The 72,089-nt window shown below is 40.7% G+C and overlaps 3 protein-coding genes across 5 annotated transcripts; all 3 read right to left on the bottom strand.

Annotated features, from left to right (window-relative positions):
• Positions 1 to 33,931: 33,931 nt before the first annotated feature.
• On the bottom strand, positions 33,932 to 56,362 carry LOC122642357 (DAG protein, chloroplastic-like). Of its 3 annotated transcripts, XM_043835806.1 has the most exons (6): positions 56,345 to 56,362; positions 36,247 to 36,669; positions 35,621 to 35,718; positions 34,630 to 34,695; positions 34,323 to 34,506; positions 33,932 to 34,193 (listed from the first exon to the last, which is right to left on the bottom strand). In XM_043835806.1, the coding sequence occupies exons 2-5, from the start codon at positions 36,642 to 36,644 to the stop codon at positions 34,328 to 34,330; spliced, it is 741 nt and encodes a 246-aa protein (XP_043691741.1). In that variant the 5' UTR covers positions 36,645 to 36,669; positions 56,345 to 56,362; the 3' UTR covers positions 33,932 to 34,193; positions 34,323 to 34,327. The 3 variants fall into 3 exon arrangements, with proteins under 3 accessions (XP_043691741.1, XP_043691734.1, XP_043691750.1); XM_043835799.1 differs by lacking the exon at positions 56,345 to 56,362 and having other exon boundaries at positions 36,247 to 36,692; XM_043835815.1 differs by lacking the exon at positions 56,345 to 56,362 and having other exon boundaries at positions 33,932 to 34,233; positions 34,327 to 34,506; positions 36,247 to 36,692.
• LOC122642375 (subtilisin-like protease SBT3.11) lies at positions 44,477 to 45,373 on the bottom strand. Its single transcript, XM_043835827.1, has 4 exons — positions 45,266 to 45,373; positions 45,041 to 45,150; positions 44,837 to 44,934; positions 44,477 to 44,634 (listed from the first exon to the last, which is right to left on the bottom strand). Exons 1-4 carry the CDS (start codon positions 45,335 to 45,337, stop codon positions 44,558 to 44,560), a joined length of 357 nt encoding a protein of 118 aa, XP_043691762.1. The 5' UTR covers positions 45,338 to 45,373; the 3' UTR covers positions 44,477 to 44,557.
• On the bottom strand, positions 52,671 to 54,855 carry LOC122642347 (indole-3-acetic acid-amido synthetase GH3.6). The gene is made up of 3 exons (XM_043835792.1): positions 54,461 to 54,855; positions 53,441 to 54,369; positions 52,671 to 53,353 (listed from the first exon to the last, which is right to left on the bottom strand). Exons 1-3 carry the CDS (start codon positions 54,784 to 54,786, stop codon positions 52,767 to 52,769), a joined length of 1,842 nt encoding a protein of 613 aa, XP_043691727.1. The 5' UTR covers positions 54,787 to 54,855; the 3' UTR covers positions 52,671 to 52,766.
• Positions 56,363 to 72,089: the final 15,727 nt, after the last annotated feature.

The following is a 72,089-nucleotide window of genomic DNA, read 5'->3' as shown; positions in this document are numbered from 1 at the left end:
GGGGCATGCCTTGTTGAGGTCGGTGTAGTCTACGTACATTATTCAATTTCCATTTGGCTTGGGGGCCATCACGAAGTTGGCCAGCCAGGTAGGGAACTATTCCTCCCTGATGAAGCCAGAGGCTTGCAGCTTCTCTATCTGTTCCTTCATCATGGCCTACCGTTCTGAGGCAAAACTCCTTCTCTTTTGTTGGACCGGTTTCCTGGCTGGGTCCACATGCAGGGCATGCTCTGTAATGTGGTGTGGGATGCCTGGCATGTCAGCTGCCATCCAGGCAAACACATCTGCATTCTCTCAAAGGAATGGCGTGAGCTCCTTTGCTTCCTCCTCATTTAATAGGGACCTTATCTTCACAGTCTTTGGGGGGTCTCGGTCATCGATCGCGACCTCAATAAGCTCCTCAACTGGTTTGCCTCGTTGGTATCGCTGATCACCTTCACCGTCTTCAGTGACCTCAACGGCATACGTCGTTCCCCTACAATTGCCTCTGATTTGTTTTAAGAAGGCCGCGTGGCACTCTCAAGCTTTTTTCTGCTCAGTCCAGCATTCCCCTATGCTATTAGGGGTGGAGAACTTGACTTTTAGATGCTTGGTGGAGACCACGGCTCCCAACTCGTTTAGGCTTGGCCTCCCCAGGATGGCGTTGTAGGCTGTTGCAACCCGAACTACCATAAAGTTTACCTTTATGGTTTTTTAACAGGAGGCGGCTCCCACTGACATCAGGAGTTCCACCAATCCCTCGATTGGGGAGGGTGCTCTCGAGAACCCGTATAGCGGCGCGGCTCGAGCTTCAGCGTGCCCGGCTCGAACCCAAACTATAAATAAGCATCATATAATAGCATGTCGACCAAAGCCCCGATGTCCACCAAGATCCTATGTACTGGCCTGTTGACTATAACTGCCTGAACCACGACAACATCATCGTGTGGCCAGCTTAGCCCCTCCATGTCTTCATCCGAGAACGTGATCATTGGCTCAGTCTGCGCTCTCTTCTTGGGCTTCTCGGCCATTACTATGAACCGTACCTTCGGTTTGGCTTTGCAAGATGACTCCTGCCACGGGCCTCCCAAGATGGTGAGGATGGCAGGTGCAATGGAGGTGTTGGCTTCATTATCAGCACACCTGACCTCTCTACGATCGTCTCGCCGGTCTTCTCGACGATCTCGCTCATCCCCACCTCTGGGTCTGTAGTCCCTCTTAGCCTCGCGATCTCTGGAGTTTTTTTTCCCATCGTCCTTGACGTAGCGCCTCAAATGGCCTTTCTAGATTACATCCTCTATTTTTCTTTTCAACTATCTGCAGTCCTCAGTGTCGTGGCCAATGTCTTTGTGGAAGTTGTAGTACTTCTTCTTGTTCCTGTCTTCGGGCCTAGAGAACATTGGCCTGGGCCATTGCAGCAGACCTCGATCATACACTTCCATCAAGATCTTGGTCCTGCTGGTGTTGAGGGGCGTATAATTTGGGCTCTGGTCACAGTCTGAATATCGATCTGACCTCGGCCTCTTGGTGTCTTTCTTCTTTTCTTCCTTCTCGCTTGCCCTCTTCTTTTCTAGAACTTTGGGATCAGCTGTCTTTCGTGCCTTCATGATGTCAAACATATTCGCGTATTGATAGTAGCGATCTAGCAACTGGGGTATGGTAGTGACTGGGTCAAGGGCGAGCAACTTCACCAGGTCATGGTTGGTCACCCAGTTGTGGAGGGCGTTGAAAGCCATGGCATCGTCCAGGTCCTTAATCTCCAGAGCCTCTCCATTGAAGCGTGTGATATAGTCTCTTATGGACTCATCAGGCCGCTGTTTTACTGCCAGCAGGTTGGCAGCGGTCTTCTTTTGCTTGATGATGCTCTGGAAGCGACTCACAAATGCCTTGCAACCTCTGTGAAGCTTCTAATGGAGTTAGGCTTGAGCTTGGCGAACCAGAGCGCTGCTGGCCCCTGTAGTGAGGTTGGGAAGGAGCAGCACGACACGACATCAGATCTGCCATACACCGTCATCGTTGCATTGAAGTAGCTAATGTGGTCATTAGGGTTGCCCTTCCCATCATAAGCCTCGAAAGTGGGAGGTTTGAAGCCTCGGGGGAGCTCAGCCCTCATGATCTCGGCCGTGAAGGGATGTTGGCCGGCCTGAACTCTCTTCGGGGATGTTGCCTTTCTCCAGGGCTTCCAGCTTGGTATTTATCTCCCTGAGCTTACGGTCAAGCTAGCTCTCGACGGCCTGATTGGCCACGGGTTCAGCATGTGCGCGACAGGCGTTTAACTCTTCCCGGAGGTCATGTCTGGCCGATCTTTGCTGGCTGACTCACTCAGTACGAGCGTCGGAGGCTTTGGAATAGCTTCGCTCAGTTCTGCCATGGGGTCCCCCGATTGGTGGACACTGACTGCTCCACCATCCGAGAAGGGTTGTTCCTTGTGGGCAAGTTTTCGGTGCGGACGATCACCGATGGGGGTAGGCTCCTTCAAGATGGGTGTGATGACCCAGCCCTGATCCCCGTTGCGTACGCATCTTCTCTGGCAGGCCTCAGGTTTTCTCGGGCTGGTCGGGGGAGTACTAGCACTGGGGGCAAGACTGGTGCTGCAGTGGATGTTAGGTTGGCCGCTCTCAAAGCCTGTAGCTCTCAACCTCCCTGAGGAACTCATTTTGATGGAGGACTTGCTGCTGCAGGTCCTGGATCTGACCCACAAAGGCCGGCACATCTGGGTTCATTATCGCCAGGATAAATCCCTCCAGCAATGGAGGTGGTGGTGGCAGCGCCCTCGGGCCTAGGCTGGTTTGCCCCTCTTCTTGAACTGTACTTGGCCCAACCGCTCTTGTTGCTGGTGGCTGGGATCCTACCACGCCTGCCACTACTGGCAACTGGGATCCAGTTGATGCTGTAGTCGTTCTTTGCAGGGTCTGCTTTCCAGCTTGTCCTCCTCCTCGGATGTTTCTTGCTACCCGACGTACTGCCAGGTTTTCCACGGCTTATGGAACTTCAGTGTTGGTGGGAACCACGTTCTGTTCTCCTACCATGATCTCCGGTTGGGCGGTAGAGGTTTCTAAGGCTTGCAATTGTGATTCCCACAGACGGTGCCAATCTGTTGCGTCAGAAACTTCACCGAGGCATTCTGTGCCTGCAAGACAAGATTAGCAGAGAGGACTGGGGTGTGCCGACGATCTCACTCCGATGCTTAAGTCAGAATCCTTAGCAACAGATAATGAAAGTAGAGCTCAGATGATCGTAATGAGTGTTACCTCCCTTACTTAAGGCGGGTGATGGGCAGAATTGTGCACTAATAGGAAAGCTAGATTCCCGGAGTGGAATGAGAATGTTTAGGAGTGATATGGGGGATTATGTTTATCCATAACTTCCCACACGCCTGGTTAGGCGCAACGTGGGCGTTAATCTCGGGCCACGTTAGCTCATGGCAAGCTTTGAGTGGCTTATGCGAAGTATGGAGGTCGCCCCTCCTTACTGGCTTGGGCCAGGCCATGGTTATTTGGATGGTGGCGGGGCATGGCTGCGCTATGGTACAAGTTGGATCCTGGCTTAGTACCAAGCAATGCATGTTGCTTCTTTGGCCTCATTCTAGACGAGCTCATCGGTTCGAGCCAGTTGCGCGTGCCCTCAACCCGTCCTCTGCGTGCTCATTGACTCGTTCTCGCAATCAGAAACTTCTTGACCCATCAACTAGTATTAAATGATACGAGCTCATCTTACCAATCCTTGGTAGTTTCATATTTGTATGGACTAGAATAACCCTCTAAGATTACAACATAATGAAGCAACCCCCGGTTAGGGGTTGTTTGGTCATTTGAAGAATTCAGTTGAACAGTAACGGTTGATTGCAATGCAGAGTTCATAACACCTTGAGGGATAATAAGGTAAATGTGTAACTACGTTGATACATGAGAATTTTGATTGGAGTTTGTTCTGTTAGAGAAAAGGCTTGCTTTGCATGCTAACTGGTAAGTGCGAGTCACACTGCGAAAAGTACGAAAGGGGAGGACGAGGAAACGTTATCACTGATCAGTGATGGACAGATGACAGTTGCGTGTGAGGATCAGTTTGACTGTAAAGGAGGAAGTTACGAAGTTTACATATCCATAGATAAGGTTTCGGGTGAAAGTTTTTCAAACCAAGATAATGAAATCCATTAGTGAAGAAATTCCTTCTTCACCAAGGGTGAAGGGAAATTCAATCCAATGTTTTCACTTTTTTCTGCCTTTTATATCTATTCATGGATCGATCTTGGTCAATTCTTCTCGGGATTGGATCAAATTGAAATCTACATAATTGATGTAAATCGACTAAAATATCCTTAATAAATAATAAATCCTAGATTCCGTGTATAATTGGTCTGATTTGAATAGGCAAGAAATGGAAATAGCCTCGACCGACTGATCCGATTTTTCCCTGATATGGAATCACTTCATTCTTGATTTATTTTCTTTCTACAAATAATTTTTCATATTTAAGAATTGGAAAAGATTTTCAATGCCACCAATGTGGGGATCGAATCTCTCACACTAATCGGATGGGGAAATTGGTTTCATTAATAAAGAATCTATATGGTCTGGAATAGAGATATAAACCGAAGGATGAGATTGGATCTAGATATCTCTTGACAAGATATGGATAGTCCTAACTGGATATGGATAGTCCTAACTGAATCACGATTTGTAAGGATCCGTTTATATCCTTGACTTGTATAATCTAAACCTTCCTCCCCACTGGCAGATATGATTTTCTATCAATCCATGTCTCTCTGTTGCTCTTATCTTCATTCTCTAGAATCTGTCGAATCTTCAATAACACTCAATATCATTAGTTATATAATATTTACTAGGAAGAGATTGTGGCTTGATCATTTAATCCCTGCACGAGCGTGAGATCAATGAGAACACGTGCAGGGACATCAACACAAATGAGGTTTTTTTTTTGAAGAAGGATTGTATTCCTATGTCTGGGCGTAGAAACCACACCACCAAGCAGTGTTTCAATTCACCCCTATTTTTAACCATCCGTGCACTTCCATATTCAGGAAAGGGAGAGAGAGTCCTAGGGATATGAGAAGGCATGATCAAAAATAAAATCCTACACTGATTGCGTAAGAAGAATAGTTCACTTCAGTTAGGTAATTAGGAGAAAAGGAAAAGATGTTCATGAAACTCCACTAAACAATGGTTAACAATGTTTATAGCTTTGAAAGCAAACAAAACGCAAAAGAGTTGGACACTTGGGCTAAATAATTATGATTAGTATCAGCATAATCATGACATGCTTGTTTAAAATGTTATTTTTCTTTTCCTAAGTGATGAGCGCAAAGAAGTAAAGAAGGTTTAGAATATATCTTTTAATTTTTTAAGACAAGTGAGACCCACTTTACCTTTGTGAAGACTTTTTATTGTTTCTCTAATGATATTTCGTATATGTGATTGATTGGAATGCCTAGCGTTTGTCTAGGACATGGCCTACCTCCTCATCTTCTTCTGTTTTCTGGGACCTAATAAGTCTTCTTCTTTAAATATACTTTTCTTTTATTCCCTATTTGGGTTCACGGTTCTTGCTATGTATGTGTACTTTTAATTAACACAACACTGGATCACATGTTGAACTTAAAAGGTTCTTGTTCTAAAACTACTATCTTTGTTATTTGATACGCATAAATATCATCCCCCAATATGAATTGGACACATGGCATGAAGGTTCACATCCCCCACAAAAGGATTCCCAAGGAATCAACCTTCAAAGAAGATCCGTGGCAATAGGGCTGCAACAGGATCGGATTGGGCCGGGCCTTTTAAAACCCTAGCCCAACCCTGAGTCCCCTTAGTTGGGCCCAGGCCTAACCCACCCTAACTCAGGGCCAGAAAAATCCAACCCTGATCCACCTTCAAGGTCGGGCCGGGCTGACCCTGATTGGCCCTGATCATGGGGGAAAGGGAGATGCATGGGCTGAACAGGCTGGGAAAGGGAGATGCATGGGCTGGCCAGGCTAGGAAGAAGAAGAAGAAGAAGAAGAAGAAGGAGAGGAAGAGGAAGAAGAAGAACAAAAAATAAATAAAAAGAAGAAAGAGAAAGAAGATGACAGCGTCAGGTTGGGTCGGACCGGGCTCAGCCCGAGGCCTCAACCCTAACCCGGTCCGGCCCTGACTCAGGGTCAGAAATTCCCAACCCTGACCCACCCTCAGGGCTAAGGTATGTCAACCCAGGCCCTGTTAGGGCTCAGGACGGGCTCAGGCCGTCAGGGCCAAACTTGCACCCCTACGTAGTAGATCTGAATCGCCCAACCAAAGGCCTTTCCATACAAAGCACTTTCCAAATAGGAAACCAACTCGACAACTAATTCAAAAAACTACCGTTAAGGAGACTCCCATCGAAGATCTAGCTTATATTCAAGGATGCCTTCCTAGAGGGGACTCTCACGATCGCCCTATCCCAGGTATAAATATAGGGTAAACTCCACATGTAAACCTTGAATTCACTATTAGCTAATTCTTGCACTCTTTCTCTATCCATTCTCTTTGTTGTTGCTTAAGAAACTAACTTAGGCATCGAAGAGTTCCCCCCGGAGTCACCTACGGCCCTCTCTCGTGCTCTCTGTTTCATCTTTGCAGGCCACACAAGTGCCACATAGTGATCATCACCGTTTTTGCGGCAACAGATTTGACGCCGTTTGTGAGAACAACGATAGAAGCAACAGTGTACCTTATCGCACAACAGTAATTGTGACGTTCTCTTCACAATGGTGCGAACTAGATCAAGGAGGACTCTCCCCCTAGTTCCGGCCATCCGCCACACGACGGAAGTCTTCCTCCTCCACCTCAGGCAGCCCGTGGGAACCTCCCAACTTTCGTCGGACCATCGTAAGGATGGAGCCATTCCCAGGATCCTCTAGATACCAACACATGCTTCGATGATGCTCAGAAGCAGATCCAAAACCTATCAAACCTAGTCCAAAACATTGTCAGGAAAATCAGCCGTGCGCCGAAGCCATCAAATCATTCTCGTCACACTCCTAGAAATGTCGGAGACAACCTCAGTAGCTCGAGTTGTACTAACTCCTGTGGGAGACGATCAAATTGTAGAAATAGAGAAGCCGACCTTCCAGCGGAATGCAGGCCCATATCGAAGAGCCCTACCCGAGCAGTCAAGGCTATAAGATCGAGCAATTATGAGGTCGTATCCCATGCCGTGTTGAGCACCCTATAAAGATAGCTAACACGAGTCAGTCTAGAGAGGAAGGAAACCTTGATCAACAACTCAAGGAACTGAATGAGAAGATTCAGAAGGTCATGCAAAACTAGGCAATAGTAGACGAACTCAACTTCTCCAATTAGAATGCGCTCTCAAACGAGATCATGAGCACTCTGGTCCCAGTGGGATTCAAGTCCCTGACCATCGAGATATATGATGGTTCTCTGGAGATCGGATAGATCACCTCAACTACTTCAAGTCCACGATGATTCTGACAGGAGGCACAGACCCCATAGTTTGCAGAGCTTTCCCCGCAACCTTGAAAGGGATCGGCAAGGATGTGATTTGAACGCCTCACTCCTAAGTTGGTAAATAATTTTGCCGACCTCAGCAAAAGCTTCCTCACGAATTTCCAAAGCAGCCAGAAAAAAATAAGAATTCGGCTACTCTGACGATTATTAAGCAACGTCTGGAGGAGACTGTGCAGGATTTCTCCAGCCATTTTAATCTAGAATCTCTAGAGGTTTAAGACCGAGATCCGACAGTGACCTTCGCGACACAATGTAACCGATCGAGACTTTTTGCCCTCCCTAGCAAAAAGCCTCCAGAGAACATAGCGAAATTACTTGCTTGCTGCGAGAAGTGCAACCACATGGCCGAGGTCCTGGCCATCCAACGTAATCAAGAAAATACCAAATTCTACAAAAAGAGGACAATTCGTGATGATAATGAGTCCCGAGAAGATCACGGCAAGAAGCAACATTCGGACCATTGTTTGGGAAGGGAGAGGAGCCTAGAAAAAGCCTAAACTTCCCTTACCCATCGTTAGTTTGAAATCTTATACCAGATACTTGATCAAGATATCTTGAGATGGTCCGACAAGATGAGAGGAAGCCCCGGTAATCGCAATCCTACCAACTACTGTAGATTTCATAAAGATCACGGCGACAACACTGAAGATTGCAAACACCTCAAGAGAAAGATCTAAATCCTCATTTAGAAAGGATTGCTCAACAGTTACATTCAAAGAGATGATCGGGCAGCTGACTGTCCAAGACCTCATCAGGATACTGCCAAGCAAAGAAGGGAAAGAGAGCAGAGAAATGACCAAAGGCATATAGATTGAAGGTAAGAACAACGTTGGAACCAAGATTGAGGTCGTGAAAGGAACCACGATGAAGGTCAACGAAGAGATCGAGCTGATGACAATGCATTAGCGGGAGTCATCGCAATAATTAGTGGACTCATTTCCCCAGAAAACTCATCTAATAGGAAGGTCAAAGCCAACGTACGAAGTGTCAACACCGTACAATGGCCAAGTAAGAAAGTCAAGACGAACCAGGTCATCTCCTTCACTGACGATGACCTAGAAGGTATTCTTCAAAGTCCTCATGATGATCCTATCATGATGAAAATGGTTACTACTAATTTTGAAGTACAGAGAGTCCTTGTGGACAATGGGAGCTCAACAAATCTACTGTTTTTCCTTGTGTATAAGAAGATGAACCTAGGAGTTGAAAGACTGACTTTGGTCCACTCTCCCATCTATGGCTACTCGGGAGCTCTGGTTCATGTCGAGGGAACCATAGAACTCCCAATGACCATGAGAGAAAAACCAAACCAGATTATAGTAATGGCCAGTTTTATGATTGTCAAAGTCGTCATCGCTTATAACACAATACTAAGGAGGACTGGCCTCAATCTCTTGAAGGTCGTCGTCTCAACGCTCAACTTAAAGATGAAGTTTCCTATGCTGCATAGAGTAGGAGAGTGTAGAGGAGACTAGAAAGTAGCCCAAGAGTGCTACATGACCACAATCCGAGTCTCTAGAGATTAACCTGAAGCCCCACCGATTATGATAGAGGATCTACAAGATAATCCCGACTGCCAGAGGAGTGAACGTGGTGAGGAACTTGCTCCCATTGAGATCAAGGAAGGAAGTGGCAAGATGATACAGATTGGGGCTCGCTTGAGAGGTCAGCAACCAGATGACCTGATTAAGTTTCTCCAAGAGAAGCCCAATGTGTTTGAATGGTTCGCTCCTGACATGCCAGGAATAGCACGGGAAACGATTGACACCGGTTAAGCATGGGCCCAAAGCGTAAGATGGTCAAGCAAAAAATTGAGAACCTTTACCTCAAAAAGACAGCCTAGAATAGCAGAAGAAGTCGACAAACTATTAAAAGCAGGCTTCATAGAAGAAATCTCTATCCGGAGTGGATAGCCAATGTAGTCATGGTACCGAAGGCCAATGGAAAGTGGAGGATTTGTATCGATTACACGGATCTAAACAAAGCTTATCCCAAAGAAAGTTATCCATTGCCAAATATAGATCAGTTAATTGATGCCACGGCCAGATCCAAAATGCTGAGCTTCATGGATGCCTACTCGAGGTACAACCAAATCACAATATATGAGCTTGATGTACCAAAGACCACTTTTACAACTGATTAAGCTACATATTGCTACAAGGTCATGCCCTTTGGGCTGAAAAATGTCAAAGCGGCCTATCAAAGACTCGTAAATAAGCTATTTAAAGATCAAATTTTGGCATCGTTGTCGGGGAACCGAAGCACCATTTGCTAAGATTGATTTAGTTATTTCTTTCTATATTTTTTTAGTTTTAATTTCAGAAATTTTTCTTTTTTTTTTTTTTAATTTTCTTCTTTAACTTAATTTTAGTTTAGCCTAAATTGCTTTTATTTTGTTTTGCAAGCAGCCCAGTTTGCAGAGCAAAGAAGAGAGCGCCATTTTCAACCCAACTTGTTGAACTTGCATTCAGCCCTCTTGCACATCTTGGTTGTGAGTCTTCTTGTCGTTAGTTTACTTTCTTTTTGTAGTTTTTGGTTTAGTTGATGCATGGTTGTTGGTCTTGTTAATTTGAATTAGCTGATTTAGACCCTAAAATTGAGAGAACTTTGCGTTTAATTTGGAAAATAAAAGAATGGGGGGAAATGTACCCAACCAACGCCCATTGAGTGAGCACTTCACTCTCTCGACTTATATGTCAACGTCATGTATTAGGATCCCTGCTGTTCAGGCAGCCTAATATGAGATTAAGTCTAGTGTTATTCAGATGCTTCCATCTTTTTATAGACTTAACAATATGGAACCGTATAAGCATCTGGATGATTTTTTAGAGATATGTTCAACTGTTAAAATCCAGAATTTTTCTGAAGATGCTCTTAAATTGATCTTGTTCCCATTTTCCCTCAAGGATAAAGCCAAACAATGGCTCAATTCCTTGGATGCTGCAGTGATTACTACTTGGGCACAAATGCATCAAGAGTTTTTGAAGAAGTATTTCCCCATAGGTTCAACCAATCAGATTCGGCGTGCCATCACTAGCATTTCGCAAATTGATGGTGAGCAATTTCATGAGACCTGGGAAAGACTTAAGGACCTGATTCGAAAGTGTCCCCATCATGTTGTACCTAAGTGGCAATTAGTTCAATGTTTTTATGATGGACTGACTGATAACCATAGGCAGATGGTAGATGCTTCTTGTAGAGGTACTTTCATGCATAAGAGTGAGAATGAGGCATGACAATTGGTTGAGACCCTCAGTGAGAATTCTTTACATCATATGTCAACTTCTAGAACGGAACCCTCCACTACTGGACCCCGAAAGAGAGGTGGCCTCTATGAGGTAGGTCAATCTGTGGCCTTAAACACCAAAGTGAACATGCTTTCTGAAAAGTTAGACCGTTTGTTGTCCATTAGGCAAAATTCTAGGCAGTCTACTCAACCTCAAACTTGTCAGGAAGCATGCACTCTTTGTGCCAGTCCTACTCATTATATGAGTGATTATCCTATAGTTGTGCAATTCCCTGAATATGTTCAAGAACAAGCACAAGCTGCCCAGAATTTCTCTAAACCAGGTAATGATCTATTTTCTAACACCTATAACCCTGGTTGGAGGAATCACCCAAACTTTGCATGGAAACAACCCAGTTTTTTCCCAACTGTACCCTATAAGCAGAATTTTTCCAATCAGCAGAACGCCTGTAGAGATCTGCAACAACCACTTCCTCAACCTCAGTTTAATTCCACATTAGAGGAAAAAGTGTTGCGAGCTCTAAATGGGTTGGACCAGAACACTCAACTTTTACACTCTCATACTCAATCTCTCACTATGCTAGAACACAATTGGGAAGGGTAGCAACCCTGATGTTTACATACCTAGAGCCCCTTTTCTCTCTTGTTTAGAATCTTCATCTTCTTCTGCATTTGGCAAGAAGGGTGCAAGAATGGAGGAGATGATGATATTGTTCAAACAAGTCCAGATCAACCTCCCCCTTCTAGATGCCATCAAGCAAGTTCCAGCTTATGCTAAGTTCTTGAAAGACTTATACACTAAAAAGCGTAAGCTGAAGACCCACATTCCTAAGACTATCCATCTTACTGAGCAGGTTAGTGTAGTCCTGTCTAATCAACTCCCCCCTAAGCTTAAAGATCTTGGAGCCCCCCTTCTAGCTTGCACCATTGGGAACCTCCCCATTGAACGTGTACTCCTTGATCTAGGGGCAAGTGTTAATATTTTGCCTAGTTCAGTTTATGATCATTTTGGGATTGGAGAATTGAACCCTACAGAGGTTATTCTCCAACTTGTTGACTGTTCCATTAAAGTGTCTAGAGGTTTCATTGAGGATGTGTTGGTTAAAGTAGATGAGCTCTATTTTTCTATGGATTTCCTAGTCCTTGACATGAAAACACCAACTAATGGAAAACCACAATCGATTATCCTAGGACGTCAATTCTTGGCTACTGCCAATGCATGCATCAACTGTAGATCAGGTGCAATGGATATTTCCTTTGGTAATAAGAAGCTCTGATTGAACATCTTCAATGCTTCTTTAGGGTCCCAACGTGAGGAAGAGTGCTTCTCCATTGATGTTATAGATGACGTAGTAGCAGAGTGCACACCGGTGATGTTAGTAGATGACCCATTGCAACAGTGTCTGACCGTCTCTGGACGTGATGATTTTGATATTGATGCATATACTGCTGAGGTTAATGCGTTATTAGATGCCCCTACTCCTTCGGACCGTCCTTCGTGGACTGTCAAGTATGTGTCACTTCCTCCCCTGGCTGAGAAGCCACAATAGAGTTCTGTTGAGTCTCCACCAGTGTTGGAATTGAAACCATTGCCTTATTCATTGAAGTATGCTTTCCTGGGATCAAATGAGACATTACCTGTCATCATTGCCTCTACCTTGACATCTGGTCAAGAAAGCAAACTGTTGGGTGTTCTCAAAGAACATATGGCTACCATCGGGTGGTCCATGGCTGATTTGAAGGGTATTAGCCCATCGATTTGTATGCATCGTATCTACTATGATGATAGAGCTAAACCTTTCTAGGATGCGCAAAGGAGATTGAATCCTAACATGCATGAAGTTGTCAAGAAAGAGGTGGTGAAATGGTTAGATGCAGACATTATTTACCCCATCTCTGGCAGCAAGTAGGTGAGTCCCACTCAGGTTATGCCTAAGAAATCGGGCATCACTATCGTTGAGAATGATCAGGGTGACAAGGTCCCTACTCGTATAATCACAGGTTGGCGGGTATGCATTGATTATAGGAAATTGAATGCTGTCACCCGCAAGGACCACTTCTCTCTCCCTTTCATAGACCAAATACTTGAGGAATTAGCAGGCCAAAGCCATTACTATTTCCTAGATGGCTATTCAGGTTATAATCAGGTGTCTGTGTGCCCAGAAGACCAAGAGAAAACCACATTCACATGCCCCTATGGTACATTCACTTTTAGGCAGATGCCCATTGGTTTGTGTAATGCACCCGTCACCTTCTAGAGATGCATGATGTCTATCTTTTCTGACTTGGTGTGGGAGTTTCTCGAAGTCTTCATGGATGATTTCTCTGTATTTGGCTCCTCCTTTGATGATTGTCTCTCCAAGTTGACTAGAGTTTTGAAACGTTGCATAGAGACAAATCTGATTTTGAGTTCGGAGAAGAGCCATTTCATGGTTCTGTTGGATTTATGTGTCCATCAAACCCAGTTCGGTCCGGTTCAATCCGATTTTACTTTGTATTAAATCTTTATACATTTTGGTTTAATATTATCACATGCGATATAAACTTTTTGAGCATTATGTGTCCGTAAGTATTACTTAAAATGGTAGTCACGACTAGGGTTTGGGCAAGGCACCCTTATCATATGGTCGTCGCATTGGGTATGCTAGACATGTGATATCGGAGTACGACTACTAGTACTCACATGTTCGATGTGTGTATTGGCAAAGAATCGACTTTGTCGATTCTCCCATGTATTACTGCCAGATGTAGGAAGGGATAGACATGAGTCATTGAGACCCTGTACTTGAGGAAACCTTGTCACTACAAAGTATGACCGAATTCTTTGGTTCATCAATGACTAAGACTCAAGTGAGTCAAATCCGGGGTTTTGGCAATGTGCGAACACTTTGTGAATGAAGGAGTTACTCAACATGGTCACCACTGCCCGATTGGGGAACACCAAGATTGAGATTGTCTGTGAGTGGTCGGATCAAAATCTGGATCCAGTATCGTTTTGAAAATGGTTTTTGCAAAACCTACTTTACATAAAATGATATATTATGTATAGTTATTTGATTAAAGTGTTTTATCGAGTTTTACGGGACTCGATCAGATACACAGACACTCTTGTATGGATATGTACTATGGAATGGGGTTTGGCAGTACTAGTGTACATGCCCTAGATTCCATAATGATGGTGTTGATTAGTGGGGGGTTGTACATGATAATTTATTATCATGTAGGGAGTTATTTGGAATTTGCAAAAATAATTGGTTATTTATTTAATTAATGGATATGGTGCTAATTATAATTATCCATAAATTAAAATAATTAATTAATTATATCATTCCCTATTAGATTCTGCTTCTTCACCAATTAGAAGCACTTTGAGTTTAAACAGAAAAGCTAACAAGGAGAGAGAGTGTCAGACTCTCATTGGGATTAATCCAAGTAGGGTTTTAGAAATCCTATTATATAATCACACCAAGGAGAGGGGGCAGCCCACGTTTTTGGAAGTGCTCCACGATTTTTGGCTGCTCCCCCCTTGGGACGATTTTGGCTCTCCCCCTCTCTCTCTTGTGATCTCTTCTCTTCCCTTCTTCTAGCTCTCTAGATTTTTTAGAGTTAGGGTCTTGAAAACCCAGATCTATGACTGAGGAATTGAAGAGGATCTAGGATTGGCTTGAAGAACTTTGGCTGCACCAGTGGAGGTTTAGATTTATTTACTTTGAGTGTTCATCGGAGGAAGAAACATTGTTTTTTGGAGGAGCAACACTTGAGGCTCATCAGGTTAGCAAATTTATGTTAATTCTTGTTGATTTAATTTTATGATTATTCATGCCCGAATCGATTATTTTTCGCTGTGCATTCGGGTATGGGATGGATCCCTCTTTCCATGGGATGGAATAGAGATGTGTTTTCTCTATGATATGGATCCCATTAATTTTATGCGACGTCAAAGAGATGGACTGGGCATTGGTTTGTCATACCAAACCGTAATAGGGTTCTAATAGGGCACCATGGGAGACCATGAAAACCTTAAAAATTGAAAATAGGATGCCCAAGCCAGTTTAGGGTGCCCTAGGGCAACCCTAGGGTTCCCTAGGGACAACCCTAGAGATCCCAAGAGTTGGGAACTTGAAAATATAATTTATTAGTTTCCTAAGGTGAACCACCATGATCCCATGGACCATAGCATTGCCTACAGGTTCAACAAGGGATTGTGCTTAGTCACATTGTGTCTCAATGTGGGATAGAGGTTGATAGGGCTAAAGTTGATTTGATTGCTAACCTCCCACCCCCCACTTCTGTTCAGCAGGTCCATTCCTTTCTAGGTCATGTAGGCTTTTATAGGCGATTCATTAAGGGCTTCAGCCATATATTGGGACCCTTGTGCAATCTGCTTGCCAATGATGTACCTTTTGTCTTTGATGATGCCTGCCTCCAAGCCTTCAATACCTTTAGAGCTTTATTATCTGCAGCACCCATAATCCAGCCCCCTGATTGGTCGTTGCCATTTGATATTATGTGTGATGCATCTGACTATGCGGTTGGAGCTATGTTAGGATAGAGAGTTGACAAGAAACCCATTGTCATATATTGTGTTAGCATGACATTCTCAGAAGCCTAATTGAATTATACTACCACTGAGAAAGAGCTGCTAGCTTTAGTGTTTGCTCTCAATAAATTCTGGTCTTATCTCTTAGGATCCAGGGATGTGGTGTATTCTGATCATGCTACTCTTAGGCATTTACTTGCCAAGAAAGACACTAAACCTAGATTGATAGTTGGATCCTTCTGCTGTAAGAGTTTGATTTAGAAATTTGGGACAAGAAAGGGTCCAAAAATGTGGTATCAGATGATCCGTCTAGGATCGTAGTTGAGTCTCCCTCCACCACTGAGTTGATTATAGAATCCTTCCCTGATGAGCAATTGTTTGCAGTTTCTCATACTCCTTCGCCTTAGTTTGCACATATTGTGAACTATTTAGCTGTTGGGAAGATTCCTATTGGTTGGTCTAAGCAAGAGAAAGATCGCTTCTTCTCATAGCTTAAGTTCTATTATTGGGAGGATCCAGAGTTGTTCAGATATTGTCCTACCCAGGTTGTCCATCGTTGTGCCCCAGAGAGTGAGTTTACTAGTATCCCTATCTTTTGTCAAACTCTTGCATGTGGAGGACATTTCAGTGGCAAGAAAATCGTCTCCAAGGTGTTGCAAACGGTTTTCTATTAGCCAAACTTGTTTAAGGATGCTCATACATTTTGTGTTAATTTTGTTTCATGTTAGAAAGTAGGGAATATGTCTCGTAGAGATATGATGCCTCTCAATCCTATTTTAGTTGTTGAGATCTTTGATATTTGGGGTATCGATTTCATGGGCCCTTTTCCTTCTTCATTTGGTTTTGAGTATATCCTTGTTGTAGTAGACTATGTGTCAAAGTGGGTTGAGGCATTGACCACTAGAACCAATGATCACAAGGTGGTGGTTAAGTTTGTATAGAGCCATATTTTCAGCCGCTTTGGATTTCCACGTGCCATCATTAGTGATGGTGGCTCCCTTTTTAAGCACTGAAATTTTGGGACTTTGCTGCAGAATTACTCTATTACTCATAAGGTTGTCACGCCTTATCATCCACAGACCTGCGGTCAAGTGGAAGTGTCCAATAGAGAGATCAAGCGCATTCTTGAGAAAACTGTTAGGCCTGATAGGAAAGATTGATTTTTGAGACTTGATGATACATTGTGGGCTTATCGTACTGCATGCAAGACTCCTATTGGTATGTCACCATACTGCTTAGAGTATGGCAAAGCTTGCCACTTACCGGTTGAGTTGGAGTACTGTGCTTATTGGGCTATTAAGAAGTTCAATTTTGACTTGGCAGAAGCAGGTGCCAACCGTCGTCTCCAATTCTCAGAGTTAGATGAGTTGCGCACTGAAGCATATGAGAGCACACAAATTTATAAGGCTAGGACCAAAGCATTTCATGATAAACATATTATCCTCCAATCTTTGGAACGCAATCAGAAAGTGTGGCTTTTCAACTCTAAACTACGCCTCTTTCCTGGTAAGCTGCGTTTTCGATGGGATGATCCCTTTGTTGTCACCCAAGTGTAACTCCATGGTGCTATTACCATTCAAAATCCACAAACAGGGCATACTTTTACAGTTATTGGCAGCGTCTGAAGCCTTATTGGCAGGTCATTGAGTTTGTTGATTTGATTGACCCAATTTATGAGTTTTCTTGAATTCTCACTCTTTGTCTTGCTGAAGACAGTAAACTTAGCGCTTGTGGGAGGCAATCCACCATTTTACTTTAGTTTTTCAGGTAGACAGAAGATAGCTATGGTAGATGCAGGTTGACGGTCGTATCGCTCCATTTTACAAGGTTGTATTGCTCCTTCCCTTTGTTTTTATTTGTTTCCCTTTATTTTTTATTGCTATATTATTTTTGCATGCCATTGGGGACAATGTCCTTTAAGTTGGGGAGGGAAGCCATAAATTGATTGGTCGATGTGAGTTGAATGAACCAATGAGAACAACTCTGAATTTTTTTTCTTTCAAATTCATGCTTAATTCTTCACCTTTAGAACACTTAAAGTTCTTGTTAAGAGTTGTAGCATGTGATTCTAGAGTTTGTTGATGCTCTCAACAGTTAGTTAAACATAGAACACTATTATTCTCCCATAGTTTGTTAAGTGTCCACATAAAAAAAAAATTCTCATCTTTTGTATGCTAAGGATGATTTAGATGTATCTATGCAAGCCTTAGTTTGTGAAAAAGAAAAAGAACATGCATTTCAGATCTCCTTTTTAGTAACCGGGTCTCTTTGTCACAAGCATTGAGTTTCGCGTCAAACAGTTGGAATGTCTCGATAAATAAACGATGAAAGAAAATTCTCTCTTTGGTCCAATCTTGGCTTGTAGCCTATTTGGTTCGAGTAAGTAAGCCCGAGGGATGTTTTACACCTAATCCTTAAAGCCATCTGGTTTGAGAGTAATTGGCCTAAAGTTCGTTACAAGGGCCATCTAGAAAGCTTAAGAGGTCAATACATTGCACGGATAGAGTAGCATGTGCTGAAAAGAAAAAAATAAAGTATGAAAATGGTTGCATGTGACAAAAGAATGGGCTTAATTGTTTAGTACCTGGACTCTAAGGTGTAACTTAAGATGGCTGAACCTAAGTGTATAAGTGGATGTTAATTGATTGTGGGAGAATTTCTTATTCTTTGTTTAGGTTTGTGTTGAATGTATCGTCAGTCTTTGCGGTCCTTGTTATTGATTCATTGGTAGGAATTTTATCTATTTTGAAGTAGCTGAATTAAGCTGAATTCTTGAATGAGCAGAGTAGTTTTAATTTTCTTTCACTCGGGACGAGCAAAAGTGCAAGTTGGGGAGTGTGATCGGGCCGCAAATATTCATTAAAACTAATATTTAATTTATGTTTTTAAATTATTATTCATGATCAAATTGATATCTCTTTGTAATTTTTATGATTGAAAGCAATTGATGGCAGTCCGAGGATTTGAAGCACATTCGCATGATTTAAAGATAATCGCAGGTTCAACATCAATGTGCAGTAGGATGTGCACGTATTTGATGCTAAATGGACGGAGATGATATAAGTTGGGTTAAGAGGTTATAAAGGAAGAAAATATGTATTTAAAGGGCACAAAGGGGAATTGGATTAGAAAGAGGAATTGGGTTTCAAAGATGATTTAGAGGGGGAGCATGTGCCGCCCACGGCTTTCCCATCTCTCCTCTAGTTCCCCTAAAATATTTCTATCCCATCCCTCCACGGTTTTGATAAACTCCCACTTTTTCTAAACTTATATTCTCTCCTAAACTCCCTCCATGTCTTCTATCTCCCATGTACTGCCCACATTCTCCTATATCTCCTAAACCTCTCCCTATAATCTCTCTTTTCTCTCCCAAATCACCCACGATTGCCATTTTTCCTTAAATCCAATTCTCTCCTAAGATCTCTCTCTCTCTCTCTCTCTCTCTCTCTCTAATAGAAATATATAATAAAAAAAAGAGAAAGAGAAAAAGATGGTTTCCTCTCTCCCATCTCTCCCCAAATTTCTTAAAAATCTCTTTTCCCTCAAATCTCTCCAGGTTCCATCCCTCCTCTAATTTCTCCACGTTATCTCTCTCCCATATTTCCTAAAACCCCTCCTGTTGTATTATTATTTTATAGAAGCACTTTTGGGTCAAAACACTTGTTTCCAAAAGCACTTTTTCAAGTGTGTGTCAAAGTTTCAAAATTGTGTTTTGTTTCATTCCCTCCTATTTTGTTTGAAATTGGTTGTACTCTCTTGTGTGCAAGAGGCTAGAATTGAGCTCAAGAATAGTCCCACATTAGTTGTGGGAGAGTTACTTGAGGGGTATATATATAGGATTGTTTCCTTAAGGTGTGCCTTTTGGAGAGGAAGACACCCTACTCTCTAGTGTGTGGGGGGTCCTTGGGGTGCTTTTGAATCGCGAGCACGCGCGGGCCGGGCAGTGGCCGTGGCCGAGGTCGAGGTCGGGGTCGGGGTGTGGGTGTGGGTGTGGGCAAAACCTTATAGGAGTTTTAATGTTTTGTTTAAAACTCGATTTGGTTCACCCGTGGTTCATCTATACGGTTGAACCACACTTGTCTATTCGTACATATATATGAATAGTTACACCCCCTAGGTACGTGGAGGTATACATATGGTCACACCTCCCATGTAAGGGTTACACCCCTGTACGTATATCACCTGTATTCATACGGATGTATCCCTTCATGAAAGGGTACTCCAGTATTATATATATACATCATGTCATGCCTGCATTTGATATAGACAACAGAAACGTATTGTCCCTGCAACAGTCCGTTCCAGAGACAGATACTTACTGTATTTTCGTTTAAGTAATAAGAGGGTGGTATAGCTGTTTGGTATCCTTGGTACTTGTATTAGGTTCTGCAACCTATACGTTTAGGAGTTGTATTTATCTTGGAGGGTAAGGTGCAAGGTCAACCCCGTTGTAGAAGAGGGGGCATCTAAATCCTTAAGGAAAGTATCTTTCAGATACGACTCAACTCGGTTGTCCGTGCTTCTTCCTTTCTGGTTCGTTTCACTCTGCAACTGGTGTGCGATAACAAGTATTTCTCTATTTCTGTACATCTGCTTTGTCTTACAGTATATGCCTAGTATAACACCTCCTCTCTCTCCTAAAATTTCTCTCTTCTCTCACAATGCTACCCATGGTTCCAAAACCCTCTCAGGTTCTATCTCTCCTCTCTATCCCCATCTCTCTCCACGGCTATGTTACATCCATAACCAAACCTATACTAATTTAAACTTGTGTGTAGGGGCGGAGCTCTATTATGTTGGGGACCTCTGGAACATCACCATGAAACCAACTTATAGGGTCTTCAATATGTCGAATGGCGAACCTGCTCAGGAGAAGTTCCTCGATAGGATTCAAGGAAGGTTCATCAATGATTCTACACATGTCAACCTTCCCCCGGAACTACCCTCCTTGGAGGAATAAAGGTAGGTTCATTTTACATTGTTATATTTTCAATTATGCCCTTGGGGAATTAGGGGTACCAACCCTCTTGTTTGATGTCTATTATTACCCACCTCACTTGTTTGGACCCACTCAAAAGGTTCTAACCTTGTAGGGCCTTCAAGCTGTCATTTGGGGCTGGCGGCTCTTATAGCAAGATATCTGGCGGATGATGCATGAGCCGCCAGATGTCGAAATGCTTCTCTGTGAAGCTAAGACCAGCTTGGTTCAACCATGCCTTAGCCTAGGGCTTAGCCAGTGCCTATTTTAGGCTATTTGGGACCCAAATGACTCAACTAGACCCTAAACCCATAAACCTATGGTCTATTTGGGTTACACCATGTACCAAACCCATTTTGGACCTTAAAACCTTTCCCAAACCAAACAAGGCCTAAGCCACTTAGCTAAACCCAACCAAAACTCTACGCTCTCTTCATTCTCTCGTTTTACTACACCAAGAAGAGGGAAAAACGTGGAGAGCAAGAAAGGAAGAGAGAGGGTGCTAGGAGGAAGAAGGGAGAGAGAAGAAGGGAGGTTCCACCTCCATTGAAGACCCATTGGAGCTCACCTTGCCCACCAAGCTGGCTACCTCCATCCTTGGCTTTTGGAGCTGGTGTGAATAACTATTTGGAGCTCCATTCTAGCCATTGAAAGTTCCCACTTGGCTGTTCTAGCTCACTACTTGGTAAATCCTCTAACCTTAGTGATTTCCTAGCTAGTACATACTTAGATTTGATTGGAATCCATTCAATCTTGTATCTAATCTTAGGGCTTTTAGAACTTGATGATATATCTGTCTAATTGCATGCCTACTGCATCAATTGGAACCTTAGGTTAGGCTATTCTCAGTCCTATGGCTATAGTGCCATGAAAGCCCCATTATGGAACTCCATTTTCATGGATTTTGGTGTTTGGGTCAAGTCTTGCTTGTTGGATCCTAATTGGATCAAAACCAAGAGTAGGATAGCTTAATTGGAAACCCTTAGTATCTCCACACTGACCCCTAGTGGCTGCTTGGCCATTGACCAAAGTTTGGTAGCAATCCATGCCAAATATTGATTTCTCGGACTCTGGCGGACGATGCAGCAAGCGGCTGATGCATGAGCCGCCTAGTGCAAATGCTGCTGTTTTGGGCTTTGAACCCCAGACCTCTGACCTGACCTCTTTTCACTTGTTGTACACTTGTATATTGTCATGTTAGGCTAGTATGCACGTACGGGATGAGCATGCACTGTGCGGGAGTGAAAGATATCTATACTTTGACTGTGAGTGGATCGAACGTTTGAACTATTTTACGGCATGTTTCTCATTAGGCATCAAGCTAGTTGTGCATGCTGAATTGTATGAGTGTTTTGCATATTGATTCAACTTTATCTTGACTATTAATAAGATTGGATATTAAACATGATGAAACATGATCAGTTATGTATAATACTATACATGAGAATGAGATGTGGATAGTGTAGGATACTTTACATGTGAAATTCTTTATAATGATTGATTGATGGATTTAATTTGGTTGATGACCGACCGACCATTATTTCGGTATCACACCCACCATATTGATACTTGGTGTGGGTGTAAGCTGGAGAGACGAGAGGATAGTTGACCTCCGGTTAAAGCACTATGGACTCGATCTCCAGGCTACACCCACACGCGTGAGATTATATATCTATACATATGCATTCAATAGTTGTTTGCTGATTAGGATGTAACATATCCAGTACTACGGCCCTTCCGACAGGGGTGTAGGTGTCAGGTAAACCCATGGGTCCCGACTATTTTTCGGGGTAGCCCACCGAGAAGTCACCACCGTATTTCGATAGACGCTAGGACGGGGTTTGTATTGGGGGCTCATGGACAACTCAGTGAGTGAATCCGGTCTTGCGGGTTTCCTTGGTAACATGGGGTCAACATGTTCAGGATACCATCCGTTTTTATGGCACCATTATTTGTCATCCGTTTATGGTACCGTTTGCCGACGATGCTGCCTGTGTTATTGTAGTACTTGACCCGACCTAGAATCTTGTTGCTAGGGGAAAACTGAACAAAAGCATTCATGCATCATATGTGATGTGCATACTTTAGCATGCATTGATGATGTACCTATTATGGTAGGATTGTGATTGGTTTGATCGCTCGATAAGCTTGTGTAGGTGCAGCGGACGGAGGGTCGCTGAGCGTGCACCCAGGGGGAAAGAAAGAAAATGGAAAAATGGGAGTCGCCACCTGGATTTAGGGTCTAGGACCCATGAATGGTGCCCCTTCTTCGCAGAAGGGGCGCTAAATTAACTCCAATGACTCAATGGATGGTCTGCCCCAGATCTCTGGGTAAGTGTCAAGTTACGGGCTGGGAAGGTGTTAGGCACCTAGCAACCGCCCGACCGACGACCGGTCTTCCTAGACCAAACTCTGTTGTGTACTGTTGTGTTATACATATTATGCACTTAATTAAACAAATTTTTTTGAAGATTTTTTATTATCTTGATTGAAATTTATGAACCTAGTTAGGCTAATTAAGATTAATGTTTTAATCCTAATTACTATCATTAGGCTAGATGATTATGTACATTATGCATCCTAGTTAAGCTAATTAATGGATTTTACCTAAATTATAAAGCCTAACTCTATAGTCAAAAAACATGGCTGACTGTAAAATAGAAAACCAAATTTAATTATATCATGGAGAAAGACAATCATTGATAAGCAAAGCAGTTCATAGGCCAAAATTGCCAAAATTATGAAAATGCCACTAAAGGGCCAAAATATGTGCAAATGTATGAAATCATATTAAAATGCTGTAAATAAGTAAAATATGATTAAATAACATTAACATCATGCATTTAGATCATTGAGAGCACATGAAATGCGAAGGAAATGTGGGGTGGTAAAAATTACCAAAATGCCCCTGTTATGGCAAACAAGTAGAAAATGTATGATAATTAATGAAAATGCTAACTTATGCTTAAAACATGTTTATTAAATGTTAAAACATGCGGCAAAAGTAACAAGAGCCTTTCCGGGGTCCTAAGCAAGGTTTGGTCACAAAATGACCAAATTGCCCCTAAGGGCAAAATGGCAAAAGTGTCAAAAGACACTTAGAATCATTGTAGGCATCGAAAGTGATGTTAAACATCCTAAAATGACTGAACACACCAAAAGATATTTCCAGAATGATAGCCTAGGCCCACATTTGGTAAATTACCAAAATGCCCCTAGAGGGCGCAAATGACTTTGTATGCATATCTATCAACCATGATGGTCACGTATGCATATGAAAACATCCTAAACCATTCTAAAACAGCATGTCATGCATAAAAACATTTTTTTCTATTTTTCCAGAACTTTTCATTATAATTAGAAAAATGACATTTATACCCCTAAATGAGGTGGGAAATGTATAAAAACTATCAAACATGCATGTCAGTGGATAATGATTCCATAAAATCAATCATGATGAAATATGCATTCCATAATTTTTTTTGTGAATTTTTATGCATTTATATTATTTTTAATATTTTTTGAAATACTAAAAAAGAAGGGAAAACAAAGAAAAATACAAAATCCCCATCACAGATCCGAATTGGATCAAACCAGAGCCCATTCCCACTAATCAAAACATGATCTTTAACATGTTCATAACACTTTTGTCCAAATACCCACCCACATGTTCAGATTTTACATAATCCGAAATCCTTTATAGGGGCAAAAATATCACAAAAAAATTGATTTGGAGCTTGAGAAAATTAATGAATGTCAAACATAGTGACAAGCATCATCCCTGAAAATTTCATATTTTTATCACTCTTGAATTATTTTTAACATTTTTATAACTGAAAAACAACCTTTGTTGTAAAGAAAATCAAAACAAATACTTAGAAATAAGTAAAAAATATGGAAAAATACCATTGAAGCGTGGAAGTGCCTGGGCTCAGCTTGAGTAACCTTTTTTTTACCGTAAGTATCGCTGGAAACCTCCAAAAGCCGCTCCAAGTGTGGTTGCTTCGAATGGCAAGAGTGGTGAAGAAGGGGTATTTATGGAATTTTATATCAGTAATGGAGCATAACCTATGGATAAGAAAACCATGGATGGAAAGAGGGGATCAAGGACTACGTGAAGGTAATTTTTTACTAATTTTCCTCTGTCCCTAACCTCTCTAAAACACCTCCTATTTATAGGAAAAAAGTGTTCGAGGAAAGGTCTCAAAGACCCCTGGTGCATTAATGGCTAGGATAAGGAGTGATGGGCTGGCTTGCGTGTGGCCAGGCTTGCTGCGCAGCCTGGGCTTGCGTGTGCCTAGGCTTGCTGTGTAGCCTGGGCTTGCGTGTGCCTAGGCCTGCTGGGCAGGTGGGCATGGGTGATGGGCCTTGTGTGGCTCAGCCTAAATGGTGGGGCTTTGTCCCCTGCCGACAGTTCAGGTGGGTCGGGTCAGGCCGGGTTGATCCGGTCGGGTCAATCCGGTCTAACTCGGGTCGGTCAACTTTTTATTTTATTTTTCTCTCTTTCTTAAAGATTCCATTTTAAAGGCCCACATTCAAATATTGATATCTTCCAATCCGTGTGGCCAATTTTGATGCGCCACATATTGCTGCGAAGGTCTCAACCCGTACTTTTCATCCGTGTGGCAGATATGGTCGGATTTTGCCTAAAAATGGTACGAATATCGAGAAAAGCACATAAATGGTGTTTCACACCGATCAAGGTCCAAATGATACCAAAATTACATGAGATTTTACGTGTAAGCACAATATGACCAAATAAAGTTATCCAAATGATTTCAGGTCACATCGGGTGGCTCAGGTACCAAGAACCATACCAGGGGTAAAATGGTCATTTTCATAAAAGTTACCCGATTTGGCCGAAACTTTACGTGAAAATAGAATATGAACAAATGAGGTCATCCAAAGTATTTCGGACAAAATCGGGTGGTCCAGATACCGAGAACCGTGCTAGGGGCAAAACGGTCATTTTCATGAAAGGTGTTGGATTTGGGTGAAACTTAAAATGTGAACTTAAAATGGTTAAATACGGCTATGTTAAGGGTTTAGGCTCTATTTGGGACAATTTGGTTACAAAAAGTGGGGTAGGGGTAATTTGGTAATTCTTGCCATTCAGTCACCACACGAGTTACATCCTTGACCATCATTGCCAAGACACACTTCCAAGGTGTCAAAATGTGGTGTCTACAGCTTGTGTAAGCTCATCCCTCGGGAACCTTTGTTTTTAGATATGGATGCAGGGACGGCAGATCCAGTGGAGATTGACCCGGCCTATCTTGGTGGTGAGGATTATGAGGCTTGGGGTGGTCAGCCAGAGATGGAGCATACATCTGACTACCTGTGTGATGAGTGTGCTCATGAAGCACCATAGTTCGGGCTAGGGGCCCTTTGATTGGGACTTTACTTTTTGCTTATTGGTTAACATTTTGGATTACTGTAACCAATAACCTTGGGATTTTATTTCTTCTCCTTGAATATTATTAACTGCTATATGTGGTATTTAACTATTGAGTTGAAAACTGAGACCATGATCTATTTAAGGAAATTATCATCTAGAATTCCTATTATATTCGAATTGACTATTATATATTTATTCCGCTGCAATCCTGATTTCGGTTCTTATATTCTGAATAAGAACCCGGGTAGTGTACATGACATAGCAAAGCGTGGATCCTATTGATCGGTGTGGAATATAGGGGTATTCCCATCATATTTCCCCAGGTCGAGGGATGGGGGTGTGACAGGCTATCTCTTAAATTTCTCCCTTCGGTCTCTTTCTCGATCTCTCTCGTTTTTATAATTTTATTTTCTTTAGAGATTGGGGAATCAGCAAGGAGAAAGGGTGGATCATTACAACAGCCTCGCTTCACCACCACTGTTGCAGGCTCACGTTTTACTTTGGGAACAACAACCTTCACCATGGTTTCATAATCATCATCATTGCAGCCGCTCCAGCTCTCCACCTGCATTTCATCACCATGAAGAATAGTTGTTGCCCCTTGTCAATTAGCCCCATGAGTGGCTAAGTTCCCTTTGCCTTTAGGTGTAGATGAACCTTTGACAATTGTTATTTAATTTTTGGTTTAAGCATACTTGATTGTTTGATGTTGAGACTCCATCCCTTTGTGGATGATTTTAATTGAATTATTTAGTTTAGAGAATGTGCTTCTGTGATTCATATTTTCTATTCAAACAATAGTTTTTATCGAATTTTTTGTTACACCAATGATAGCCTATAACTGACCAAACTAAGCGTGCTAAGCGTATGCGAAAGATGATAGTGATCGGCAAGATAGGTTATAACTAGGATGAACTAAAATTATCATTGTGTAGTTGCATTAGGCTTGTAGCTATAATGAACCGAAGTATGTGCCAGAGTTAAATAATCATGTCAACGGGGATTTGAAACCTAAAGGTTGTTTTTCTCATCAATTCTCACTTTTGTTAAATAGTCGTTAATTTAGTTTTATATTTTACAAATTGCTTTTCAAAACCCCTTTCACATCATCTTAGTAGATTTAGCCTTCCAGTTCCCTGTGGATTCGATCTCTTCTTACTGTTATTCTAGCAGTAAAATAGGTTTAATTTTGATACGATAATGACTCGATCAAGGAGATGGTACCCAAACACCTATAACTCCTCACATCAAGTTACTCACATATGATGTGTATTATTACTTCTACCTTCCGCGTGGAACCCAAAAATGTCTCCTTCCATGCAGGAGCAACCAAAATCTTCCCAATGTTCCTTTCCACACAAAAGCAAACAAGATCTTCTTCGACTTCATCCTGGGAGGCACACTGAGTTGCCACACCCTGGCTCTACCACAACCTTGGCCCTGGCATGCCCTAGCCTTCATACCCCTTGTTCGAGACTTAGGTAGAACTCATCCTTAAAAAGTAGTCGTTAAGGAGTGGATGCTCAAGTTACTCACATACCATGTATGATTATTCTTCTGCCTTTTGTGTGGAACCTATAAGAAATTGAATCTGAATTGGTTTTCTCATTCATCATAGACGTTGAGAGTGTTTGTATTTATATACAACAGTTGGCTTACAATTGGTGTTGGAGATAAACTCTACTAGAGGTTCAATAAAATCAGAAGATTTAAAAGATAAAGATAAAAAGTATCAGATTGGAGTGATCATGAGTTATCATATGCAATGTGTGCAACCGTAATGGGAGTGTGAGCATTATCCTGTGCAATCGTAATGGGAGTGTGAGCATTATCCTTGATACGCCCCCGCAAGCAAAGCGGCCTAGTACATACGGTGAGCTTGTCCCGAAGAAGACGAAAATCAGGGGCTGGTAATCCCTTAGTCATTAGATCAGCCAGTTGGTCAAAGCTAGGAACAAACCGTATGCGAAGGGGATTGGAGGCCACCTGCTCGCACACAAAGTGATAGTCAATTTATATATGCTTTGTGCAATCATGAAAAAGGGGATTAGCTGCAAGATATGTCGCTCCAATGTTGCCACAGTATAAAAGGGGAGGAGAGGACCGGACACCAAGATCAAGGAGCAACTGATGAAGCCAAAAGAGTTCAGACGAAGTATTAGCAAGACCTTTGTATTCGGCTTTTGAAGATGAGCGAGCAACGGTGTGCTGCTTCTTAGAGCTCCAGGAAATTAAGTTAGGGCCAAGAAAAATGCAGTAACCACTGGTAGAGCGATGATCATCAGGACAGCCAGTCCAATCGGTGTCAGTGTATGCATGCAGTTGCTCAGATAAGGAAGGGCGAATATGGATGCCAAATTCAATAGTGTCTTTTAGATAACGAAATAACCATTTTATGGCAGTCCAGTGAGCATTAGATTGTGAGTGCATGAACTGACACACTTTGTTAACGGAGAAGGCAATATCCGACCGTGTGAGTGTGAGGTACTATAGGGCACCAACAGTGCTGCTGTAAAGAGTGGGGTCGGTGAAGGAGTCACCATCACTACGAGTAAGGGGCGTGGTGGAACTTGGGGTGGGCATTGGCTTCACATCCTCCATTTTGACACGCCGTAGTAAATCAATAATGTACTTGGTTTCGGTGAGATAATTACCCTGTGAACTCATGTTGGCTTCAATGCCAAGAAAATAATGAAGATTACCGAGATCGGTAACGGCAAACTCCTTTCCAATGTTGACAATTAGTCGGTGGACAGCCGTGGGATCAGTACCAGTGACGATAATATCATCTACATAAATGAGAATGAAGAGATGCTGAAGGTAATGATGGCAAACATAGAGAGCCAAGTCAACTGATGAGGGAATAAACCCAATAGTTTTAAGAAAAGAACTAAGGAGGTTCGACCAGGAGCGGGGTGCCTGTTTAAGGCCATAGAGAGCCTTCTTGAGGTGACAAACATGGGTTGGATAGGTGAGGCCAGTGAACCCTCGAGGTTGGGCCATAAACACCTGTTCAGTAAGAATCCCATGGAGAAAGGCATTCTTGATGTCGAGTTGATGAAGGACCCAACCACGAGAGATAGCCAGGGCAAGAACAGTGCAAATAGTGGTTGGTTTTACAACCGGACTGAATGTATCGAAGTAATCAACACCTTCTTATTGGTGAAAACCCTTTGCAATGAGGTGGGCCTTGTAACGGGCAATGGTGCCATCAGCATGGCGCTTGATATGGTACACCCATTTATGGTACACCCATTTATTTCCAACAATGTTCATAGAAGGATGATAAGGAATCAATTGCCACGTGTCATTTTTTAATAAAACATCAAACTCCTCACTCATAGCCGTACGCCACTGGGGATTTTTTGAGGCAATAGTGTAGGATGTAGGTTCAACGGCATCAAATGGGATGGTGGAGAGGGCTGTAGGAAGTGAGTATTTGGTGATATGTAAATTAAATTCATGGAGAGGTTTGGTTACGCCAGCACGTAGGCGAGTAACCATGGGGTGAAGTGGGTAGGGGTGGGTGGGGAGGTAGTGTTTTGAGAAGAAGTTGTTGGTGACATATCTTGGAGAGGGGTGGGTGTAGGGATGTAAATGAATAGCCGAAATCCGTTTCCATATTCGTGTCCGTATCCATTTAGCACTATTCGAATCCGTCCGAAAGCTAAACGGATACGAATACGGATAGGCTATAGCTATCCAAAAAGCTATATTTACATGTAAACGGATAAAATATCCGATCCGTGTCCGTATCCTTTTAGCACTATCTGAATCAGTCCGAAAACTAATCGGATGCGGATGCAGATATAGCACTATCCGAGCCGAATCCGATCCGTTTACATCCCTAGGTGGGTGGGGAGGTAGTGGGTTGAGGAGAAGTGGGCGGTGGCACATCTTGGAGAGGTGCTGAAACAGTAGGTGGGGAAGGCCGTGGTGATGTATAGGGAAGTAGAGATGGGGCACTGGTAATGATGACCGGTGATGGGGAATTAGACGGGTTGAGGCCGTGGGAAAGAGGGTACGGGGAAGGAAAAACCGTCTTATCAAATCGAACATGACGAGAGACATAAGTGCAACTTGTGGCAGGGTCAAAGCATTTATAACCCTTGTGACGATTACTGTAGCCAATTAATACACATTGGATGGAGCGGAGCTGCAACTTGAGGCTATTGTACGGGCACAACCAAGGGTAACAAGCGCAGCCAAAAGTGCGCAAAATCATATAATCAAGGGGGCGGCCAAATAATATTTCATAAGGAGTTTGATATTGAAGTACTGGCGTTGGAAGCCGATTAATCAAAAATGCCGCCGTTTCAAAAGCAACCCAAAAGGAGGTAGGGAGAGTAGCACGGGCTAGAAGAGTGAGCCCTGTTTCAACAACATATCTATGTTTCCTTTCAGCCCGGCCATTTTGCTTTGAAGTGTGCGGGCAGGAATAGCTATGTTGACTACCATGTTGACGAAAAAATGAATCAAATACATTATACTCACGTGCTCCATCAGATTGAAAAGTCTAAATCTTGCAATTAAAAACAATAGCAACATGATGATAGAATGAAATAAAAGTACTCAAAGCATCAGATCTGCTAACAAGTCGAGAAATTCAAGTAAAGCGACTGTAGTCGTCAATAAAAGAAATATAATAGCGGTACCTGAAGAGATGGTGGAGTAGCAGCCCCCCCCCCCCCCCCCATATGTCAGAGTGCACAAGCTCAAATGGGGAAGTATCCGTATTGGTATTGGGATGAAATGGCAGATTTTGTGACTTGAGACATGAATAATTTTGAATGAAACCAATACCAGAATCAGATCCATAAAATACCAGAATCAGATCCATAAAATGGAAGAGGACTTTAGAGCCTACCTTACTTTGATCCTTGGACAGGCTAGCTCAGATGACAACAACGGCAGAGCTGTGAGATGGACCTCATAGATTTTCGACCGATCTCAGGAAGTTGGATTGACTGAAGACAAGGAAAGTATTAAACAGTGGATTCTCCTAAAAATTGAGATGTTACATAGAGTTGGGATCATGGGCATGAAAGATTTGGGAAAGATAACCATTTCCTATAGTCTCTCTTTATTGTACACTGTATGAGAGAGAGCTATCATGAGGAATATGATCAAGCAACTCAAAGAAGATGACAACAGAGGTGATGGTGCGTTGTTGCACAAATCCAACAAACACTCTCAAATTACACATATTTGCATGGATGATGGCTGGAGTATTGATAATAATGGCTGGTGCGATCACATCTCCACAAATTTGCCGAAAGTAGGACTCAGCTCTAGCAATATCATCTCAACAAGGAATGAAAAAGTTGCAGTAAACGTGGAAGTTGTATAATCAAGAAATCACAGGCCAAAATTTTTAATGAAAACGATGGTCTGTGTTCTGAAAATTTGCATTTTGTGCAATAAAGGGCTACCCAGTGGATTCTCAGAGGGAAGGATTCGAAAGAAGGTTGAGAAGAAACAGGTCCCCTACTAGTGTTCAAGACAATAGGATGATTGTTGTCTGGAAAAATTCAATCACCTGGGAAAGGGAAGATGATTTTTGATAATTTCTTGATAACTAACAGAGCTGATAAAAGAGTAATGGCTTCTCTTCAACTGAGCTATGATGAACTTCCAGCTCACCTAAAGCATTGTATGCTTTGTTCTCTGTTTTTCCGGACTGTGAAATAGATGATGAACAGTTGATCTATTGGTGGGTCACACCGGATTTTGTTACAAGGAGATGACTCAAACTACAATAGAATTGGTGTTTGATAGATTTTGTTTGAACCGGTCAGTAGATGCCTCATTGAAGTAGTACAGCAGAGTAGCTACGATGGAAGACTCTATATCTGCTAGATACATGACATGGTGAAGGATTTGGTCATTAGCTTTGCACAGGAAGAGGGATTCTGCACATTTGATGAAGGACATAGACCAAAACCTAGTGCTAACTCCCAACTTTTGGGTTTTACACCTGAATCGGATGTCAAGCTTAACCTTCTGGAGAGAAATTCACAGCTACGACCATTTTATTGACTACAAATTCTCCTTTGCACTTCAATCATAATAAGGATTAGCTAAAGTGAAATTCCTGAGAGAGTTGATCTCTTGATCAATAAATTGTACTACTGCTACTGTATTGAGCATCTACCATGTTGGTTTGCTTCCTTAAAATGCGTTTTAAAAAACTATTTTACACCTTATTCTTATTGTTTCACTTATCGATGACTTACAAAATCGTGCTGTATTGATCGTATTGGGCGATCCGATACGGATCCCTCAAACCATGGCTTACACCTCAAAGTATCAATTTGGGATTGGAACAGGGAATTGCCCCAGAACTGGCCTATTAAGGCTCAAAATTGATCCATTTTATTACTAAATGGGATGGTTATGAGAGTTGATTTTTAGACCACTTATTAAAAAGTACAAGATAAATTTTCTAACGAATTCAGAACCGGAAGACCAATAAAGAATTGAAACCGCTAAAACCTATTATAACTAGCAAGTATTAATTAAGAGATTTTCTTATTGATACTCTGAGAATAAAATAACAGACAATCAAAAGAAAGTATCAAATTCTAAATGCACACCTATAGAGATGTCGCATTAATAAACTGTAAATGAAAAGGTGGGAAAGAACGCTGTCAAGATGCAAAGCGTATGTGAGCACCTGCTTGTGTCTATCTATCTCATACTTTTTATAAAATGATATATCTGCCCTCTACTAAAAAGGAGAGAGATAGACATAGGGAAATGCTAGCGTTGTTGCACAGCTCAGCCTCATAATAGTCTTTTTCCCTTTTAAACGCTGAACGTATCTCAACGTAGGAGCTGTCAGCATTACAAACTGACATATTTTCAACAGAAAAGTTGCGGAACCTCTAGATTTTGATCCTTGCAGAATGCAGTGATAGAGACCCCCCCCCCCCCACCCCTTGCAAAAATTGGATGTCCTGAATGTGGGTGGTTTTCCTTCTCTTCAGTATACTATGTAGATTCAAGCTAGTGAGTCCAGTTACTACAGATGCTTTCATATTGGTGAGCTAAAGAAATTGAGAAAACTCAAGAATACCACAGATTAACATAAGTAAGAGGGTGAAATTGCAGATGATATATTGTTAGCCTTGTCACAGCTTCAACTACTTAGACTGTACTCTTCTCCTAAAGAAGAAGTGGTAATTCATAGATTTCAACAATTGTAATAGCAAAACAATACTGAAGAAACCGAATGATATTTCCCCACCTCCAAATCTACAAGATCTGTATTAAGAGCTATCATGGTGAAGTTTCACCAAGATGGATCAGTCACCCCTACTCACTTGATGAGCTTTAGTATTTGTCCGTTAGGATGGGGTGCTTAGCCGAATAAGCCATGGCTTCTGAGATAGAGAAGTTTCTGTTTGTAGAGTAGAGGGCATGTACTTGAAGTTTTGCCAATCATCTCCCCCCCCCCCCTTCCATCTAATGTCATATCATCCTCTGTATGTCCATGAACCCCGAATTAAATCATCCGCTGTACTGCAAGGTGTGCAGTGCATATCCTGCGGCACAGCAGAGGCCATGTGTGTCATGTGGCCTTTGCTGTGCCGCAAGATGTGCACCACACACCCTGCAGTACGGCAGAGGATCCTGGTCCATGCACCCCCCCCCACCACAATCCTGTATTGAGTCCTAGATTTTTCAATTCCTTGTTTTGCCACTTGTGTGCTCAGATTGGTCTGAAATTTGACATGTCAGCATGATACTGAGACCTACCTGTCCACTCTACCACAATCTTTGGGGAACTTCCAGACTCGCTGGGACCCAAAATATTGAATTTCAGGAAAAGAAAAAAATGTCATTAATCCAACTGGTGCAATTATCATGAGGAACCCTGGCGATTGTATGTCCGAAATCCCAGAACACATTCTACTAGATCCACAGGAATCAGGAAGAAATCTTCCACCCAACCAAGTGGTCAGAATAAAAATAGGAATAAAACCTCAAACTGCTGGAAAATGGTGGAAGTGAAGCAGAATATCGAAATTAGAATATGCTCCAAACCAGTGTGAAAGTCAATTTGAAGCAGTCACAAATCAAAACGAAAACTTGGTCCTAAACATGGTATAATGTGAAGAATCAGTACATGGTTCAAGGATGGCTAGCTAACTTATCCAAGATAATAAAACCTGAGTAAAACAGAATAATTGAAATAGCTTACCCAGCATGACAGTAATAAATACTTAGTTTAATCTGCCTAGACAAAGCGAGATACAAGAATTTTGTCAACAAGGTCTAAAAAATCATGAAAGACTAAAACAGAAAATGGTACAGAAGAACCATGAATTCCCCCATGTCAGAACCAGTCTAACTAAACATCCCCATGCATTAATTTCGCCAAATACTATGATATTGTTTCTCTGTACCACACTAAACTGCAGGACTTTCAAGATGTATATATGGACAAATGCTTAACCATAACAAAAAATTAAGCAGCAGCATCCTGTAAAACTTCTGGTTCAACTATGTGCACAATGGCCTCTCTTTGCACCCAATTAATAACTAAGCATGACAGTTTGTAAGAAAAACATTAGTAACCTGCAAATACAAGAGTGCAGAAGTTATCAACACAGAAGCTCTAGAAAGAAGAGCATATATCTATAGCAGAATGATTAAAGCTGACTTTAGTACCTCATCCAGAGGTCGACTCTGACTGGGTTGTTGCCCCTTGTCTGGGTCTTCTTCGCTCAGCGGGAGGACCATCCCTCCGTCTCTCATACTTTCTGCTCTCATATTTCGATCCACCACGTTGCTTTGGTTGATAAGTAGGATATTTGCAAGGAATTATCTCTCCATTAATATACTTGTCACCTGAAAGAAATCAAGAAATAAATGATTTTGGGGAAGGGATGGAAAGTTAAGGCACTATCAGTGCATATATTAATAGACTTGCACAAGTAACATCTTTATATACACAGAGGATTAAACACCAACCTCCATAGTCCTTATTCTTCACATCTATGTATGAATCAGGTAACACCCAAAGAACTCCAGGCAATCCTACAAAATTAAAAGAGAGCCAGAAAAGAAAGAGGGGGCAGGGGGGTGGGGGGATGGGTCAACAGAAACCAAAAAAAAATGCAGTAGAGGATTTTCAGAATGAAATCAGTAAATAGAGATGCTATTTGGAACCATGAAATAATGGATTCATGATTTTGCATAGCCCTTGAATGAATAAGTTCATCAACTATTGGATTCACTAGATGTCACCACTGGAATATGCAATAAAATAAAAACAAACATCATTCAAAGAGATTGATTTCAATTTTTATTCATGATCAACTGACGACTCTTTTAAAAGAGCAGCTTGCAAGCACAAATACAATCAAAAGCCATAATGCAATGATTTAATTAAACACAGCATGCAAATTTATTTCCTCTCCCTAAACTTATTCGAAAGACCTACAGACATTGCAACAAGAAGTCCATTTTAGTGAAAATTGAGTGCAAAAGTTATACAAAACCAAAATGCAGTGATTCTATTATGAAACAACATTGTATGGTTCTATGGGAGGGTTGCAAGCTTCTTCCGTGGAAGGCTGTTATAGGAGTATTGTTTATTCTATATAATGGGTAATTAGTAGTTAGTTTTGAAAGAGAGAGTTAGTAGAAGTTATTAAAGTATGTGGAAATAGTGGATTGTAAATGCATGGAGTAAGATTTGTAACTAATATCCTATCATGTTTAATAGGAAGGACCGAAGAAGGATAGACTTTAATTGTTTGGGTTCCTACAATTTCTCTCTAGAGAAAAGAGGGTGGGCCAAGGGCTTCATCCATAAAGCCACAAGTTATCCTATTTATAACCTTTTAATTTCTAAATAATTATCTCTTTTTATTTACTTCGTATCTTCTTTCCCCTATTTTATCTCTTGTTCTTGCCGCATGCATATTGGATTCATCTAAAAACTGAAGGATAGGCTTACCCTTGAATTTCTCAGAAGTTTCTTCATCTACTGTGCACTGGAATCCAGTGTAGATGGTGGTACTGAAGGCATACATGTTCTTCTTTGCTTCTTCCATGCTGCAAGGTAGAAAATGTGAGACCAATCAACCAATCAATCGTACATGAAAAGCAAATAACATATAATCACTCAAATAGGCCTTGTTTGTACACAAAGACTAAACCTTTCATCTTCACCCCCTACAACGAGCATTGCAAATATTATCAAATAACCTTGCAAGTTCTCCCCTTTTCCTTCCCCTTTTTTGAAATAAAAATACCCTCACAAACCCAAACCCAAACTGCTGAAGGTGATTGATTGCAAATTTGTGCTTCAAAATCAAAAGAATGGAAAGAACAAACGAAAATGTTTGAAAATGATTGAATATTTCCTTCAATTAAATATTCAAGTCCCTCAGTTGTTAAGAGTCCAAATATAAACCGTCCCTTAAGAATAATAAAGGTCACAAACGGCAATAATTTAAATATCTCAACCTGGATGGTTATCGATGCTGCAAAAACCCTAGGTAACAAAATTAACATAGAACCCAACAAACTGCAGTGGTGAGGGGGTGTTGGAGAAAACAAGTAAAGAAAGAGCAAACTAACCTTCCCAGTACAGTAGCGAGAGTATTGAGATAAGTTTCGATCATCTGTTCTCTCGTCGGCGCAGGATCCTTGGGAAATTCCATTACGATGAGCCAGTGATTGTAATCACAACCGGGTAGCAAAATAGTCTCTCTAGGCTCATTGCTGCTACTGCTCCTGCTCCTCCTCGACGAGTAATCTCCATCGAGAGCGGCTCGAACGGGTGCCCGAGACGTAGAAGAGTTGCAAGAAGGACGAGTAGAAAAGTAAGACAGAGAATTGGATTGGAAGGGAGAGACGAGAGGAACCCGAGAAACGGAGGCATATACTGGAACAGAATACCTTATGCTTGATTCTGAAGTTATTGATGAAGAGGAGATTAAAGTTTTAGGAAGTAGAGATGCATTGAGTGTCGCCATTGGACGATGCGAGAAGCAATTGCACGGAGAGCAACACAGAGAGCAACACAGTTGCAGAGCTGGAGAGGAGATAAGGTCAGAAAGGGGATATTAATATTTGGTGGTGGATATTTGGGGATTGTTGGACTTTAGGGTTAATATAGCTAGTTTGCTTGAGAAGACGGGGTTTCACACTTTCACTTTCACTGTGCCGTCTGTACTGTTTGTGTGGTGAATTTATTCAGGTTTACATTTACTCGTAGATTTCCCTAAGCTACGATTCGTTGCAAAGAAAATTAAAAGGGAAGGAAAGTGAAAATTTTCAAACCTGAAAATTAAATTTTTGTAATCATTACCCCATGTGATTGGAAAAATTATCTTCATTACCCCATGTGATTGGGAAAATTATCTTCTCCAGTCTCCTGGCTAGTTCCTCACTTCTTCTAACAAAGGGGTGGTGGACCTCATTCGGGCAGAGTGTTTGGGTAGGGGTAGGGTGGCCATTCCAACCCCACCTTGTTAGAGGAACTGGGGAACTAAGTCGGGCAAGGAACTGGAGGAGATAAAGATCCATATGATTGTATAAACTACTTAAATTTCTTTGGACTAAGTTTCCCTCCACTGCATGATGAATGAGAATATGTTTAGCCACTTTCTCTAGTAACCATCAAATAGGAACAATGAAATCCAAGCCCTTGAATAGCTCACGTGTTAAATATAACAAATGTATTTTTTTATATAAACATACAAAATAGTATATGTATATCGTATTTATTCTAAAACTAATACAGATACCGTAATGTGGCTGAAAAATATGATAATATCATAATACAGATGTAAATGAGCAAAACACTGTGAAAATTGTAACTTAAATTTTACTTTACTTCTATGTCAAAGATTTATGGATAATTTACACATACCACCCCTGAGGTTTGACGAAAGGATGATTTTACCCCCCAGTTTTGGAAAATTCTGCATACCCCTTTGAGGTTTACAAACGGTAACAAATAAACCCATTCCGTCAGTTTATGACTAACACTCTTAAAATAAAAAGGTAAAGTGACAAAAATGCCCCTTTAAGAAAAAAAAAAAAAAAAAAAAACCTTCAACTCATCTTCCCCAAATCGATTGGGGAAGATGAGTTGCAGGTTTTTTTTTTTAAGAAACCAAACCATTTGTCAATTTTTTGCCTGAAACATTTTTTTTTTTGATAAAATAATCTAAAGAATGGAGAGTTCACTTAACACAACAAGCCACCAAACTCATGGCTTTAATTTGTACGATATCAGTCAAATGGATGGAGCTGAGGATCCGAGGAATGGAAAGTGAAGAGAAAAGGAGGTGGGGGTAGGGGGCCAGGGGGTTACATACATCCAAAAATCGAACCGAGAAAATGAGAGAGGAGATGGAGAGTGAGGCGAGAGACGACTAGAGTTCATGGCCCTAATGACACGGGACGGTGAAGAACAGAGATGAGGGAAAGTTATTAGAGAAGATGAGTTGCAGATTTGGGAATCTCAATCTCAGTTGCAAGGTACCCCTTTCGGATGGCCTTCTGATCCTTCATCCCATGGTGATGATGCCAGAACTGCATCTGAAAGTTCAAGAGTTGTTTGTCTCCGCTACCCATCTCCCTTCTCACTTAACAACCAAGAATTTAATTGAAAAAAAAAAAAAAAAAAAAAACAAAGAAAAAAAAAAACCCTACTTGCTTTTTGGGTTTTCTTTTGTTGGGTCACTTCAATCATTTAATATTACAAGAAGTAATTCATGGAGAAAGGCCATGGATCAGAAGCAGACATAGATAGATTGAAGAGGTTAAGAGAAGAGTCTCTCCAAGATCTGGGAACGTTGGTCATGTTCTGTAAGTCTCAAATATCAAACCGCACATACTAGATAACGAATTAGACAATATAGAGCCAAAAGCCTGCCCTGAGCTGATTATCATTCTGGCCCTCGCAAAGACGATACTCAGAAACCCTAAAATTTAATCCTGCTAGACGGGAAGCGTGGATCAGAAGGAGGAATTTCAAAGGGTAAAGTAAGAAAATGTAAGAAAATAGAGGACAAGAGTCTACCTTGGAGTTTGGGGAGAGATTGGTCGTGGTAGAAGAGGCGAATCATAGAATCTGACTCAACGACTGATCGGAGGAACTTGAGAATGCTGCGAAGGCCAAGGACTCAGAAGAATGAGAACTGGGCTCTGACATCTCTCAAACCGGTGCGGAGGGCGAGGGTGACCTCCCTGTAGACTATAGAGTCGCCGCTTGTGGAGCGAATTCACCAAGTCTGCAATGGCCGGTGTAGAAGATGATGAAGACTAAGACTGCAATTGAGATTGAGATTCCAAATTTAGACCCTCGCTCCACAGTTATGCGGCTTCTGGGATGGTTACAAATCTGATGGCTTGCTGTTACCCCAAAACTCCAACTCTCTGAGGATTGAGAGAAACCTAAATCAAATGGAAGAGGGAAAGGAAGGAGAGTGAATTAGGATCGGTTTCCATGGTGTTCCCTGCAAGGATACCTACAACTCATCTTCCCCAATCGATTTGGGGAAGATGAGTTGCAGGTTTTTTTTTTTTTTTTTTTGCAAGGGCAATTTTGTCAGTTTATATCATATTTTTAATACTGTTAGTCATGAACTGACGGAATGGGTTTATCTGTTAACATTTATAAACCTCAGGGGGGTACGCAGAATTTTCCAAAACTAGGGGGTAAAATCATCCTTTCGTCAAACCTTAGGGGTGGTATGTGTAAATTACCCAAGATTTATTATGTAAAATTAGTTGATAGTTAAGTATAGTTACTTGTCTAAAATCAAGAAGTTAGTTGAGAATTAGGATTTTAGGACTTATCCCCCTTCCCCCTTGCCCCCTGAAAAAAACACACATATAAAACATTTGTCATTTCCATAAATTTGGTATTAGATATGTATTTGAGCCTAAGGTCATGTTGAAAAAAGGATCCTGACCCTGAAATAGCATTGCCCATGTCCAACTACTCTTAAGAAGATGTTTTTAGGACTATTGATAATGGTAACTCTTCTTTTTTTAGTTATGACCCTTGGATCCCCAATACTCTTGGTCTTAGCGTTCCAAACATTTTGGGTGGTTTGAGACCTACAGATCTTGTGTATTCTTTTATTGAGAACAACAATTGGAACTTACCTTTTCTTTATTCCCTTTTACCTTCTGTTTATGTTTCCTCAATTGTTAATGTGCATGTTTCCAATGATAATGACAGATGATCGTGTGTTCTAACCAAAGAAATTAGCTTCTCTACTCGACTAGCTGCTAAATTTTTGAGTTCCTCTAAAAAGTCTTCAAAAAATTCTAAGAATTCAATATGGTGGCGATTTCTTTGGAAACTTCCATGACATTCAAAGTTTTACAATTTTTTTTTGACATATTTTACATGCAGAAGTGCCAGTTAAAACTATTCTTTCAAAATGGAGTAATATAAAAACTTTTGGCTTCTCAATTTATGTTATTGATAAAATTTATAGCGTTTATCCAAGTATAAACAACAATTATTTTTTGGGAAATATTTTTGACATTTATATCAAAATATAAGAGAAACTTATGTTTTCCACAATTGTACATTCTTTCTCTAATAAAGAGAAGGGATAAAGAACGCCACCTGTCGCGTAGTGCGGCGTGTCCCTGCACCCAAACACAGGCCGTAGGTGAAATGACCAGCGTACCCCCTGGAATGGTGGAAAGAACCAGGGGTGCGCCGATCATTTCATGCAAGGCTGTGTCTCGACACAGATACACGCCGCGTTGCACGACTGGGTGGCATTCTTTTCACCTAAATAAAGAGAAATAACCTCTTGCATTGTTTCTCTCTCTCCCCCTCCCCTCCCCCCCCCCCCCCACCAGGGATGGTTTAACGTTTTCCAATGGGAGGTCTGTTAATTTTGAGGACTTAGTGATGCCAATCAAAATTACATCCTGAAAAATTAATGTTACTCTAACTTGTTTATGCGTCAACTCTCCCCTTTCCGACCTCAACTACGCAGAATATGGTTAAGTGATTGATCAGTTGTGGTGAAAATGGATGTGGTGAATAAAACTCTTCTATAGTACTGCATTTTCGTCTTTTTTCAAACTGTTGTACTGCACGCAGTTGATGGTAGAGATTACTTATGAGGATTTGTTGCCAGGCTGAAATTTTAAATTTAAATTGTAGGATTTGTTACCGACACCTCAACATGCTGTCCTTGCTTAGCTTGCTTATAACAATAGCACAGAGCCATAGTAGTGAAAAGAAAATTGTTAATAACTCAAAAGATATTGACAATGCAATCCAATGCTTGCTGAAATTCATATTGGATTGGGTGGAATTTTAATTCCCTCAACTATTTGATCAAGTAGCCTACTTGGGGTTCTGTCTTCAATACTAGTTATCCAAAGAATGCATATTCACTCTTCTTTCCCCTGCGTATGGGAGTGGTGGGAGAGGGAAGAAAAAGGAGGTGTAGGCATTCATCTGAGAACTGTACGTTGGGGTTGGTTGGGGTAATACAGCATTGTCCATTCAAAGGAGGAAAAATGGTCCTTGTGGAGTTCAAAATTCCTGTTTCTAAAGCTTGGCATCTGTAGCTCAGCATTGTCTATTCTGTTGATTAGATAACTTCACGAGTTAGATTGGTTAGTTGACTCGCAGAATCAATATTTCACATAAATATCCCATTGTGAGTAGTTGACTGATTAGAGAAAGTGGGTTGTCTGTTGGATCATATTTTCTAGTTTTTAGGAGTAAATAGACCAAGTATGTGAGCCAAACCCAAGATTAGAAGGGAAGAACTGAAAAGAAAAATGTTTAAGAGCATGACCTAAACTCTTACCATCCCAGGAGCTCTGAAACCATGATTTTGCAAAAAACTGGCAGTCAAGGGGGACAAGCACCTTGTGGGAATGGGTTTCTTAAGGCTTGTCTTCTGCCTTCAAACTGGTTTTCTTAAGTTGGATTAGAGAATGGGAAAGAAAATGGTAATCTTCTTGTGATGTCTGATGGTGAAAATCACTCTTCAAATGCCAAAAAAACATTGTGATGCTTCCATTTCATTAAGAACTGATCAAAATTACTGAGTAAAGAGCATCATATTCAAGAAGCATTTTAGAACACCCCACAGGGACAGTTAGTTTCATAAATAGAACTTATAGTCATGGGGATGACAATATATCCAGATCTTGTTAGAGATGGCACAGTGGAGCTTAAGGGTTCATCACCAGCTCTGTTTGTCCTGAAACATCAAGTTTTTTAATGTTCAAATTATCTGTTAAAAGTTGATGATATACAAGATCAAGAGCAATAGGATAAAAATATGGTATTTAATGGTGAAAAATTATTGAAGTGAATTGATGTACTAGCTTGGCAAAATTTCTGAGCATCCATTGCTGGGTTTTGTGAATAATCAACAATTTCTTCATAGGATGTCTCTTTTCTGCACCTAGGGAATAGCATGTACATGTCTTACCTTTGATTCCAACTCAGTTATCCCCTAAAAGGAATCTGTTGCTCCATTAGTTTCTGTTGTGAATACCTTTCGCAAAAATCGAATGGCACAAGAAATTGAAGCAAAAATAAACACACACACAAGAAATACAAGGATTTATGTGGTTCGGCTTTTAGCCTATATCCACAGGTGAAGACGGCTAGATGATTTCACTATTGAACAATTGAAGAATACAAGAACACTCTCTCTCTAACCCAAAGCCCAAATACACCCCTTGAATTCTTCCTATCTCTCAAATAGAAATATTACAAGAACTCTGTGTATTCTATTCACGGTTATTCTGTAACAGTTGAATTGTGTTTTAAGGATCTCTCCCACACCCTATTTATAGAAGAAGGAAGTGGGATTGTAAACCACGTGCAACTCCTTTTTCTTTGTTGGTGTGGGAGGTGCAACTACTACCTTCAGTTTTTCAAATAAGCACGCACCGTCCACTATTGGTGTCTCATACTTGATTGAAGAACATCAAGTTGGTGCAGTTCCATGGTTTGAACAAAATGAGAGAGCAAGACTTTTGCTTTTGCAACATTAATGAGGTAGAGATAATTTGTTTTGTCTCCATAAAGCATTAATGAAACTACTCTCATGTCATTGAAGAAACACATGAGAGTTTGCCTTCTTGTAAGTTATTTAGCTACCATCTCTTCTTCAACAAAGGTGGGGGCTACCACATTTGATATATTCAAGTCATATAATGACAGTTTCAATATTTTGTTAATTTTATTTCTTTTTCTTGGCAAAATTGAAATTCATTTAGAGCTCAAACAAATTCAGAAACATTGTCCATCAACCATGGAGGAATGATGTGTAAAGTTACACTTGAAGATGTTGGCTGAAATTAATATCCTATTACTTGTAATTAATCCTGTTTGCAGTTATAACGATAGTAAAGATAGTGAACATGAAAAACATAAGAGAAATTTCAGGAAGACTTAAAGGTTACCTCAAGAAAATAACATGAAAGGAGATTGTTGTATTAAAAGGAGGGGAAGAAGCAGAACCTGATGAAGTATTGGTGATAATTGGCAAAACTGACTTGGAATCAGTTCCTGAAATGTAAAGCAGAAGGTAGTACCACTTTAGCAAAACTAAAAGCCATGGAAAGAGCTTCAAGAAAGGATAGGAGGCTCTTAAGATCGACAAGTAGCCGTCAACGCTGAACAAGATAGATGATAAGACCATAATGTTGTATTTTGACATCAAGGAACTCTCTTCTTTATTTTTAATGGAATTTGAGTAGTAGTCTGTCTAACAGCTAATTGCTTCCTTTTGTTCATACGCTTTATGTTTATGGGTTTAGATGGACCAATAACCCAAAGTTATAAAGACTTAGTTTGATCACTTGAATTTTTATGTTGTCCTATTTTAAGTTTAGGTAGCTATGCTTTGCAGGTATAAAAGTTTATGGGATTGTGTGCTTTCATTTTAATATGAATGGATTTGGTTTAGGTGGAATCTCATGACGATGGACTCAATTTGTGAGAAAATGACATAAGAATGTCAATAACTCATGATGAATCATCCACAAACTTGAGGTATTAGAAGGCTAAATAATACCTACTGTGGGGTGGTGTGTCCCATAGATCTCCATCTAGATCCAATTGATATACACAACCCACAACTATGAAAAGAAGGTGATCTTGTGTAGTGTTCCACTTGCTTGGAATTTTCATCCTCTGATTGTGAGTGTTGGGAGAATCATAGTCCTACATCGGTTACCCCTGAGATGTTATATCCTGTCATATGTTGGAGTTCTCAATTATGTGGGCTTGATTAATTACATGAGTCAGTAGTTTGGAGAGTCTACATACATGAACCGGTTCGGTCCGTCACTAATAGAGACAGGCCAATCCTTTTCATTGTTGAAGTGAACTAGGGTTGGGACAATATTATAAATACTATGGTCTTGGGCCCTTGCAGCCTATGCTTAGTATTCTTCTTTTCTCCCACAAAGAAGGGAAACAAGGATTGGCAAAAGGCTGCAGAAGACTCAGATCAAGGTTATAAACTTTGAGTATTCAAAGAGGATTTCTTAATTATTCATCATCAACATACGAATGGTGCAAGGTACGCTTAATCTCTACATTGTGCATATTATCTATCGTGTTCTAGGTTTCTGAATGGAGTTAGGGTTCCAATCTACAACCCATGGATTTGATCTAACATCATATACATGTGACTCCCTCCGCCCAATAGTTTAAGCTTTTAGGTTTGTTATTTACAGTGAATTGGGGTATTATTGGTACCAAAGACGACGTCGCCAACTACGCTCATGCTCTAGTAGAGGTAATTGCACCATGATTTGTTTATTTCAACTCGATGTAGCTCACTCAGCTGAAGCTGAACAACGAAAGTAACATTAAGAAATAGTACTTTTCATTTGAGTGATTACAAAATAGAGTTATACAGATTCATGGAGTTGAATTGTTCACTTCTTTTGGGAGAGGATACATGGGAGCAGGAAGGATTCTGAGCACTCCAGGTTGCTCTGCAACACCACATCAATTTTCGTTAGTGAAGATATCTGCAGCAGCTAGAGAAAACCATACTGAACAGCAATACCATGACAGAGGTTTGTAGTGTTCTACTGTTAAGAATTGCAGCAGCAATATCCACCAAGTTCTATTTCTATGGGTTTCTATGTGGGTGGGGGGGGGGGGGTACTTGAGAGTTCCTCCATAGAAACTTACTTGAGAGTTCCTCCACTTGAGCTTTGGTTAGAATGGCAGAGAATCCAGTGATGGTATTCTTGTAACAATAAATGATAGCTTTCTTTGCTTTCTCTTCACTGCTAGCACAAGAGTACTAATAAACTTGCTTGTTTACTTGGATTATTTCCATCTAAGCCACCAGCCAATGAGAAATTAAACTGTTTTGAGATACATGAAGCTCACCTCCCAAGCACTGAAGCCAGAGTATGAATGTGCTCCAGTTCAATCATCTGCTGTGAACCAGGTGTTCTCTCCATGTACACGATTTGCTCCATTGGAGTTGAATCTGTTAACTAAAGAACACCCGGGTAAGAGGTAAATAAATTAGACAAGTTTCAATGCTCCAACCAAATAGATAGCAATAAAATTTCAACAAAGTGTAAGATGAAATAGTTTATCCAAACCAACCTCAGAAAAGGTTACTGGAGTGAGTTGTATCAGCCATGAAGTGAACAAGAGAAGCAGAAGCTTATGAAGCATGGTGAGTACTATTGGCAAACACAAGGTGAAGGGGCTAATAATAAATTAAAGCCATATGAGAGATTGGGGTTTTATAGGGAATGTGAAACTGTAAAACAGATTGTCAAGGGAAATCAATATAAAGGTTCAGCTAATCTGGTTCCACACTTGCAGATAAGGGAAGCCAGATGGGGACACGTCCATTATCCTCCTAAAATGTTAAAGATTGAGTTGTAGAATATTTAGGTAATTAATTAATTAGAGTGCCTAGCTAAATTTGTGCACTTTGTTTGGTGTTAAATTGATTCAAGTGCTGGCCTCCTAGGAGCACAACAATGACCCATGGTTGAGTGCTTCTTACCCAATACTTTGTTTTATGCATGACATGGACATCACACTTAGAGAGAGAGAGAGAGAGAGAGAGAGAGAGGCATGGGCCGTTGCTGTGCTGGATCCAAATGGGATGGAAAAGAGTTTTTTTATTGGGTTCAGACTCAGATGGTGCATTCTGATTAGTTGCTGCCACCACTTCTGTTCTGTTGAAGCTCTAGCTAGATTGGGGGTAATAACAGGTTTAGTTCTCTCTTTAATTTTTCAGCTATCAAGGATGCGCCATTGAATCCTCATCCTTGGAGGGCATCGCCCAATGAGGCATCCAACGGTTGGACTGTGCTGTACATATCGCAGTGTGTGTTCAGTCAGTTATCGAGATGTGTGAGGCACAGTCCAGTCATTGGATGCCTCATTGGTCGATGCCCTCCAAGGAGAGCAGCCCAATCCGATGATCATCCTAAGTTTGTGAGATCGATTAACTTAACACTAAACTAATGAATACATTTGTTATTCTAAGATGGCTGATCTCAATCGATGGACCATATGGTCAAGTTTTATTTTTGAGCTATGTAGATGTTGATTTGGCTATTGTGACCATTGGATAGATAGGACACTTTTTGATTAATCACATATCAAAATTAGTGGTTCTACATATATTTTTGTGCCTATCATTTATTTATCGGCCATCCATCTTTTTCTCACAAATTGAGTTCTCAATCAGTTCTCAAAGCTTAATTTTGTTGTAATGTCATATTTTTATCTTTATTCACGACACTGAATAAGTAGAGGGTGACGTGGGCTATATATTTACAAAATCTGAGTCTATTGTCTGTTATGTTTGGTTGCAAGGGAAATTGAGAAGGAAGGGAAATGAAAATTTTCAAACCTTCAAAAACCTTTTACTCAACATAATTGTATAACTACTTAAGTTTATTACCATATTTAGTAATGATATTTTTTTTAGATGTAATTTTAATTTTATTTTCATACAGGAGATTTAGATGCAAAGTTAAGTGATTAATATCATTTATTATAAAAAGAAAAATCCTACACAAGGTGGGCACCGTGGGCTATACAGTTTAGTGAGTGAGACTTCTAAATTCAGCATACATTATATATTAGGATTTCTCCACTATTCAACAAACCAAATGATAAAACAAACATCTATTAGATTTCTATAAGATCAATTACCAATGAGAGCTTTGCCATTACATGCATGGGTTACGTTACGGGACAAAGTCCCATGTATTTCAAAGGAGCAACAAAAGGATTTTACTTCACATACCATTATTATTTGTGAAATTTGAAAGCTGCAGAACTCAAGAGTGTTCAGAACTTCTTGTTCTCTCCTTCAAGAATGGTTAGGTGTTATCCCAAATGTTGATGAGACGCTCCCTTTGATCCCTGGTACTCCTCCTCCTCGATCAGGTGCCCCCTCTACAGTCTGATGGACCTCCTCTCGCCCTTATTGGGGGGGGGCTTTGTCCATCTTCATGGATGCGACAGTCTCTTCTCGCTCCAATGATATGGGGATTGCCTACCTTATCTTCAGTCAGATGGAATCAATTGATTGCTATTGAATTATGGAAAATTATCATCTTCATTTATCTGCCCTTCCATTTCCTCCATTACACCTAATAGGGGGAGTGGACCCCACCCGGACAGGGGGTAGGGTGGTCATTTTCACCCCCTATGAGAGGAAATGGAGGAAATGGAAGGGCAGATAAACGGAGACGGTAAAGATCTATTGATTATCTTGTTGTGATGCTTGGCTCTAGTAGGTGAAGCGCTTATAGTTAGAATGACGTACACTTTCTTCATCCAAAAGGGTAGGTATTTCTCAAGCAACAAACTATTAAGGTTTCCGATTGTGTTTTACTTAGGGGTGTAAATGAATAGCCGAAATCCGTTTCCGTATCCATGTCCGTATCTGTTTAGCACTATCCGAATCCGTCCAAAAACTAAATGGATGCGGATACGGATAGGCTATAGCTATCCGAAAAGCTATATTTACATGTAAACGGATAAAATATCCAATCCGTATCCGTGTCCGTATCTGTTTAGCACTATCCGAATCCGTCCGATAGCTAATCGGATGCGGATGCGGATATAGCACTATCCGAGCCGAATCCGATCCGCTTACAACCCTAGTTTCACTCGCATACCTATTTCCTATGTGGCTATACCTATCAATGAATATATTGATATGAAATATATTGCACCCAAAAAAAAAAAGGATATCCGAGTTTTTGGTACTATGTTACCTCTTGAAAGCCCAATGTACTTGGCACTTTTTGCATGTAAAATTGGGCCCCGATATAGGCCCAACCCATAATCCAAAAGGGCTTTCAGCTAGAATGCTCCTGAAATTTGATGGCTAAAAGAAGTGAAACTCAAATTAGACCTGAGCCTAAGTGGGAACAAAGTATAATTTGTAACTGACGCATTAGATAGACACCAAAGAGCCCGTGTGGCAGGTTGGGTGAGGCTATACATTGCAGACAGATTCCTTAGGTCCCATATAACATGTCAAGTTTGGCGAAATTTTAAAATAAACCTTTCAAATCGTGGAAAAAAATATAACTTCTAAAAACTGAATGAAAGAAATTTGGTGTCTATAAATACAAGGGAAGATGACAAATATACTGTAGGGTATAGTAAGGGTGTGTTAATCGATATGGTATCCCGGTATTCGGTACGGTAATGGTACGGTACCATAGCCAAACACTCCATACCGATGTTGTACCGTACTGAGTACGGTACTATTTTCTCATACCGATATCGTACTGTACGGTTTCGGTTTGATATATAATTTTATTTGGTATGTATATGGTACGGTATATGGTATTTGTTATACAATTTCTTATATTATATTATATTATATATATATATATATATATTATTATATATTTAATACATATATACTTATAGGTCACATGGCATCTACACAAGCATCTGGGCCAATGGGTGAACACGTCTCAGTATATACTCAGGGGACAGAGACGTCATCTCATGGTGCCCTGTGAGAGGTGTAGGAAACACCACCAAGTAGAGATCTTTCTTCCTATTATTTATTATATATAAATTAGGATATATATATATATATATATATATATATATATATATTATGATAATACGGTACAATTACAGTATTCGGTAATTTGGTACGGTATTGGTATATATCGTCGGTATCAACCTCCATACCGTACCAAGTATGGTACCATTTTCCCATACCATTACCGTATCGAAATGTATTCGATATAGTACGGTATGGGTAATTCAGTAGGTACCGGTTCGGTAAACGGTTTCAGTACTAACTTGACACCCACCCGGTATACGACTAAATTTGAGTATCAAATTGCAAATTATATGGTCCAATCAAGAATTTTTTTTTATTTTTTATATGGTCCAACTAAGATTTTTTGTTTAGATATCCAGCATTAACTCTTAGCAAAGATTTCTTCCTCGACATTTGCCCTGAGATTTTTTTCCTTAATTTTATTTGATCCCCAAAATTGTACTCAATGTATTTGAGTGTCAATTTTTACATTTAATAAATTTAAAATAAAATTTAATAAAAAAAAATAGGGATAGATGTAATCCAACATGATTCTAATAGTTGTGTAAACCTAATGTATATATCAAGATACCAAGTCTAGGCCTCTATTGGAGAATTGGGCCGGTCCATCCATCTAGTATCCATTTTCACTTCCGATTATGGATAAAGTAGATTTGTATCCTGAAATAGAAAGACCTGGCCAGGTTGCAAGGCATTGGGCTGGGTAAGCCCATGAGCAGCCCATTTGAAGCCTATGGATAAGATTTAAAGAAAGATGAAATTAACAAGCTAATCCCACATGAAAGGTATTTTAACTCAAAACAAAATGGTCCTCATAAGGTCACTCTTGGGCATCTCCTACATATAATTTGTTTGAAATGGGCCTACTTTGATGTCACACTTTTCCTAATTTGTTGGAAGACTTTACAAACAAACAAATGCACACACGAGGCTCCTTTCAATTCAAAGATGGAAATATATGGGATCTTCTATATAGGAGATTCGAAAACAAAGTCAACTTGTGAGGAATATATGATATTGCATACATTCTTGAGGCATCAGTTTTTATTTTTTCTTCTTTGGTTTTGTTTTTTAACCCCATAAAGCAAGTTTTACCGAATTGGGTAGATGAGTTCGTTTCTCTTTTTAATAAAATTTGCCCTGAAAGTTGGGTTCTCGCACGGTAGTTCTCCTTCCTCAATTTGACGTCACGGACTGGTTTCCCCTAATTGGGGAAGCGTTTTTGGGATGGAGCTCTTCTCCCGTGCGGCACGGCGTGCAGCACATATTGTGCAGTTGGGGGGGCCTCGATCCACACGCCAGTGCATCCGGATATGTGCGACGGTGTGATTTCCCCTAATTGGAGAAGTGTTTTTGAGCTTCAATTCTTAGATATCCTCGACTGGGCTGAAATGGATCTTCTATTTACATTTACAAGCAGCTGATATATAAAAAAGCTTCAATTCAAATCATCTTGAAAAATACTGCTAATATGATTGAGCTTCATTGACTACATCTTTTTGAGAAGCTGATGCTGTACGTGTTGAATATTCTAAACGCTATATCATTCTAAGAAGGACTGATCAAAGAGTTACACGCCATGTAGAGTTGTACAATTAATCATCTTATAATTGATCACAAGTGTGTTTAAAATGTTACAATAATCAGGCTTGAAAGAAAGAAGCCATTTTAAGAATCCTTCATGTGGTGTGGATCTTTCATGCCACATGTCTAGTGCTTATTGGCAAGTAATATTTGTGCATATCACCATGATTGGAGACGTGCTTTAGAACCCCTTATCCCCAACTGGGCTGAAATAGACCTTCTATCCTGGAATACCTTCACAAAGTCAAATATCTCACCGATGAATTCCTCCATGCCACCATACATGGTAAAGTAACTGGATATGGATACAAACCCATCCTTCTCTGTTTTCTCACAAACAAGGAGGTTAGGTGGTTAGTTGGTAATAGTAGGTGAAGACGGATTATGAGACTCCTGACTCTTCAACCAGGTCCAAGGTGTTAACTGCCTGATGAGATTATTGGTGGCCATCCACAAACCACAATGCATATCATTGTTTGAGGTATTGGTATCGGATCCCCCGATACGGCCTGACACTGCACGGTTTTGAAGGTGATCGATACCATATCGATGGAACGGTATGGACAAAGGTTAAAATACTCATAGAAACTCATTTTTAAGAAAATCCAAGGGTTAACTTGTTCGATACGATCGATCCATACCAATACCATATCGATATCATATCAGTTTTGAAGATGATCGATACCCGAATCCGTGCACTAAAACCTTGAAATGCATAGTGCAATAACACAGTCTATGGGAAAATTATTCTCTCCAATTCTCCATAGTTCGGCAGTGCGGCAGTGCTAGTGTGGATGTTTGACACGTGGCAGCTCAGACATCTAATGGTCCAAGCTCATTAACTATGTTGAACTCAGACCGTTGAATGTCTGAGCTGCCACATGTTGGACATCCACACTAGCATTGCCGCACTACCGAGCTATGGGGAATTGGAGAGGATAATAATCCCAGCCTATGCCGCTGTAGTACTGTAGTACCGTAACCCTGTACAAGGTTAACAAGTTAGCGATTAAAGTCAAAAGCTTGATCTGAACCAACCCAACCATAAAATCAATCAAACCTCCAATCTCCTATTGTACAAGTCAAACGAGTTAGGGTGGGGTGACCACATTTATTGCTTAAAACTAAAAGCGATTATGACTTGTGAAAATCCAACTCAATCTCTCTACTACAATGCTCAAGCCTCAAGATTGGTTCACAATTGACAAAATTCTTGTTTAGTTATCTCAAGAGACAAGAGGAGACGAGAGTTTTTTTTTTTGTTTTTTTGATAAGAAAGAGGAGACGAGAGTGACTAGGGTTTTGAGGGGCTTAACCTAAACTGAAAACTCATGAACTCTGGTATCAGTGGCTAAGTGTTAGTCAATGACTTGTGCAATTTAAATTCTGTTTTAAAGTCTTACATCCCACGGATTGGCAATTGCTGAAAATCTCAGGTGAAGTGCCCAATCACAACCTAACTTGAACTTTGGTCGGTTTGAGCTGAGAAATTCCCAGCCCAAATGCCTTCTCTTCTCTCATTGGTCAACTACATCTCTATCCTTTAATAAAGTCATATTTCTCTTAAAAGGGTAACAGAGACAGAGACAGAGACAGAGCGTCCACACTTATAAGGGGCTCCATAATGCCTTATCATCTCTCTCTCTCACTCTGGTTTCCTTTGATGCAACTCGTCATTAGCCATCAAAGTGGTCCTCACTTCTCACAACCATTTAAATAGATAAACCTGTTTCTTTTGTTTCTGCACAAGGAACAAAAGAGAAACAGTATCTGATCGAATCCTATCCATCTGTCTGCTCTTCAGTCATGGCTTAGCAAGTTCTAAGGATGTTTTTAAAATGTGTAATCAGGCGGTAAGTGTCGATTCCAATTTGATTCGGATCTGAATTGGTCTAAAAAAGCCTAGAATTGGCAGGTATAAAGAATATTCTAATGAGGGCGATTCCCATCCCAATAGTTGAAACCCTGTTTCTAAAACTATACTAACTTAGAACTTCCTGGGAAGCTTTCCATAGATAAACCTTCACAAAGGCATATCAAAGATGGTAATCCTTAGTTTGCTGACTCAGTGTTTGTTGGCTTAATTATTGTGAAAAGTTTGTTTGCTTTTCCTGAGAAAAAAACATGAAACCAAAGAATCTGTAAGTAAGCTTGGAAGGTTAATAATGAGTGAGTTAAATTCTTCTTTATTTTGCAAATTTACTCAAAAAAAAAAAGAAGAAAATCCCAAAATAAATAATCTATATAGATTTCCTTCAAACAGGAATTGCTTTTGTACAGTGCTAATGCGAATTCTATATATATTGATTAATTAAACAACAGTTAAAAGAAGAAAAGAAGGGGGGAGGGGGGGGGGGATTAATTAATCTAAGAGGGATATTCCTTGATTCTAAGCCTACAAGATGATTCACAGAGATAGCTCTGTTCCTTCTCTGTTCAAATACAAACTCCATTTCAGTTCTTCGTGCACCATTGCTTATGGCCTGGAATCCATTTTGGGCACTTAGGACTGAAGTAACTAAAGAGAACCTTGGAGTTGAGAAGTTCCACAATGGGTGCAAATTTCACACATCTGGGTGTCTTGTACTGGTTAATGGAAGCACCCATGCTAAGAGCATAATCCATGAGCTTATCGAAAGTCCCCCCTTCCACAATCTTAATCTCTAAAGGTCCAATTGACTTGTCTGAGACTCGCCCCTGCCGATACACGCTGTTCAGTGACTCTTCCACCGTGAGGCAACAGTCCTCGAAGACTGAAGGTGGAATTGATGTCGATCCACTAAGCCGAAGCTCCCAGTAGAGAACGTAATGTCCTGGAATGGTGGATGTGTCGGCATAGCTTGTGTACTCGGCCAGAGTTGCATCGAACGGCACCAGATGATTAACAGCATTCTTAACCGCGTTCTGCAACTCCACCTCGTCAGTCTTGTCGGAATCGATGCTAAGAACAACGTTTTTCCGGCACACGAAATTGAATTGGGGTGCCTTGTTCTTGAATCCAGCCACCCGTAGCACGTCCCCAACTCTATACCGGTATAGCCCTGTTTTTAAAACCCACGAATTAAGTAAAGGAAAAGGAAAACATTGGAATTTTGGAATGTGAATTCGAAACAGAAATGATTCATTACCGGCATAAGTGGTGACAATGAGCTCGTATTCTTGGCCGAGCTTGACGTCGACGAGATCGACCAACTCCTGCTGCTCCTTGTGGTTGAGGGACATGGGTAGGGAGATGGAATTGGTGACCCCATTGTTCCTGTGGATGGGCAGGAACTCGAAGTAGGCCATGGTGGGGATGAGAGTGTAAGAGACTTCACTGGGTTTGCAGAGAGGCCTGAGATTGAGGCCGAAGTAGCACTCGGAGGATGCGTACATGCTACACACGAGTGGAAGGCCGTTGCTGTAGTAATCAAGGGTGGGGATGTACTGAGACATGGTCCCAGTAACGATAACGTCGATATACTTGGTGTTGGGCCATAGCCTAGTGATGATCCCCTGCCATGAGTCTCTGCAGCATTCACCCTCGATGAAATCGGCCAACTTGGGGTTGGGTTTGAGAATCTTGGAGACAGCTTCCCTCACAGATGGATCAGTGATTTCTGGGTTCATGGTTCCGCTTCGGATGTCGTTGCAGAGGAGGACCCAGTGCTTCTCCAAGAACCGGATTGCTCGAATGAAGCCAGAAGCGAAGACAGCTCCCACGCGCAGCACCTCCTTGTGTTGACACAGGCCGCAGAGTAGTTGGGAATACATGCTTTGGTAAGAATCGGGGCAGAGAATGGTTTCATTTGGGCTGGTGTAATTGGTGTAAGGATCGTAAGGTCTGTTCTTGAAATGCAAGCTCTTGTAGTAGCTGGTGAGCACGGGACGAGCCACGAGACCACTGGGTGTCTTGGCCTCCGATTTTATGAACAAGAAGTACATTCCTTTGCCCTGTTCCAAGCCAGGGACGAACTGGTCCATCACCGGCATAAGGAGACTGTAGAGCAAGGATCTCCTCTCTAGCTCTTCTTCGATTGTTGGCATCAGTTTCCTCTCACCACCTGATGTTCCAGAGCTGCACAACCAAAAACAAACACTCCCAATTAAATGCCAAACTAACACTTTAATCAGAAGAAATACAGAGAGAGAGAGTCAATCACACTCACCTAGTCAAGAATTCGGAAATGGGTTGGGAGCAGAGGATAGGGGAAGTATCACCATTGGCGATACGGTTGATGTCAGACTGGAGATCCTCATAAGTAACCACGGGTAAGAGTTTCTTGAAGGACTCGCAATTGGTACGCCCATTAAGGCCGTGACGCTGCAAGTACTCAACATGGGCGCTACGAGAGAGTATCTCGACGAGCACCCGCTGCTGAACTTGATCGGCGTTGGCGGTGACATCTTCGATGAACTGAAGTGCCTTCTTGTTCTTTTCTGCAAGACTAACATCAACGATGACTGGGGATGTGGCTTTGGGGACTTCCGGCATGGTTCCAGTGGTACAGCAGAGACAGCTTCACAAAGGGGGGGTGGGGGAGAGAGAAGAGAGAAGAACCAATGAAGGTTAATGTGAAGGAAAGATAATAGCAGAGAGTGAGATTGGATAAGGAACAGAGCAGTCGAGACCAACAAACAGGAAGACAAGACACAGGGTAGAGGAACGAATGGTGATGTGGATTGGGTTGGGGGAGGAAGTGGGGAAAGATGGGCATATATATAGAGAGAGGAAAAGTAGGTAACTTTGCTTCCCATTACAATGGTTCCAAGCTTCATAATTCACAGACAATCCATTTTACCCTCTTTAGTTTTTTTTTTTTTCTATTTTGACTTTTCTTTTATTACGAACCCATTTTAAAATATTTTTTTTCTCATCAAGCATTCATTGTTTTTTTTTGATAAAACATCAAGCTTCATTGTTGACTTGCGTAGGAATGGGAGATCACAGAGAGAATCAGATCCTCTACGGTGGTCTGACCGTTGCAGCTTGTGCGGTCAGACACCTGGCCGCATGTAATGTCCGCTTTACCCCTGCTTAAACAAGGCGCTTGAGCAGGGATAGACCATCACGATCCGTGTTTGTGAGGATTTGCCTTACAAGGATGACCCGGGAACCCGTTTGGGATCCAATACCATCACTTACTGTGTGTGTACTGTGAAGGCAGAAGAAGTGAGGAGAGGAAGGGTCAACTGGGAAGGGAGTAGAGGATAACAAAGAGAGTAGGAGAGTGAATGAAGGTGGAGAAGGAAGGAAGGAAGGTGATTGGGAAGGCAAGTCCCTTTAAAGGCGGGGTAACCACTAAGCAATAAGTAAGTACACCAGTGGGTACAACATCATGCTATCATAAATTCATAATACATGGATGCTTGTAGTGCGGGTGTTCTTCAAAGCCGCGGCACCCCCGCCTTCTGTCTCTTTGTTTATGCAACCTCCCAACCCCCACCTCCTCTTGGCCACCCCCACCCCCTCTTAAGTTGAGCAATGGACACGTGTGCATATGGGAACTTTAGGATTTCTCACGTACTTCTTTTTTATTATAGCCCTATATATTATTATTGTATTGATATTCTTTTTTCTATTACTATGGTTTTGATTTTATGATAAGGAATCTTTACCCAAAAAAAATTTAAAATAAAATAAAGAATCAAGGTCATTGTACACGTGGATGTTAAAAAATATAAAATTTATATTTTATATATGTAGAAGTCTACGTGTACGGTGACAAAGGGATTCCAAAGATTTTCTTTTGGTGGTGGTATCATTCTTCTTGTGACAAACTGCAGATTCTCTTGGGTGCAATCTTACCTATTTTGACACTCAAAAAACAAAAAAACGAAAACTCCCATGAATTTACTTACTAACACTACTCATAGTGTCATTTGTCACCACGAGCCTCAATGCGTCAACATAAATCAAACGGCTAACAATCAAAGCTTAGGAGGTTGATGCTTGTCTGAAAGATCAACCACAATGGTGAAGGTAGAGCAGAACATGTACCAGGGTGAAGCTCTCAAAGTCAACCAATAGTCTCTGTGAGAGAGAGAGAGAGAGAGAGCGAGAGAGAGAGAGAGAGAGAGAGAGAGAATTACTTGCACGGCTTTTCCATAAAAAGGTCCACTCTATGAGTCTATGAGACTATGACCATGTGGAAATTGTAGGATTGTTCAGTCCACGGTTTCTATTTCGCTTAAATTTTATTAAACCGAAACATAAAATTTGGCATCCCCTAACACTACAATGTGGGCCTGAGAGTTCGATACGTGAAAGATGCAACATCCAATGGTGTCAAGTTCAAGAAAACAAAAAATTACCTTGCATCGAGTTTGCATCGTTAGATGAAACTTCTTTCACATGTCGAGATCCTGGGCCATACTACGGTGCACCTCTAGATACCTGGAGAAGATTTTAATCCCATTCCCTAATATCTATATTAATAATCATAATTTCAATGAAACAGTATAATTAGGTGTGATAATGTAGATAAATCAATCAATGTCATACCATTATAGAGATGAACGAGTGTATAACTTAGCAGCGGGATCTGGAGTTTTTTTCTTGGTAATAAGTCTGGAGTTGGCATAGCTTCTATTTAGTGTATTTTTTATTTTATGAAATTGCTATTTAATGCTTGGGAGAAGGTTCTCTGAACCGTCAGATTGTTAAGACTCCTCATCTCCCTCTCCTCTGGAAATGATTTTTCTATCTTCCTATGTATAATACTAATTTGTTTTTTTTTAGTTGAAAGTGTAATCACGCAAACCACACACCGGTCTCACTTAACCGACTCAATACTAATTTGTTGTACCTCATTGGTGCGATCTATATAATGCTTGCCCACATAATGTAGGAAAGTTAGCTCAATCAATTGACAATATCAAAATGTTCTGAAAAAAAAAGCATCTCTTGGTACTAATGTAGATGAACAAGCGGGTAAGCATCATTAACAACTCTCACCTGAGCTCCCCTGCCGACAAACTGTGCAGAGCCCCCTCCTTTTTGCTCATTGGCTGGGCATCGGGGTTCCATCCAATGTCGCTGGAATATTCCGGCCCCCCTACAATTTCAAGCTTAGAAATTGGCAATTTTCAAATAATTTTGTATATTTTTTGGGGGCAAAAGAACATTGTCTAGTTGTGTGGCCCTTACACCAGCTCATGGGCCAATAAGAATATATGAACGGGCATTAATATGGGTGAAAATCGGTGATCAAGAAATAACTAAGGTCTAGGTCTTAGAGTCTAAGAACTAGGAGAAGAGTGATCAACAGTTCAAGATAAACATGATCGACACAGTTTAGTCTCAGTTGGATTCTGAGTTCAAAGACAAACATGGAAATGGGAAGAATAGAGTGGTTTTCTTTAATTTTTCCGTATTTTTTGCATATATCAATTTAGACTGAAACCGTATTGATAATCCGATCAGTTGGTCTTTTCTTGTTCGATCTCAATTTTTTATATATAAAAAAGGTGGAAAAAGAAGGTGATCGTACACTCCTTCACCAAGACAGAGGTGACAAAATGACCACACTACACCTCGTTGGAATCCCTAGGGGTGGACTCTCATTGATCCCGACATAAGGGTCATGCAAGGCAAGCATTCTCTCTCCCATAAAAAAATGTTAAAAATATTGAATTCTTTGGATTTACTTGGTTATATCCGTTTTTGTTTTTTCTGTTGGAAAGGATACATGGACTGTGGAGCATGGTTTGAGGAATCTCTTATCAAAAAAAAAAAAAAAAAATTTGTTTGAGGAATCCATGTTGGATCGACCAATTCATAATGGTCTCGGTTTTTATTAATACCAATTCCTCACAGATATTGTATCGGTGGATTGGCAAATACCAGAGATAAATTATAAAAAAAATAATAAATCAATTCAATTCAAACCGATACTGAGCCGATCCAGATCGATATAGGATCATTTCTGATATCGATTCCTAAATACCTGCTTTAGTCTTAACGGGTGAAAAATGAAAATAGGAATCTCCATAATAAGCCAATATACATGTCACCAAGAAACAACCCCTACCACTACCACTTCTCTCCCGTATCCCTTAGTTCAGGGTGGGGGTGTATCCCGGTGCTGACACGTGGTCCCACCCCACCATTGTCGCCGCTTGTCCTCCCTGCGTTTGCCATCTCCAGCTATAGCCATTAACTCAAAGAGTCCAAAAGGAGTTGAAAAAAAAAAAAAAAAAAAAAGGAAAAACAGAAAGGGTTGACCAAAAGTGGGTGGCGTAAAAGAGGACGAAGCCCCAAGGAAACGGATGGATATGATTAAAATATAAATTCATGTATCGAGATTTGTGTGTCTAACGGATGGACAGCATCCGTCTATCGGGGATCCCTTCCCACCCCGGGGAAGAAATGGCGGGAGAGAAAAAAAAATTAAAATAGAGAAAGAGAGAGAGAAGGGACCGTTTGTTCGGACTTCAAGGTGGTACTTAGAAAATGAAATATAGAAACAGATGTACAGATAAAGTAAGGGAGTAAGAGAAGAGGAGGAGAAGAAGTAAGTGACGGGCGCACCAAGACAGGAAAAGGGTAAGGGAGACTGGAGAGTAGTACGGAGTGAGGAATAAGGAACTAAGAATTACTAAGGGAGACACCCTGAGCCTCGACCTTCGAGTGGTGCGGGGGTAGCTTGGGTTTGTTTCATCTTCGGGGTTGGGTTGTGGGGTTTTGCAGGGTAGTCGTTGCCTTGTGCTTGATGAAGTAAGTGGTGAAGCAAGGGATGGAGTAATGGAGGGAGGGATGGAATTTAGGGGAATGTTTACGAGAGAATGTGTGTGTTAAGTCTTTGGGAGACATTTTTTTTTTTTTTGGTAACGTTTGGGAGACATTGACAGTAGTGCATATCCTTGACCGTTGACTTCTCTTCACACATAAAGAATTGGTTTTGATTTGTTTTTATTTTCAACTTCTTCTCTATCCACCCAATTCCAGGTACTCGTTTTCATATATCCATTGAGTCATGACCGATGATGACCAACTCCAAATCAGAAATTGCAGTAACTCAATTTCTTCCATTCCACTTCTCTCTTGTCTCTCTCAAAAGTGGTAAAGCTAATTAATATCTTTCTCTTATCCCTCTCCCCTTCCCCAAGGCCATTATCATGGCCATCCGCTGTCAGTCTCACTCTCCCTCTCTCTCCCTATAACGTCTTGTCTATTGTAACTATACGACATTTCTGCTTCTCTACCTTCCAAACTGAAACTTCTAAAATAAAAGGGGGAACTTCTTTAAATTCTAATTTTGTTGCGGCAAAAAACTAACTTTCCGCGGATACGACCTATCCCCGGTAAGATACTTGTAGAAAACAAAAAAGAATGTATCATGAGAGAGCCTGAATTATGTCTGGCAAAGACTCTCTGATGCTTAAGTTAGCTTCTTCGCAACTGAAGGAAATAGCAGAGCAATATAATAGGAGTGTTGAGTAGTGATTGTGTCATACCTTGCCCTCCGGGGAGGTTCTATTTATATTGGTTGTCTGGTAGCTTGAATCAGGGAAGAGGATCCTTCTCTGATATGCATTCTGCCTGAATTAGTAGTTTCCTTTTTGGAGTAGGAATCATACTCGGAGAGTCTCCTTGAGTAGCTTCCCTTAGTTGGTAGCTAGCAGCGTAGATCTTCTTGGCTTCCTATTTGGAGTGTGTCTCTGTTTTGGAGTTTAGCTCTTGTAAGGTTTCTATATAGGGAAAGAAATGCGAGAGACTCGTTGGATTATGTTTTCCAATTCGTGTCTCCACGTGTCTCATTATGAATGGTGGAAGTATTTTACCTGTGACAGAGGCTCCCCATTCCCTCAGCTCATTCGTATGTATGAGTTGTGGGAGTAGTTCTCTTAAGGATTACGAGCTACGAAATCCATGAACTGCCTTGAGGTCATCCTCTATCAGGAGGGTATTGTGGTAATTGTATTTGGGGTATTCGTAAAGCTTACCTTTTATGTTGTTGTGATGTTTCAAATATTGTGTATTCTCGACTTTCGCGCCTAGCATTTCCACACACTTCCAATTTACCTCGAGCAGTCGAAGAAGTGATGACATGTTGGACGAAATCCCTTGAAATCCGGAAAAGTTATAGTCATGCAGTCACGCCGTATCCGAGAGGACATCTGGACCGTTCAATTGTGGTTATTTAATGGGGCTTTTTAGGTGCAGATCTCATTTCTAGTTCTTCGTCTTCTCTGTTGCTTTGCTCCATCTTAGTCTTCCTTTGAAGATCAAAATTCTGTCTCTCTGTGGTGGTGAAGTTTTATCCGTTTCCGGTGAAGTTCTCATCTTTGTATTAGTTAGTAAGTTTTTCTTCTTCTCTTAAAATGTCTGCTTCTATCGATTTAGCATCTAACAAAGGCATTGATGTGGGCTCTTCTGGTTAAGTCCAGGGTATGGTTGCAGAGTCAAAATCAAAGATGAGCGTTTCCTCCTCAAATTCTCTTAGCAGCAGTTCTGCCACCCAAACAGTTGATAACCCTCGAAAGACCTTAGAGAGAAAAGTATTAGCAAAACATTCTTCAGTGGGTCACCAGAGTGGGGTTCCCATTGTCTTAGGTTTTCCCAAGTTGTCTGTTGTTGTTAGGTCCTCTATGGCCTTTGGCATTTTTAGTTTTATTACTACTAAATCTCTTCAGGTCTTGATGGAAGTATATTCAATTCCTCCAAGTATTACTCTTGGAAACTAGGGTCTCGGGAAAATGCTTGTATAGCCAGACTTGAGGAAGTCTATTTATATGACCATATGTTCGAAGCAGGACTCAGGTTCCCTGTTCACCATGTGACTAATGCGATATTGAGGTATATGTTACACCCGTGCCCCAATCCATACTAATTTGAACTTGTGTGTGTAATGTAGCATAGCTTGGGAAGCTCCCTATGTCGGCGAGCTGTTCAAGCTAATAATTAAGCCAAACACATAAGATCATCGAATCGAGGACGGGGGAGTATGTGGAAGAGAGATTCCTCAATCAGAAGTGGGGAAGATTCGTTGATCGTAAGTTCACCAACTATCCACCAAGCACTAGTCCCAGAAGTGAAGAATACCGAAGGAGGAATGTGGTGTCTTGTAACATCGACACTTGGTGTCTTTGTGAAGTGTACATTGAGATGAAAAAGTTCTTCAGAGTTCTGGAAGAAGACTTCAACTAGGTGAGCACCAAGCTTTAAACCTCTTGAAATAATGTTTAGAATATAAGTCTAAGGGTAGAACTATTCGTGACCTAATTGGTTGGATTTGCACTTTGTATCATGTGCATCTAGGCCATATTATTCCCGTACTTAAACCCCCCTTGCATGTACGAACACCCCGGAGAAAACCCCAGACCATTTGGACTTAAACTTGGCACTTTTGGCCTGTGCGGATCATGCAGGTTGAGCCTGCGGTTGATCGAATACACAAACCGCACTGGCTATTTTGCCCAACAATTAAAATCCTAAGGTGTGGACCTCACCCACTTGGACCTGGGGCTTGACCCATCTATTCCTAAGTCCAATTTAACTTAAATAACCTATCCTAAACACTAGGACACTCAAAATCATCCCCAAATCTAACCTAAGTGTATTCTTAGAACATTTTAAGTCAATTTGAACAACTTATCCAAACAACCCTTTGTGTCCCTATCCTAAAATTGGTAAAACCCTAATCTTCTTCTCATTCCACTTCATTTCCCAACCCTAGAGAAGATATAAAACGTGGAGAGAAAGCAAAGGAAGAAGAAGAAGAAAGGAGAGAAGGAAGAATGAGAAGTAACCCCATAGCTGCCCCAACCTCCTTTTTAGTTGATTCTTGAGCTCCATCTTCACCCCATTGATTGTGAGCTCATCCCTTACCTAGGAGCTCGTGGAAGAGGAGTAGTTTGATCCCTTTACAGCTTAGAAGCTTCCCCTCTTGTTGTTCTAAGCTAAATTCCACTATAAGCTATCTATTCTACTTGAATTCTATGCAATTCCTTCTAGACTCTAGGTGGTAGTTGTTCAATTCATTCTCATCTCGTCAAGCTTCTTGCGCTACTCTACTTAATCCTTCAATTGGGTGCTAGAGACACCAATTGCTGACCCTAATTAGACAATCCCCAGTCCTATAGCTTGGCTATCATGTAACCTCCATTAATGGACCTTCAATTTTGGGAAATCTTGACCTAGAACCCAATTCCTCTGTAAAACCCTAATTGGGGCATATACCCATGGTCAATTGAAACCTTAGGTTGCTAGAAGAATCCCCCAACTGATACCCTATAGGTCCCACACTCGGAGACCATCCATAGCTCAAGCCATTGCTGGAAAATAGCAAAAATGACTTGTACGGTCAATGGGTGCGGATGATGGACCATTGACCACACAGATAGATTGCATGAATGGAATCTATAGGAAATGACATGCTGCCTGCACAAACCGCACCTGTACGGACGATGGATCTCACAAACCGCACCATCGACCGCACATGCATAAAATATGTTGTATAAGGTGTTTGACTTAGGGCTTTGATTCTTGTAATGTACTTTTTTTTTTTTTTTGCTAAAGATCAACAAAGAATATATTGATAAGAAAAAAGAAAAAAAAAAACAACTATTTAACGTCCAGGCATACACAGACGATTATAGAAAACAAAGCAAAGGCCTCACAAACCTTCCCAGAAAAAGGAATCATGCAAATCCCCCACTACTCAAATCTAAATCGAGATCTCCCTGGAGCATCCTCCAACAAGAAAGCATTAACTACCGATGCAAAATCAGACAATACAGGCATTGAATCACCCAATCGAACCAACAATCCTTGCCAAATGATCTATAGTCAGATTAGCCTCCCGATAACAATGAGTGATTTTACAAGAAATGGACTAAAGGAAAGGTAGCAGACCAATCCACTGCTGCCTAACAAACCAAGGGATAGATCCCCCCTGAACCGCCTTGCACACCACTACTGAGTCACATTCAATCCATAATCGCGTAACACCCAATTCCTTTACCCTTAGAAGACTATGAAAAATAGCCCAAAATTTTGCCACATAATTGGAGGAGGATCCGAGAAAAATACAAAATGCAGAGATAGGTACCGCCTGGTCATTCCGAAAAACACCACCCACACCTGCTCTACTAGGGTTCCCCAACGAGCTACCATGAGCGTTAAGCTTCACCCATCCCTTAGGAGGGCAACACCAGTGGACCTCTCTAATAGAACGAGCTAGCTTAGGGAGAATAGGAATTGAGAGGCGTCTAGCACACACCAGATCTTGGGTTGACGTGACCGGGTCTTTAAAGGAAGCTGATATTTCTTTAATAGAACTCAAAACCGCCCCTAAACAGGTCTAGGCAGATCTAGCTTGGTTATCAAACTTCCTATTGTTCTGCTCCACCCACAAAACATAGGGGACAATAACCACCCCAACGAGCCACGCACCTTTCATCAGCACCCCCTTTCCCTTCCTTTTCTACCAAATAACCAATTCCTCAAAAGAAGAGCAGTCAGGCCAAAGCACACCAAAGACATTAAGCAAGCAGTCCCAAACCTGCCTAGAGAACCAGCAATCCAAGAATAAATGGAAATCCGACTCAAAAGCAGCCTTACACAAGTTGCATCTAGACACCATCGGGATTCCCTTCGATCTCAACGATTCCTCAGAAGGAATTCTTTGGAGGATGACCCGCCAAGCAAAGAGGGATTGTTTGGGAAGAAGGGCCTGGTTCTAGATCGCATCATGCCATGGAACCTTCAAGTTTTTAACCCTTACATAGTCCCAGGCAGACCACACATTGAACACCCCAGAGGGCGTCGAACCCCAAAAGCACAGGTCCCTACTGAGAGGCGATGGCAACTGGATATTTTTAATAACCATAAAAGTATCAGAGAGGAAACTAGAATTGACATGCGGCAGCAACCACCTAGAACCCGACAAAAACTCAGCTACCTTGGCAGTCTTACCAACAAAAAAATCCAAACCCAGCCCAGATGCTGCAGCAATCGAATCACCCCCCAACCAACAATCTGTCCAAAATTTTATTGAAGAGCCATCCCCCACAACCCACCTTTCCTGTTACTCAATTAGGTGCCATACCCTCTTAATACCCGGCCAAATGGAAGAGCAAATATGATGACACTTTAACAACCCATCTTCACAGAAAATTTGGCCTGAAAGAAATTACTCACCATAGAAGTGCCATGCTTGATAGACCACACTAACTTGCAAAGCAGGGCCACATTGATATCTCTCAACCTTCGAATTCTCAAGCCCCCCTCCGACCTCGGCTTACACACCAATCCCACTTTACAGTAACTACTTTCTTGGTTTCAATATCACCTAACCAAATAAAATTCCTGATCCATTTTTCCATGAGAGAAATACAAGACGATGGCCACCAATAAATAGAGAAATTGTGAACAGACACTCAGCATCATCGAACGTACAAACTCCACCCTGTCTGCCAAAGAGAGAAGCTTACCTTTCCACCCAGATAGACGCTTCTTAAATTTATCCACCAGAGGCTTCACCTTGTCCTTCATGACTCTACCTCTAAAGATCTTCACACCCAGATAATTAGTAAGAAGACTACATAAAGGAACCTTAAGAAGATCCGAAATCCACCGACTACGAGAGGGGGAAATGGAACCACAAAAGATTTTACTTTTCTCCAGGTTAAATTTTTGACCTAAGAAATTCTGGTATTTCTCCAGGAAACCCTGCGTCGCCCGAACAAATCTAAAAGAACCATTAAAGAAAATAAAGACATCATCAGGAAAGAGAAGGTGCCCCAGAGTAGGGACCCCTCTCGCACCTCTCAAGGGAAGCATCAACTGGTCCAGAATCAGCTTCCTCAGACCTCTGAAGAGAACCTCTTTCGCAATAGAAAAGCAAAGGCGAAAGTGGATGGCCTTGGTGCAGACGTCTACCAACACCAAAGAAATCCACTGGGCCACCATTCAACAGGACAGAGATCCTTGTTGAGATCAATAATTGATGCAGCCACCTCACCCATCTCTCACTAAAGCCAAACTTATGCAAGACTTTAAACAAAAAATCCCAAGAAAGGGAATCATAGGCTTTTTGAACGTCCAACTTCAAACCAATGCCTCCATCTCTAATAGCCTTCTGCATTAAGTTCACCAATTCTGAAGCCAGGTTAATGTTTTAAAAAATCACCTTGCCCTTCTGGAATGCCCCCTGCTCCTCCGAAATAAGCTTAGGCATAAAGTCCCCCAGCCTATTAGCCAAGATTTTAGAAATAATCTTACAAGAAAAGTTCCCATACAAATTGGGCAAAACTTATCTAAAGAGATCGCACCCTCCACCTTCGAAATAAGATAAATGAAACAATTATTCATACCTTTTGGAATCATACTTTCCCTGAAGAAATTAGAGATCGCTTTGCAAACATCAAACTCAATGATGTCCTAACACCGTCGGTAAAAAGCCCCATTAAAGCCGTCTGGCCCAGGCACACTGTCAGTGTCCAAGTCCCAAATCACCCTCTTAATCTCTTCTGGAGAGGGGATCACATCCAATTTCACCAAGTCTGCAGCTTCAAGAGATGAAAGAATGACATCTAAAAGGTCCAGGTGCTCCTCCAGAGGAACTGTTGGATAACCTAGAGGGGGGGGGTGAATAGGTTATCACTAGTGAATTTATGTCATTTTTAAAAATTTAAAGCAATTAAATAAGATAGAGAAAAAGAGAGTGCGCAAATAGAGGACACAAAGAATTTATAGTGGTTCGGCTAAACTTAGCCTACGTCCACTCCTCTCAACCTTGAGAGAATTCACTAGTTTCTTCCTTTTAGTACAGTAGGTGGGAAGAACACCTTTATAATCTTTTTACACGGGATAAGAAGATCCCAATCTTTTAAGGATAAGAGAATCTAAAATCTTTTAAGGATAAGAGGATCCTTGCAATGCCTAAGCACAGTTTAAGCTAATGCAAACAATGCTTTGTAAACTTAAAAGCATAAACCAAATACAAAAAGAAATAAGGTAGAAATACCTAAGCAAGGAGTGTGATGTGTACTCCTTGCAAGTGCCAAATGATGCGAATGTATGCTTGCACACTGCAGACCTTTTTTTACAATTAATTCCTTGAATGAGCTTGGGAAGGTCCTTTAAAGCTTTGAAGTCAACTCTTGATCGATGCGGATAAGACTGCAATTATGAGAGCAATTATCACTTTTCACCTTTCTCAAAAGTAGGATTTTGGACTGTAATGGATAGGTAAAAAGGACTGACAAGTTCTCTATTTATAGGGTCATTAATGGCCTAAAGAACATGTGCAAAATGTGCTCTAACAGATCTATTTTTCACCAATCTGGTCGACCTGAAGATTGATCCGGTCTACTGGATCCTAGTCGTTGGAGAATGTAACCGTTAAAAACTAGCCGTTGGATGCAAACAGGGTATCCGATCGATGTCCGGTCTATCGGATCATCGTCCCACTTGATCCGATCGATCGGATCATCAATGGGAATGTACCCATGAAGCTTCTGCCCAATCCGATCTATGCATGCACTGAGATCCAGTTGATCGAATGCTCAGACCGGATCACAGTCAAGACTTGATTTTGATCATTTGACTGAGGGGATTGGTCCGGGGCTTTTTCCAACTGACTCCAACATGTTTAAGAGTCAAGGAGGGTTCAAGTTTGACCTCCTAAGGTCTCTAAGTGATGCATATGCTTTTTCATTTATTTAATACAAATACGATTACAAGTATGCAATGTTGTGTGTCTAAGTATGTGCACACAGGCATCTTGTGTCTTTATTAAAGTCTTGGTCTCTATCTTCGAGTAATGTTCTTCAATCTTCAAAAGATCTTCCAAGATCTTCTTTTCTTGAAATGCCCTTGAAATCTTGATCTTCATGGCTTTGTCTTGAACATTTCCACTTCGTATTATATATCTTCTACTCTTTTGACTTTATTAGCTCTGTTGACATATAGACATATATAGGGCCATGTCTACATGTTTGTTATCATCAAAACATTTATGAAGGTGTGGTTAGAATTCCCCAACAATCTCCCCCTTTCTGATGATGACAAACATATGATTTGGTACCACTATATAGCATAGCATTCATAGCATAGTAATCATAACTTTAAAACAGTAGTCAAGTCATGTATCATAATCATGCATCATATAATCAAAAAGTCAAATGTATCCAAATCATTATATAAATCAGTATATCTTCTCCCCCTTTGTCAACAATAAAAAGGTGTAGAGAAGGCTCCCCCTGCAATAGTGAATCATATATAAAAAGCAAAGGATGGCAGGAAGTTCAAACAAATCAACCATATAGTAATAAAGTTTAAAGCAAATAGTCTAAATCAAAAGCACTCTCCCCCTAGAGAAGTGCAACAGTTGAAAGGTTTTCGCAAATCTAAATATTAGAACCCAAATTATCTTTTTGAACTAAACATAAGTAAATAGAACTAATCATCTGCACTAGGGGTAGAGATGTGGAAATGCTGAGTAATCGCCCTAAGCTGAGCCATGATCTCCTTGTTGTCTCCACGAAGTATTGTGAACTGATCATCAAAGCCCTGCAGGCGAGAATCAAGCTTCTCCTGGTATGCAACAAATTTGGCCCTTGTCACATATTCTTCATCTTCGCTATCATCCTCATCAGAAGCATCACTGTCAATGATGGATGAAGAGGCTTGCTTACGCCTAGCTTGATGACCCGACTATAGGGGAGGCTTGCCTTGGAGTCCCTTTCAGTAGCCAATTCCATAGTTTTCATAATCACATAGGGAAGATAAATTTGGTGAGTATTGGTAATGCACCAAATGAGATATGCCTGGAAACGGGTAACTGCATCTCTATGCCCACCAAGTGGGAGGATATTATAGGTCAAAATCAAATTGACTACCCTAGGAATGTCTCCAAGATGAATAGCAATAAGCCCCTTGGTTTCCCCCAAATAATTCTTAAAAATTAAACCATACACTGCATCAACATCCATAAATCCTGTAGGGGAAGTCTTGGTACGAAGATACTTTTGTTCTCCAGAGTCATCAACCCCAATTATTTGGGTAAGTTCCACAGTGTCAAAGGAAAATATTTGCCCTTAACTAGAGAGGTGATGGTGTAGTCACCTTCAACACCAACTACTTTGAGATTGCAATAAAATAGTTGAACAAGCCTAGTATAGGCTTTCTCTTGGGGATAGAGAATAACATCCCAACCCAACATCTCAAAGAAAGTGTTTATCTCACAAGGAAGAATGGCATTGAGTTCAATAACACTTACTAGCCTTTCTCGAATGAGTTTCTTCAGTTGAAATTCCTTCTACCAAATCGATGTCTCCTTCGAGATGAACAAAGTTCCATCATATTGATCCTTCTTTGAAGCCACAGTCTTTCTCTTCTTTGAGCATTCTCCTTTTGAAGCCATTGAGAGCAAGGGTTTTAAGAAAGAGGGATTGGAAAGGATTTTGAGAAGAAAATGTGTGAAAAACTAGAGATTTGATGGTGAGACTAGAGATTTAATGGTGAGAATGAGTTTGGAAAACCAAAAAAGTAAAAATCTTCAAGGATTTGGCAAGATTTTGCCCTAAAAACTCAAAAGAGGGACTTGGGAGAGAAGAAAGATAGATTTTGAAAAATTAGAAATGGGTTTGAGAACCCACGGATTTGGATTTAAAACAAGATTTCCACCATCCGGTAGACCGGATTGGACCATCCGATCGATCGGATGCCCCTAAATGGGCGTTTTAGGCCGGTCTTCCCCAGATTTGGATCGTAAGGTCTATTGGGATAGGCACAGAGGATTTTTCTCAATCTAAAGGGTTACACATACCTAACTCTCGATGAAGATTGCAGAAACGTTCTTCGGACAGAGGTTTGGTGAAGATATCCGTAACTTATTTTTCAGTCTTAATGTGTTCGAGTATTACTTCTCCCTTTTGGACAGTGTCTCGAAGAAAGTGATGGCGAACATCTATATGTTTTTCTATTGAGTGAAGAACTGGGTTTTTGCTCAAATTGATGCCGCTAGTGCTATCGCAGAATATTTTGAAAGGATTGAATAAGAGTCCATAATCTTGAAGAGTCTGACGCATCCAAAGAATTTGGGCACAACACCTGTCGGCTGTAATATATTCAGCTTCAGTGGTTGAGAGTGCCACACAATTTTGCTTCTTTCTAAACCAAGAAACTAAACAAGATCCAAGAAAGTGGCAAGTACCACTCGTGCTCTTGCGATCAACATGACAACCAATAAAATCAGCATCAGAGAAGCTAAGTAATTCAAAATTATTATGCATTGGATACCATAATCCTATATTAATTGTCCCTTTTAAATATTTAAAGATTCTTTTAACTGCACTAATAAGTGATTGCATTGGACTAGCCTGAAATCTAGCACATGCACAAACACTAAACATGATGTCAGGTCTACTAGCAGTTAAATATAACAAACTTTCAATCATACCTCGATAACGAGTAGGATCAATAGGGGTTCTACTCTCATCTTTTGAGAGAGTTATAGAGGTACTCATTGGAGTGTTAGAGGCTTTTTGGTAGTTAATATCAAATTTCTTTAGCAACTCTTTGATATATTTAGATTGATTGATAAAAATCCCATTTTCAGTTTGTTTGATCTGAAGGCCTAAAAAGAAATTGAGTTCACCCATTAAACTCATTTCAAACTCACTTTTCATGCAATTACTAAATTCAATACATAGTGAATCATCAGTAGCACCAAATATAATATCATCTACATATATTTGCACTATAATCAAATTAGAGCCCTTACGTTTAACAAATAATGTAGTATCTATCTTACCAATGGTCTAAGCATTTTCTATAAAAAATGCCTTCAATCTGTCATACCATGCTCTTGGTGCCTATTTAAGTCCATATAAAGCCTTCTTTAATCTAAAAACATGATCAGGGTGAGAAGAACTTTCAAAACCAGGAGGTTGAAATACATACACTTCTTCTTCAATAAACCCATTCAAGAAAGCACTTTTCACATCCATTTGAAAAAGTTTAAAATTTTTATGACAAGCAAAAGCTAGAAGCATTGTAATGGCTTCTAATCTAGTAACATGGGCATATGTCTCATCAAAATCAATTCCCTCCTACTGATTATATCCTTGAGCCATTAGTCTAGCTTTATTTCTTACCACAATACCATTTTCATCCAATTTATTTCTGAATACCCATTTTGTTTCAATTATGGATTTATTCTTGGGTTTGGGCACAAGCTCCCAAACATCATTTCTTTCGAATTGATGAAGTTCTTCATGCATGGCCAAAATCCAATCATTATCCATCAAGGCTTCTATTATGTTCTTAGGCTCTACAATGGATAAAAATGCAGAAAAATTACAAGTGTTTTGAAGTTTAGACCTAGTTTGAACACCTGATTCTAAATCACCAATAACTTGTTATAATGGATGATTTCTTACTGGTCTAACTTCTTTAGGAAGTTCTAATGAGTCTTCATTTGATGTGTCTAGAAGAGAATTATTCTCATTTAAAGAGGTAGTCTCAACTCTTTTTGAGATTTCGGATATAACATCCTCATCATCATCAACTAGAGGTTTATATTTTTCTTTTGGAGGAGAAATTTCAAATCTAATGGTCATAGATTCCTCCACTACTAAGATGTTTTTGTTGAATACTCTATATGTACGACTATTGCTAGAGTACCTAAGAAAAATGCCTTCATTTGATTTTTCATCAAATTTTCCTTTGGACTCTTTAGTATTCAAAATAAAACATTTACAACAAAAAATCTAAAAATAATCAACTTTGGGTTTCTTTTCAAAATATAACTCATAAGGTGTTTTGGATAGGATCTTTTAAATCAAAACACGGTTTAAAACATAACAAGCAGTATTCACAGCTTCCGCCCAAAAATATTTAGGTAGGGAATATTCATTAAGCATAGTCCGGGCAGTCTCTTGAAGAGATCTATTTTTTCTTTCAACAATCCCATTGGATTGGGGTGTTCTAGGGGCAGAAAAATTATGAGTGATGCCTTCATCATCACAGTATTTTCCAAACTGATTTCAGTTGTCATACTCACCACCATGATCACTTCTTATTGTAGTAACCAAATAGCCCTTTTGGTTTTGAATTTTCTTACATAGTTTTGAAATTCATCGAAAGCCTCATTTTTATGTCTAAGAAAAGAAGTCCAAGTATATCTAGAATAATCATCAACAATGATAAAAGTGTATACTTTTCCACTCAAGCTTGGAGTAGGGATAGGGCTAAAAAGATCTAAATGGAGAAGTTCAAGTGGTTTAGAAGTTGAAACTATGTTCTTGGATTTGTGAGAAACCTTAACTTGTTTATCCTTTTGGCATGCATCACAAAAATGATTCTTGTCAAACTTTAGTTTAGGTAAGTTTTGGACAAGATCCTTGGAAACTATTGATTGAATTAATTTGATATTTATATGCCCAAGTTTTCTATGCCAAACACTTGAATCTTCATAGGAAACTAAGCAAGTATTGCTAGAACTAGCTTCATCAATGATGCAAGTATATATATTGTTATTTCTAGTTTCTTTCAATACTACTTTATTATTTGTATTCATAACTAAGCAATGTGAAACATCAAAACTTAGTTTATATCCAACACTACATAGTTGACTTACACTGAGTAGGTTGTAGGCAAGTTTGTTTACCAAATAGACGTTTGAGATGGTAGTACCTCCTATATTGATGTTTCCAATGCCAATTATCTTTCCTTTGCCATTATCTCCAAAAGTCACCCATCCTCCATCATACTTTCTCAACTTTGTGAATAACTTCATATTTTTTGTCATATGCTTGGAGCATCCACTGTCGATATACCATTCT

This window comes from Telopea speciosissima, chromosome 1, assembly GCF_018873765.1.
Source record: "Telopea speciosissima isolate NSW1024214 ecotype Mountain lineage chromosome 1, Tspe_v1, whole genome shotgun sequence".
Classification (NCBI taxonomy): domain Eukaryota; kingdom Viridiplantae; phylum Streptophyta; class Magnoliopsida; order Proteales; family Proteaceae; genus Telopea; species Telopea speciosissima.
This window is presented reverse-complemented; position numbering and strand designations above follow the sequence as displayed.

Excerpts from the sequence above, each read along its gene's own strand:
- LOC122642347 (XM_043835792.1), bottom strand. The coding sequence starts at position 54,786 with ATGCCGGAAGTCCCCAAAGCCACATCCCCAGTCATCGTTGATGTTAGT. Across the intron at positions 54,370-54,460 it reads ATTTCCGAATTCTTGACTAG|CTCTGGAACATCAGGTGGTG; the intron begins GTGAGTGTGATT and ends TTGGTTGTGCAG. Across the intron at positions 53,354-53,440 it reads CATTGTCACCACTTATGCCG|GGCTATACCGGTATAGAGTT; the intron begins GTAATGAATCAT and ends TTTTAAAAACAG.
- LOC122642357 (XM_043835806.1), bottom strand. The coding sequence starts at position 36,644 with ATGGCGACACTCAATGCATCTCTACTTCCTAAAACTTTAATCTCCTCT. Across the intron at positions 35,719-36,246 it reads CTCGCTACTGTACTGGGAAG|CATGGAAGAAGCAAAGAAGA; the intron begins GTTAGTTTGCTC and ends TCTACCTTGCAG. Across the intron at positions 34,696-35,620 it reads AACTTCTGAGAAATTCAAGG|GATTGCCTGGAGTTCTTTGG; the intron begins GTAAGCCTATCC and ends TTAATTTTGTAG.
- LOC122642375 (XM_043835827.1), bottom strand. The coding sequence starts at position 45,337 with ATGCTTCATAAGCTTCTGCTTCTCTTGTTCACTTCATGGCTGATACAA. Across the intron at positions 45,151-45,265 it reads CTCCAGTAACCTTTTCTGAG|TTAACAGATTCAACTCCAAT; the intron begins GTTGGTTTGGAT and ends GGTGTTCTTTAG. Across the intron at positions 44,935-45,040 it reads CTGGCTTCAGTGCTTGGGAG|TGAAGAGAAAGCAAAGAAAG; the intron begins GTGAGCTTCATG and ends TTGTGCTAGCAG.